Source organism: Bubalus bubalis, chromosome 1, assembly GCF_019923935.1.
Source record: "Bubalus bubalis isolate 160015118507 breed Murrah chromosome 1, NDDB_SH_1, whole genome shotgun sequence".
In the NCBI taxonomy this organism is placed as follows: domain Eukaryota; kingdom Metazoa; phylum Chordata; class Mammalia; order Artiodactyla; family Bovidae; genus Bubalus; species Bubalus bubalis.
The window spans coordinates 150,885,302-150,957,390 of NC_059157.1; the positions used below are offsets into that span (position 1 = coordinate 150,885,302).

General features: G+C 39.5%; 1 protein-coding gene across 1 annotated transcript; it reads right to left on the bottom strand.

The window, feature by feature from the left end:
- Positions 1–30,185: 30,185 nt before the first annotated feature.
- Positions 30,186–41,892, bottom strand: OTOL1 (otolin 1). The gene is made up of 4 exons (XM_006062957.4): positions 41,527–41,892; positions 35,564–35,653; positions 32,525–32,596; positions 30,186–31,329 (listed from the first exon to the last, which is right to left on the bottom strand). The coding sequence occupies exons 1-4, from the start codon at positions 41,885–41,887 to the stop codon at positions 30,431–30,433; spliced, it is 1,422 nt and encodes a 473-aa protein (XP_006063019.3). The 5' UTR covers positions 41,888–41,892; the 3' UTR covers positions 30,186–30,430.
- Between the last annotated feature and the right edge of the window lie 30,197 nt (positions 41,893–72,089).

Here is a 72,089-nt window from a genome sequence, read left to right on the forward strand (position 1 = left end):
TAGGTCCATACCATTTCTGTCCTTTATCGAGCCCATCTTTGCATGAAATGTTCCCTTGGTATCTCTGATTTTCTTGAAGAGATCTCTAGTCCTTCCCATTCTATTGTTTTCCTCTATTTCTTTGCATTGATTGCTGAGGAAGGCTTTCTTATCTCTCCTTGCTATTCTTTGGAACTCTGCATTCAAATGCTTATATCTTGAAATTCTACCTGAATTTCCAGCATTTAGACTCAAGACTATAACATCAGTTCTTACCTGAATTGCCAACCTGTAGATTGTTCTATGGATTTTACACTTTCCAACCTGTACACTTGCATAGTCAATTTCTTCAGATAAGCTAAACACCTCTCTACCTCTTTCATATTCCATTGGTTCAGTTTCTCTACAAATCCTTAATTAATGTATCTAAAAACTTTAAAGAAAAGCAGTCTTCTTTTTAAAGTCATGTGTTTAACATTAGTATCCATCTGAAATGCAAATTAAAACCACAGTGAGATATCATTACAGACCTATCAGTGGAACTAAAATGAAAAATGCCAAACACTACAAGAGATGCAGAGAAACTGGATCACTCATACATTGCTTGTGATAATGCAAAATGGCACAACTACTCTGAGAAGTTTGGCAGTTCCTTTCCAAATTGAAAATGGGCTTATTACATGATACAGCCATTGTACGCTTGGTCATTTATCCCAGAAAAATAAACATTTTCACAGAAGAACTTAGACATATTCATAGCAGATTCATGCATATGAGCCCAAACTGTAAACTACGCAGATACCTCTCAACATACTGGTATATCCATATCATTGCATACTACTCAGCAAGAAAAAAGCAATGAATGACTATGTGTAATAACCTGAATGAACTAAAAAAAAATAATGCTGAGTGAAGAAAGTCAATCCCAAAAGTATTCATATTGCAAGATTCCATCTGTGTAACAATCATGAAATTACATAATTATGGAAATAGAGACAGGACTAGTGGTTTTTAGGAGGTTTGAAAAGGGGAGGAGACAGGTATGCTATGAAGGAGGATTATAAAGTAGACTTGTGATGATGGTGCAGTTGAGTATCTTGATTACAGTGGTGGTTACACAGATTGCCCATGTCACAAAACTGCATAGAGCTACATGCTGCTGCTGCTAAGTCACTTCAGTCATATCCGACTCTGTGCGACCCCATAGACGGCAGCCCACCAGGCTCCCTCATCCCTGGGATTCTCCAGGCAAGAACACTGGAGTGAGTTGCCATTTCCTTCTCCAATGCATGAAAGTGAAAAGTGAAAGTAAAGTCACTCAGTCGTATCCGACTCTAGCGACCCCATGGACTGCAGCCTACCAGGCCCCTCCATCCATGGGATTCTCCAGGCAAGAGTACTGGAGTGGGGTGCCATTGCCTTCTCATACATACACACAAATAGCGCTTGTGTAACTGATGAAATCAGAATGTTCTGTGTAGATTGTGCCAATGTCATATTCTTGGCTGTGATATTATCCTGCAGTTGTGTGCAATGTTGGCAATGAAGGTTTAGAAGGGATGTGTGGCACTGCCCTCTACATTTCTTTGTAATAGTCTATGAATCAATAATTACTACAAATTAAATGTTAATAAACTGATGAAACACCTATTTTTAAATATTCATAAAAGCTTTCTCTCTATAAAAAATTAGACCTTATTCTGAATAAATTCTTTGTTCTAGAGTTCCTTTAATAAACATACATTTTTCTTGATCCACTCTAAGACCAATTTTTTGTCCATTTAATTTGCCAGCAATTTATTTCCCAAACAATAATTATCTATGTAATAAAATTACCAGGAGGTAAACTTATATCTATTAAGACTGTTTACAGGTTTGTGAAAAGTAATTATGCAAAGGATAAAGTCCAATGAACAAAATAGTCACTCTACTCACACTAATAATGTGATTCTATTATTTTAATAGTTAAGGACCTCTTTAAGACAAGTAAGCTTCAAAATTAGGAATGCCATAGACCATTCCACCACCAGGCATGTCTACTGACTGAGTTAGTGTCCTTTCAATACCAAACTGATGAGCAATCATGGCAAACAATCTTACTGAGCTAGTTTGCATATTTATGAACACCCAATAGCTTAATAAACTGTTATAGGGTAATGAAAGTTTATGGAGATCACTAGAAATGTCAGATTAGTACTCTAAAGATACGATAAAATTTCATAATTCCCACTTAAATCCCAACCTATCTAAAACAGAAACCAGTAGGGGTTTTTTACTAGCCCTGTCTAACTCATAACAAAATCCACTTTTCCTATGTAGTGTTCTGTTTACTAACATTTAGTTGATCATATTGAAGTCCTGCCATGAGCTAGAGTATATGCAATAAATTTAAGGGATTTAGGTTTAATTTCATGAAAGTTGACTTCTACTGTCTTTAGCTGTACATACAAAAGTTGATGGATATTTAGAGAGAGGGATATGATAGCTAAGATTATAAATAATACACCATACCAATAAAACTACAACAATACTACCCCTAAAGCTAAAATATTATGCTATCACACTGTGGTTTGGACCTAGGTAATCAATCAGATCCTCTTGTTTTAAGCAGAGCATTTATCAGCTTAGAGTTTATCTCCACAGTGATGACTGTTACTGCTCAAAATAGAATTATAGTTAAGCTTTTATGTATTATGGCAACTAAAAGCAATTGACAAGTTTATGGTGATAATAGCTTTAAAGAGTAGGATTCTGTAAGTTACTTGTCAAGCTCTAGTTAGAGCCTGGCCTCTTTTCTCTCAGTTGCAGCATCTGCCAATCTTCTTACTCCTGAGCCTGTTAGTCCCCACTCTGTACATCACAGAACACCAGGACAACCTGGCCCCATTTTCATGGCTGGCTGAGAGAGGATGGAAAAATGTAAATATCCAAAACTATATATTCCAGCCCATCACATCATATAGGATTATTGATGTGATCTCTGCAAAAATCAAAGAAGACATGTTTCTAAGAAGATATTTGTTGCCTTTTTAAATAGCTCACAGAGTTTGTCCCTTGGAAAATCATAGTGGAATCAAAATATCTGAATAAACAACAAGTTTAGATAAGTTGGTTTTTCTTTTTTTAACTTTTTTTTTTAACTAAGTTGCTAAATATTTTTTCAAAGGGGCTTCTCTATAGATCCAGACAAAACTGTCTACACATATAAACCAAAATGCTTCAACAAATATCTTTTCTACATATTCTGCCAGCCAATGGATGATGTTTGCAACAGCTAAGAGTACAGGGGAAACATCTGGATCTACACAAAACCAGAAGATAAATGGGCACTAGATTTTGTATTCTTTACTTTACAGTCAAATTAAATAATTTTTGAGAAAACAGTTTAGAGTTAATTTTAGAGTGGAAGCTTTTCTTCTCCATATCAAGCTTTCTTCACCAAACCACATAATCATACCAAATTTGCCTTAAAGCATATTGGCTACAAAAAGATCATTAATCACTTTATACCTTCTGCTGATACAGTTTTTTAAATTTCATAAATATACTTACATTTTCTTTCTCCTTCAATCATTTTAAATAAAGTAAGCAAATGTAATATTTTATAAAGTTAAATGCATTGTAAGAATAATAGTTCTCATTCAAATTCTATTTAAACAAGTTTGATCATTTTTACTTCATTGAATTCTTTTAAAATAATTATTTTTACACACAAGAGAAGACTCTACACATGGACATAAACAGATGGTCAACACCAAAATCAGATTGATTATGTTCTGTGCAGTCAAAGATGGAGAAGCTCTATACAGTCAGCAAAAACAAGACCGGGAACCGACTGTGGCTCAGATCATGAACTCTTTATTGCCAAATTCAGACTTAAATTGAAGAAAGTAGGGAAAACCACTAAGCCATTCAGGTGTGATCTAAATCAAATCCCTTAAGATTATACAGTGTAAGTGAGAAATACACTTAAGGGACTAGATCTGATAGACGGACTGCCTGATGAACTATGGACGGAGGTTCGTGACATTGTACAGAAGACAGGGTGTAAGACCATCCCCCAAAAAAAGAAATGCCAAAAAGCAAAATGGCTGTCTGAGGAGGCCTTACAAAGAGCTGTGAAAAGAAGATAAGCAAAAAGCAAAGGAGAAAAGGAAGGATATACCCATTTGAATGCAGAGTTCCAAAGAATAGCAAGGAGAGATAAGAAAGCCTTCCTCGGTGATCAGTACAAAGAAATAGAGGAAAACAATAGAACGGGAAAGACTAGAGATCTATTCAATAAAACTAGAAATACCAAGGGAACAACATTTCATACAAAGATGGGCTCAATAAAGGACAGAAATGGTATGGACCTAACAGAAGCAGAAGATATTAAGAAGAGGTGGCAAGAATACATGGAAGAACTGTACAAAAAAATCTTCATGACTCAGATAATCATGATGGTGTGATCACTCACTTAGAGCCAGACATCCTGGAATGTGAAGTCAAGTGGGCCTTAGGAAGCATCACTATGAACAAAGCTACTGGAGGTGATGGAATTCCAGTTGAGCTATTTCAAATCCTAAAAGATGATGCTGTGAAAGTGCTGCACTCAATATGCCAGCAAATTTGGAAAACTCAGCAGTGGCCACAGGACTGGAAAAGGTCAGTTTTCATTCTAATCCATAAGAAAGGCAATGCCAAAGACTGCTCAAACTACCGCACAATTGCACTCACTTCACACACTAGCAAAGTAATGCTCAAAATTCTCCAAGCCAGGCTTCAACAGTACATGAACCTTGAACTTCCAAATGTTCAAGCTAGGTTTAGAAAAGTCAGAGGAACTAGAAATCAAATTGCCAACATCAGCTGGATCATGGAAAAAGCAAAAGGGTTCCAGAAAAACATCTATTTCTGCTTCATTGACTGTGCCAAAGCCTTTGACTGTGTGGATCACAAAAAAACTAAGGAAAATTCTGAAAGAGATGGGAATATCAGACCACCTGACGTACCTCCTGAGAAATCTGTATGCAATTAAGGAAGCAACAGTTAGAACTGGACATGGAACAACAGACTGGTTCCAAATAGGAAAAGGCACATGTTAAGGCTGTATATTGTCACCCTGCTTATTTAACTTATATGCAGAGTACATCATGAGAAACACTGGGCTGGATAAAGCACAAGCTGGAATCAAGATTCCTGGGAGAAATATCAATAACCTTAGATATGCAGATGACACCACCCTCATGGCAGAAATTGAAGAATAATTAAAGAACCTCTTGATGAGAAGTCAAAGAGGAGAGTGAAAAAGTTGGCTTAAAGCTCAACTTTCAGAAAACGAAGATCATAGCATCTGGTCCCATCACTTCATGGCAAATAGATGGGGAAACAGTGGAAACAGTGGCAGACTTTATTTTTCGGGCCTCCAAAATCACTGCAGATGGTGACTGCAGACATGAAATTAAGATGCTTACTCCTTGGAAGGAAAGTTATGACCAACCTAGACAACATATTCAAAAGTAGAGACATTACTTTGCCAACAAAGGTTCATCTAATCAAGGCTATGGTTTTTCCAGTAGTCATGTATGGGTGTGAGAGTTGGACTATAAAGAAAGCTGAGTGCCGAAGAATTGATACTTTTGAACTGTGTTGTTGGAGAAGACTCTTGAGAGTCCCTTGGACTGCAAGGAGATCCAACCAGTCCATCCTAAAGGAGATAAGTCCTGGGTGTTCATTGGAAGGACTGATGCTGAAGCTGAAACTCCAATACTTTGGCCACCTGATGCGAAGAACTGACTCATTTGAAAATATCCTCATTCCGGGAAAGATTGAATGTGGGAGGAGAAGGGGACAATAGAGGATAAGATGGTTGGATGGCATCTCCGACTCAATGGACATGAGTTTGAGCAAGCTCCATGAGTTGGTGATAGACAGGGAGGCCTGGCGTACTGTAGCCCATGAGGTCTCAAAGACATGGGGTCTCAGAACACAACTAAGTGACTGAACTGAACTGAAGTTGCATAGGGCCAATGTCATTGTCTCCATTTTATAGATGGAGAAACTGAGGCTTATAGAAATTAAATGATTTTCAAAAATTATACAATTAACAAAAGAAATAACAATAAAAACTTAGTATATAGTTTTCTTTCACCTTCACTGTGCTTACTCAGAATTAATTTTCAAGTACATTTTTAAATAAACTTAGTTTTTAAAAAGTTTTTAATTAAAATACATAAATTCATAGTATACATAATTTACTTCCCTTTTAAATTTCAGTTAGATCATCCCATATGCTGTTATTACTGTCAGTAACTGCAATATAATCTTAAATTTATCTTTAATCAATTCAAAGTAGTCAATCTTTGAACAGACACCTTTTTAATGACTTTAATTGATTCCGAAGGCAATTATGCCTTATTTTTAGTCTCCTGCAGAGCCCAATTCTTAATAATCTTCCTTTTGTTGCAACTTAACCATTTGCATGAATCTTCTGACTTTTTGGAAGCTATGCGTGTATGCTCAGTTGGAGGGAGCTTAAATGCATATGTATGGAAGCACCGTTCGCATACAAAAATAGTAGAATTGTGTAGTTATTCAGAAAAATTTCTAAAAGATGGGTGCTCTGGTGACTTGGTCTAACAAAACCATTATGAGTGGATAATATTCTAACAGATGTAAATAAAATGTCTTGTAAAAATAGGACCTTCTCAATTCACAAAAAGGGCTAAGCTGTGGTCCTGCAGAAATCAAGTATCTATAGTTAGCTACACAACGCAATTATACAAAGATCTTTAAATGTCTCCAAAAATGCGAACTTTCAAAGGAAAAAGGGAAACAGGTAACAGATGTGATCAAGAGTTAATACCTTTAATTTTTGAACAGCATGTTTAAATGTCTAAGAAAACTTTTAAAAAGAAAAAGAATATAAACAAAATTTTCAGAAAAAAATTATGGAATGGCAATGTTCAACTTCATTAGTGATCAAAGCATGCTGCCAAGGCTGTGATGAAAGTATGATGAAGGTGCTGCCAAGGGCACTGTGAACTGGAAAAATCCTTTTGAAAAGGAATATGTTTCCAGTAAAGTCTGACTCCAGCCATCTTCCAACAATCCTTAGTTGTATCACTTTGGCTGTTGGGCAAAAAAAACAAGAATATTGCAATTCTTTTCTGGAGTTTATAATATTTGAAGTATTTGTCAGCTATCTTAAATTTATATTTTGCTATGTTTTCTTTCCTCCTCTAAATAAATATTCATTTTTGTACCTAAAAAGAAAATAATAATAAGTAGTAAGAGACATTAAAAAAAATTCATGGCACCTCGACCTGACCACCCCACTCCTGGAACTGTATGCTAGATATGGCAGACACTTCAGAATCACTGACTCACCCCTAACCCTTTTCTCTGCACATTTTCTGGTGCCAGGTGTGGCCACATATCATAGTTGTAGCTGAGAAAAATAACAGCGAATCTGCACCTTTCATTCCTCCTTCTTCCTGCTCTACAGGCAAAAGGCAGTTGAAGCTGTAGCAGCCATATTCTGGACATAAAGGAAAGATCACAAACATCATAGATTCACTGGCCTCGAAACCAGTGAACCCCCAAATCAATGCCAACAGCCACCACATACCCTCCAAATTCACTACATAGGAGAAATCAACCCTGGTTTGTTTCAGCCACTTAATGATATACAAAGGAATAAATCCAGTAAGAAAATATGCTTCTGACTATAAGAGTGAAAAAAAGGAAAACAACCAATTGCTTCCTAAGTGGGAGATCTTTAGGAACAGCGATGCAAACAAATCGAATGATCAAACTGAAGATCATTGTATGGTGGATTAATTGTATTAATGACCCCAATTTTTTTATTATTTCCTATATTCATGCCTTTTCCCTTGAGGCTTTGAAGTTACTCTCAACAAAGAGACAAGATGACTTTCCTGCCCTTGATCCTGAGTTCAGGCACGGGACTGGCCTTGAACAATGGGGCGCTAGCAACCATGGCAGAAGCTGTCTTGGAAAATACTTTTGCAGTGTGCTTGTCCTCACACTAGCACCTCAGCCATCTCCATGAAAATCATTCCAGGCAAGCCTGCTGGAGGCCAGGACATAGAAGTGGTGCCAAGTCTCCTGGTTGTCTGAGCTGTCTGGCCATCCTAAGCCATCTGACAGCCAGACAACTCTCAGACACATCAGGGAGCCCAGCCAAGATCAACAGAGCTGCCCTAGAGAGCCCACGGCTACCACATAAGGAAGCCTGTACACAGTTAACTGTGCCAACCCCAGACCAGCTGGACTCTACAGACACATGAAACATTTACTGCTGCATGTCACAAGAGGGTTTGTGGTTGTTATACAGTATTTATATGGCAATAGATAACTGACATAAAGCAAAAAGAAAATTTTATTAAATATTTATTTATCTATTTACTATCTGGTACTCATCTACAATATACCAGGCATTGCATTCAGCAAAGACAAATAAACAGGAGATTGTATTACACTCTGAGGACAAAGTTGTAAACAATATGACATACATGGAAAAGGCTAGAAAGCATGCTAATGCCATACATACATTGTCCTTTATTTGCTTTTTGAATTTTTCCTTTTTTTGGCCTTCTTTTTAAATGGCCTTTCACCTGCCATGTTTTTAGTTTGGTGGCATGCAAAGGATAAAGGAGTAAATGTGAATTAAAAGAGTGGAGAGAATTAGGGACAAGAACAGTGTAGAAGTAGGTAAGGAGATATTGGGATGACCAGTCAGTCCTTTCTGGGATGGAGAATACAAAAACATGTTTGTAAGCACAAGCGAAAGCACTGGAAAAGACAGAGCCTTAGAAGAGATGAAAGACAGTAAAACTGATGTGTGAAGTCAGCGAGGAGAGGCAGGACACAGGTCACCCAGTGTAAGTGAGAGCCAGTCTTCAAGGAAAAGAAGCCACCTCTGTCTCTAAAAAAGCAGCAGAGTGGGACAGTTGTATGTGCTTTTAACTGTAGAAAATCATAAAGCTGCTATCTTAAGGGCTGTACTTTCTTAAGCTGCAATGCAGCAAATTTATGTGCTAAAAGTGAAGAGGTGAGGAAGCAAAAAGGGTTTGAGAGAAATAAAGTCTGTGAAAGGAAGCTGAATGTGGGTGACCTCAATGATTCCTGAATTAATGTTGCAACTTATTATTTCCTGTCTCAAAAAAGAAGTTATGTTTCAAAGAATTTTTTAAAGTACTTTAAAGTAACAACAAAGAAAAATCTAAATGCTTTCATTGCTACCTTGATTATTGGTATTGCTGAAAAGTTTCATTTTTAAAACTCCTTGTTAGTTTATTTAAGGGTCAGGATAGCTTCCCAGATGGCACTAGTGGTAAAGAATACAGGTGACATAAGAGATGCTGATTCGACCTCTGGGTTGGGAAGTGGGTATGGCAACCCACTCCAGTATACTTGCCTAGAGAATCCCATGGACCAAGGAGCCTGGTGGGCTTCAGTCCATAGGGTACTACTGTGTAGCTGGCCAGACCCCTCTGTCCATAGCGTTACAAAGAGTTGAACAGGACTATAGTGACTTAGCATGCCTGCACAGGGTAATTAGCTCTGGGCACAGAGGTAGGTGTCGATGTTGACTCCCAGGTCTCTGAATATGGATTGATGTTGATGTGCTTCTCTGATTCAAGCTAAATCAGTGAGGAAATAAATATAAAGCAAAGTAAAGACATAGATTCAATAAGAAATGGAAATTTAAGTATAAAGTATCAAGAATTAAAATATAGATGCCCAGATGAGAAAAAAAAATTTAGGTTATTTTCATGCACTCCTCTTACAATTATGATTTTAACTAGAATATCTTAACTGCTCCGTTACTTGATGTGGATTTTTTCTCCTAATCCTATTTTTGTTCCCTTAATAATTTCTGCCCTTAACTGCGTTAAAAGATTCTATGACTATAAATTCCTTAGTAGCAGTATGGGAATAAAACAACCAAAAAAAGTGGATCTAACCAAAAAATATGTATAAGAGATAATGGTGTTTCGGTAAAAAGCAATTTCCCTTCTCTACTGCCACCATAATACTTTTTAAAGCAAGCAGAAAGAAGCTGATAGAAATTATTTTAAAACTAGTTTAACTTTGACAACTAGGGAATTAAAAGTTACAAGTTTTGAGAAAAAGAGTTGCTGTTGTTGTTCCGTCGTTGTTCCGTCATCGGGTCATGTCCAACTCTTTGTGACCCCAAAGAGTGGTGGGGTCAAAGTTATTGACATCCACAGTTTCCTTGACTTCACCCAGTTATACCATAACTTGAGTAAGCAGTCTAGTTAGTCCTGTGCTCCCATGACAGGTATCAATGCCAAAAACAGGTATTTTATGTTGACAAACACTGCATCATTTTTTCCCCTGAGGTTTCTAAACTGTTTGGGGTCATAAACCCTCTATCAACATATATTTGCATACACACACTGAAATTTTGCATGCCATTCCAGGAGGTTTATAGATCCCACAAATCCCACCCAAGGGTGCTCCTTTAAGCTCTTCCTGTTTTCCAAGGTAAACCTATATGCAGGTCAGGAGGCAACAGTTAGAACTGGACATGGAACAACAGACTGGTTCCAAATAGGAAAAGGAGTACGTCAAGGCTGAATATTGTCACCCTGCTTATTTAACTTCTATGCAGAGTACATCATGAGAAATGCTGGGCTGGAAGAAGCACAAGCTGGAATCAAGATTGCCAGGAGAAATATCAATAACCTCAGATATGCAGATGACACCACCCTTATGGCAGAAAGTGAAGAGGAACTCAAAAGCCTCTTGATGAAAGTGAAAGAGGAGAGTGAAAAAGTTGGCTTAAAGCTCAACATTCAGAAAACGAAGATCATGGCATCTGGTCCCATCACTTCATGGGAAATGGGGAAACAGTGGAAACAGTGTCAGACTTTATTTTGGGGGGCTCCAAAATCACTGCAGATGGTGACTGCAGACATGAAATTAAAAGACGCTTACTCCTTGGAAGAAAAGTTATGACCAACCTAGATAGCATATTGAAAAGCAGAGACATTACTTTGCCAACAAAGGTCCGTCTAGTCAAGGCTATGGTTTTTCCTGTGGTCATGTATGGATGTGAGAGTTGGACTGTGAAGAAGGCTGAGTGCCAAAGAATTGATGCTTTTGAACTGTGGTGTTGGAGAAGACTCTTGAGAGTCCCTTGGACTGCAAGGAGATCCAACCAGTCCATTCTGAAGGAGATCAGCCCTGGGATCTCTTTGGAGGGAATGCTGCTGAAGCTGAAACTCCAGTACTTTGGCCACCTCATGCGAAGAGTTGACTCATTGGAAAAGACTCTGATGCTGGGAAGGATTGAGGGCAGGAGGAGAAGGGGACGACAGAGGATGGGCTGAATGGCATCACTGACTCGATGGACGTGAGTCTGAGTGAACTCCGGGAGTTGATGATGGACAGGGAGGCCTGGCGTACTGCGATTCATGGGGTCTCAAAGAGTCAGACGCGACTGAGTGACTGAACTGAACTGAACTAGATTAATGAATCTATTAAACTTTTTGTTGTTGTTGTTCAGAGCTGCATCAGCGTTACCTAGGGACAGCTGAGTGTTACCAAACTGACTTTTCACCTGAGGCACTCAGAGATGTAATAGATCAAAATACAGAGTGCACAGAGAAAATTATGAAAATTGGTCTCCTGACTCTTAGACCAGTCAGCCAGGTTGGGATTTTTTTTAAGGGGGTCACAAAAGGATTTTTGCAGGAAGATATTTTTGGGCCCTACCACAGTCCTAGCCCTCACCACCTCCCTCCTGACTGTACCTTCACCTAGAACTTTGTAAGCAGGTTCAGGGGGCTTGAGTGGGACAGTCGAAGAGCCCAGTACATGTGATTTATATCTCCCTTATTGTGTAGACTGGGGGTTGGCCCGTAACCTAGGGGATCCAGAGGGGCAGAGAATGACCAACTACTACAGACAGAATTGCTGTGCATATATATCTAAAAGCCAGGAAAGACTCAGCAACAAAAAGCTGAGGTCAAAGTCAGAAATCCTAAGGTTTATGGAGTGAAGGCCCAAATATCCATGACAGCAATTTGCATCCCCCCTCTTCCTTCCACAGTAGCTGTGGGTGAGAAATTCCTAGGGATGGGGATCATAGAGGGAGCTTTGAAAGAACCTCAAAGAGAGTGAATGTTAAATACCTGCCTGAACCAACTCACAACAGCACCATTTCAGGTAAGAACTTTATTAGAGCCTTTACCCCCTTCATCTGCCCTTCCTCTCCTCTCCTCTTTTCCCTGCCAGGGATAGCAAGCTGAAAGTTGAGAGAAGAGCTGAGGAAGAAAGAAAAGAAGAACCATGACTCTCTCTCACAGCAAGGGGCCAGCTGATAGAAAGGAGAAAACTGGTGACAAATCAATTATGAAATTTTGATTAGTGTGGAGGACTGAAGATTCCATTGTGGGGGTCTTTTACATAAGAAAAGTCAGTTCTAATGAGGTGGATGAAACAGGAGCCTATTATACAGAGTGAAGTAAGCCAGAAAGAAAAAAAACCAATACAGTATACTAACGCATATATATGGAATTTAGAAAGATGGTAACAATAACCCTGTGTACGAGACAGCAAAAGAGACACTGATGTATAGATCAGTCTTATGGACTCTGTGGGAGAGGGAGAGGGTGGGGAGATTTGGGAGAATGGCATTGAAACATGTATAATATCATGCATGAAACGAGTCGCCAGTCCAGGTTCGATGCATGATACTGGATGCTTGTGGCTGGTGCACTGGGAGGACCCAGAGGGAGGGTATGGGGAGGGAGGAGGGAGGAGGGTTCAGGATGGGGAACACAGGTATACCTGTGGCGGATTCATTTCGATATTTGGCAAAACTAATACAATATTGTAAAGTTTAAAATAAAATAAAATTAAAAATAATAATAATAATAATAAAGTCCTCTGAACCTGCCCACATTTTTCAGTGGGAAAGTCTCTTCCATTAAGTACAATTTTAAAGAGATCAGAGGAAATTAAGACAAAATTGCATTTTGATTGTCTCTCAAATTATTTGTTCAATCCATATGTTCGATCTATAGCATGAAAATTTAACAGCATTTCAGAGGTTCCAAACTCCTGGCATTCATGCTTGATAGGTCTGGGAAATGAATATGTTCAGCTGCCAAAATGATTTTTTTTTATTTAATGTGAATGCCTTTAGGTGAAAGAGGCACCCTCCAGTTTAGCCTCTACATGACTTATATCCCTTAACACCTACCCTTCAGTCACTCGTTTATGTTCCTGGCTAGTGGGTGAAGGCATTTGAGTTTGAGGTGGGAAGGTCTCCACTTTAGAGTAATAGAGATGGATTTTATGTGGATTCAAGCAATTCAGAGTCAAAATCTTTGCTCCAGGATGTGTTGGCTTACCATGGACAGGATATTTAATGTTTCTAAAAGGTCTTGTCTATAAAATATATTCGATATCTATCTCAGTTACTTAAAAGTTAAATAAGATACTGTGTGCAATGCAAGGCACTCAGCAGAGTGATGTCCCACTGAATATTAGCTCCCTTCCTTCCTCCCTCCCCTTTATTTTTATTACTAAGTTCATTAGATGAGAAAATAGAGTTGTATAAATAACTGTTCATTGCATATACTGCTAGCTTTTCTTTCAGCTGTTTTAAAGTCTTTAGCAAAATTACATTAAGGGGAAATTCCACCTAATTATAAATAATAACCAAAATTGAATTGACCGCAATTAAAACAAGTTCATCAAAGACTCTTCAAAACATTAAAGTTAAAATACATGGCAACAGTATAATTAAAATGTCAAAAGTCTTATAATTGTCTTGTTTTTGCAGTGAGTGAAGGTAAATGCATGAAATTATTTAAATTCTCTCCAAAGGACTGTTTACCTTTCACTTGGCCTCATCAATTTTTATTTGTTTTCTGCTGTCTTACTAAGATCCTTTTCAATGACTATTTCAATAACTATAGCTTCAGGTTGATTAAGCTATGTCTTTAAATGAGTAGTTTTAATTGCTGGTTTTCCAAGGAATTACACATTCTTGACTGGTATTGACAACTCATCAGGTGAAAAGTTACAATGACTTGTTGATAGATCAAATTCTAAATGAAGGTTATATTTTTGTTGACATGACTAGAAATTAAGACATAAAGCATCTCATGTCAAAGCAATTACCTAGTCTAACCATGCATCCTGTGTGTGAACCTCTCAATCATATCACTGATAAATGATTGTACCCCTGTTCTGTTTGGAAACCGCCAATAAAACAACTCACCATGACCATGGGCATCTGACTAAATTTTAAAACAGGTGTAGGTTTTAGAGATGTCTCCTTATATCGAACTGAAATCAACTGGCTCATTAGCAGAGATCCTTCCATTTTCTGCCATCTGATACCTACATACAATATTATCTGCTCAGAGACCTCAGCTCAAATGCCATCTTAGATGAATGCTGCCCAGATGGTGGCATATGGTAGTTAAGTCAGTTAATAACTGTTTCTAATGGCATAAAAAATGACCCCTTTTAAAGTTGTGATATGTGCGTGTGCTTAACTTCTCTAGGAGTAAAACCTGGATAAAGAACGTTCTTAATCAGTGTTGCTGACAGTATCCTAAAAAAGTGGTGTCCTCAACTTATGAGAAAAAATAAAATCCTGTTTTCTATGTCACCTGAACATTCTTCAGAATGAAGACACTGTTGGAAAAGAAGCTGGGGAACCATGTGACCAGCAGTGGCCTTTTTTTTTTAGTTTTAATTGAAGGATAATTGCTTTACAGAATTCAGCTGTTTTCTGCAAAATATCAACATGAATCAGCCATAGGTATACATATGTCCCCCTCTCTTGAACCTCCCTCCCATCTCCTTCCCAATCCCACTCCTCTAGTTTGTCACAGAGCCCCTGTGTGAATTCCCTGAGTCAGAGAGCAAATTCCCATTGGCCATCTATTTTACACATGGTAATGTAAATTTCCATGTTACTCTCCCCAGGGACTTTCCCATGTTGTCTGCTTCGTTTTGCAACTGACCCTGTGCTAAATGCCTTATTCTCATTTAAGCCTACAGTCACCCACATGGTAGTTGCCATCATCATTGCCTTTAAGAGTGAGAATACTGAGACAGAGAATGTAAATGAATTGTCCAAATGCACACGACTAGTCAGTGAACTTCCCTGGTGGCTCAGACTATAAAGCGTTTGCCTACAATGTCAGAGATCCGGGTTCAATCCCTGGGTCAGGAAGATCCCCTGGAGAAGGAAATGGCAACCCACTCCAGTATTCTTGCCTGGAAAATGCCATGGAAGGAGGGGAGGAGTCTGGTGGGCTACAGACCATGGGGTCGCAAAGAATCAGACACGACTGAGTGACTTCACTTTAACTTTCCAGTCAATGAAGGAGGCCATCTCAAGCTCTAAGCCCACCAATGAACCCTCATTCCATCATATAAATACAGATACATATAGACAAAAATATATATATATATGAAGAGAGATTGGAAGAGAAAGAGCTATATTAAGAATTGGCTCATGTGATTATGGGAGTCCCATGAACTGCCATCCACAAGCCGGAAAAAAGGAAAGCCAATGCTTTAGTTCAGTACAAGTCTGAAAGCTTCAGAACCAGAGGAGTCAATGACATAAGTCCCATCAGCTGTCCAAAAGCCCAAGAAGGTGGCGGGTGCAGGGAGGCACAACCTTGTAAGTCCTGGTCCAAGTTGTAAGGCCCCACAACCAGGAGCACTGATGTCTGGGGCACTCAGCTCAGGCAGAGAGCAAAGTCCCCCCTCCCCCTCCTTTTTGCTGTAATCAGGCCCTCAGCAGATTGAATGAGGTCCACCTGCTTGGGTGAGGATTCTTGGCTTTACTCAGTCTGCTGATTCAAATGCTAATCTCTTCCAATGGGTGTTTCCAGATGACACACATTTTACCAGACATCTGGGCAACCCTTAGCCTAGTCAAGTTGACACATAAAATCAGCTGTCACAAGGAAGAATAGATATTTGGTAATAATTAAGGTGTCTAACATATTGAAGAAGAGCTATTTTCTGGACATGACCAAGGAAGCATGCCTCCTTGGATATTGCTGGCAATCATATTAACACAAGGGGAGAAGCCAGCCTGAGAATAAAAACAATGCAGAGAAAAGAACCAAGAGAAGAGCAGAGAAACAGGACAAGCTCCTGGTCTTCTCATGGCTGGAGCCCATGCGGCCTCTCAGCCACAGTTACCTATCAGTTGAATTAAGTTTCCCGTTAGTTGCAACTGAAAGGAATCTAACTACCACAATGGCCAAAATACAGACAAAAGGAGGGAAGGAGAGAAGCAGCCCCATTCCAGTAATCTCACAATAATTAATGAGGGCTTTAATTTCTCTCTTTAGATGTAAGATGGAACTTTTTACTCTATCCTCTCAGCAAATTCTTAGTTTTCTACAGGAATGTTTTACATCATCTCTATTTAAAAACAGAACTAATCTGAAGCCCCTGACAGGATGGGCTGCCTTGTGCTGAACTGCAGTTCTCTCTACGTGTGGTACACAGTGATACATCTTAATTAGAGAGGTTCATTGTAATCTCTAAGTCAATTAAAATTGCTCAATGGCTCCGTTGTAAGTAGTGCTCAGTGAAGCTGCTGAAGTATAAATAATAACCTAAGATCATCATGACTGCACACTAAGAACAACACCTAATAGCATAAAGCTTAAAAGTACAAGAAGGAATGGAAAATATGATGTTTTCATCATGCTATGTAATGCCCTAAAATCCATACCAAATGGTTTTTAATATAATGCCTTAAATATCCATACAAAATACACTGCATTTAAGCTATTCTAAGTTTTAATCCACATACTATAACCAAGTTTAACTCCTAAGTTCATAGCTCAGCTAGAGCCATATTTACAGTCCCATTGCAAGGACTAACATGCTTTTTCCACACACACTGGGAAAATGACTACTTCTGTCACTTGTTAGAATGGAAATCATGATTTTGCAGGGGGAAATCGGTTGTGTCATTTTCTTCAACTAAACAAAACAAATAGACTGTGTCAATGACACAGTTAATGTTGATAACATCGCAGTTATATGTAGCTTAATCTATACGATGAAACATTCACCATCTCCCTCAGTCCATTCTAACCTACCCCCTAAAATATGTGTTCCTATGTTTAAGGACCTATATGTGGGTGTGTGCTCGGTTACAGTCATATCCAACTCTTTGTGGCTCCATGGACTGTATCCCGCCAGCTCTTCTGTCCTTGGGATTCTCCAGACATGAATCCTGGAGTGGGTTGCCATTTCCTCCTCCAAGGGATCTTCCCAACTCAGGAATCAAACGTTTCTCCTGCTTAATTGGCAGGCAGATTCTTTACCATTGAGCCACTTGGGAATCCCTTAAGGACCTATTCAGTTCAGTTCAGTCGCTCAGACTGGGTCACTCTAACTCTGCCTGGATGAGTATTATTATCACATCAGTTCTAAATAAATAACTGCTCAAATATTTCTCATTAATGAGTACATCCAAATTATTACAGCCTGTGGAGTAGGAAATGGCAACCCACTCCAATACACTTGCCTAGGAAATCCCATGGACAGAGGAGCCTGGCAGTCTACAGTCCATGGGGTCGCAAAGAGTTGGACATGACTGAGTGACTGAGCATTGTGAGCAATTATAGCCTGAATGTGAATTTTTCCCCCACAGCAATCTTACTCCTAGTCAAGTATTTCAGATCATAACAATGTAACTTCTTCTAATATCAACTCTTCTAATATAGCATGAAAAAAATCTTAGAACATTTCCTTTGAACTGTAGTATTTTTTCTAATAGCTTCTGATCACAACACCTCTAAGAGCAGTTTCGGTTTATCTGTAGATGGCATTTTATTTTAAAAAAAAGTACATATATACATATATGCCTACATCATGGTAGCTTGTATTGATCAGCAATCATGCTCCCTTCTCCCACCCTTACTCTGTGGGAAGACTATACTTCTCAGTCAATTATGGGTTTGTTCAGAAGACTTTCTTTGCAAATGGAATTTGAGAAAATGACATATTGTGTCCAAGTGGAAACCTTTAGTACAAGTTTCATATGAAGTTTAACAACATGCAAAGTGAATCTATGTAATAGACATTAGAGTTATGGTCACGTTTGTGGGATGGGGTGATTTGACTGGAAGTGGGCACAAGGAAGATTTCCAGGTCCTGGAAATTTCCATATCATGACATGGTGGTGATTTCATGGCAATCGCCATCTGTTTAAAGCCACCAAGCTATATATTCAACCTATCTGTACTTTTCTGCAGGTGTATCATATACCAATATATATTTTTTTTCCTTTTTCAATGTTGCAATGTGAATGCTGTGATCTTTGGGTCCTTGGGTCACAAACTTTGAGTTACAGAATCCAGGCTTCTCATTGTCTTCCCTGATGAGGAGTTGGTAAAGTGACTATGGAGATCCTTTCCAAGCATGGGTGAAAGTTTCTGCCTCCTTTGGTCTTGACTTTGCCAGGTCAACTTCTGATTTCCCCATAGAATTCTTTAGCCCACTCTTGCTTGTCAATCCGAGAGCTTAGAAACAAGTCTTAGGGTCCCAGATGGTAACACCTAAATGTGAAAATAGTGTTCTTGGATTTTTTTTTTGTTTAAAATTTTTCTCCTGCTGAGACTGAACCTTTTGAAATAAACTGCTTACCTAGTACTCTGTGGGATAGTTAAATAAGAACATCAATCAGCCAACTTGTGGGATTAGGTGTTTTCTCCAATTCTCATGTAATAGTTAATAACAGCTATGGCATTTAGGTTCTTGGTCATCCCTCAGACAAAAAAAGATGAAACAACCATTGTCTTTACTTAGTTGCCTCTTCCATTCGACTGTGACTTCCTTGAAGACAAGAAATTATCTCATTCATCTTCGTATCCCTGGCATCAATCCCAGTGCCTGGTACATAGTAGGTGCTCATTAATTTTGCTTAAATTAAAATGAATGAATAAGACCTTCACAAAACCTTTTGCCAGAAGCAATTTTAACTTGCATTCAACATCCAAGGAGAGTGGGTGTGCTGCTTTGGCAATAGCTCTGACATTGAAAAATCTGGATGTTCCAAATTTCTTGTTGCTCATTTATCCTCAAGAAAAAAGGGAAGCAGGGGAGGATCGTGTTTGTGGGCCCAGTAGACACATCTCAGACTCATCACCCTGCACGACAGATCAGATGAGGCAGCAGCAAGACCAAGGCCACCTGCCCTGCTGTCTTCTGCCTGCTGATGTTGCCTTAATCACTGAGCCGATGCAATTTCCTGCTGCTAACCCTTGCTGTGGTCCCCTGAGAGGTCTCATTTGTCACTGTCATTACCTTTAAGATCAGCAAAACATCCATCTTTTGTTGGGCCCTCCTTCAGTGACTTGTTCAGGTGTATAGGTAGCTCAGGACAGTGGTCCTTGGTGCCTCAATATGAAGGTGGATTCATGTACTTTGATATATTAACTCTATTAATAGTGATTTTGAAGAAAGGGTAAGCCTCAGTCTTTTTTCAGAAGGGTAATGCTTTATTTTTATGTATGCTTTATAAAACACTTTTTGTATTTTTTAATAACGCTCATATCCTATGAAAAGAACTTGACTAAATGTATAGCTCCAATTCTACCAATGCTGTCACCTCTGATACTACCCGGAGCCAAATCAGTCCTCGTCCCCACCATCAGCTGAAAAACACATACCAACCGCAACACGTACCTAATCCTAAAGGTGTCTGAAGCACATGTGAAATATTGGCACCCTCTCACATTTGACTCGAATAGAGCTGGATTTCATATCTAACAAACATCTGCCTAGCATTTACTATGTGCCAGACACAGTTCTAAGAGTTTTGCAAATATAAACTCATTTCTAACACCAACATCTCAGTTCATGGATGAGGAAACTGAGGCACAGATAGACTAAGCATCATGTCCAGGGTCATAGCTAGTAAATGAAACTCTAACCCAGTGCCTCCTGCTCCTGAGTCCAAGGACTTAATCACCACAGTCAAACAGCAGGGGGTCCTTGGACCTAAATGTCACGCTCAAAGCTTCCAGTAGTGTTCTGAAAACATTATTTAATTACCTAATCAGTTCTTTCAGCCCTGGCTCAGAACACGGTGTGTGTGTCGGGAGTGGGGAGGGGGAGGGAGGTGCGGTATGTGCATCTGTATGAGCACACAATGAACAACAGTCCACAAAACTGTACCTTTATCAGTGTCTCTCACATTTTCCATCTCATGGTCACAGGTTGGGTTTCCAGAAGCAGATGTTCAGAGAGAATTTGAGGTGCAAAATGTTTCTCAGGAATCAACCCCTGTAAAGGGCAGGGAAAGAAGGCAGACCTGGGCAGGGAGGAGCTGAACTGTGAGGAAGGCCTGGCAAAGCCCCAGTCAGACAGCAGAAAGTCTGGAGCACACATAGCCCGGTCAGGTGATCACCAAGAGCTGAGGCAGCAGGGCCTTTGTTCACTCACCCTGCTTGCTTACCAGGATGAGGCCACCCAGGAAGGGTATAACCCCAAAGAGGCCACTCTGCAGCTGAGCAGACCCTCAAGGAGCACAGCCCCCTCAGCAGGCACCTAGACTTTCCTTGAAGAAGGTCTGGGTAGTGGACCTCCTTGTGAGCCACACTCACTTTTACACTAGAGTAGAAGTCTCGTCTTTACTATAGCTTCCAACTCCTACACAGTCTGTGGCCCCATTGCCTCTCTGACCTGACCCCCTACTTTCTGCAGTTCCACTGGTCTCCTCACCAGGCAAGCCCCTACCTGAGGGGTTTAGTCCTTGTGTTCCCTCTGCTTACTCACAAATTCACACCATTTGCTCTTTTGCCTGCTTCTTATCTTGGCTCAAATATTACAACTCAATGAAGACTTTTCTGAACACTATCTTAAATACTTCTCATATAGTACAAGGAATTCCATTCGATGCTCTATGGCAACCTAAATGAGAAGGAAATCCAAAGAGGGGAAATAATGTATGTTAGCTGATTCACTTTGCTGTACAGCAGAAACTAATACAACATTGTAAAGCAACTATACTCCAATAAAAGTTAATTTTATAAAATAAATAAGATGGCTTCCCAGGTAGCTCCGTGGTAAAGAATCTGCCTGCAGTGCAGGAGATGTGGGTTTGATCCCTGGGTTGGGAAGATCCCCTGCTGAAGGAAATGGCAACCCACTCCAGTATTTCTGCCTGGGAAATCCCATGGACAGAGGATCCTGGTGGGCTACAGGCCATGGGGTCACAAAAGAGTTGAACATGACTTAGGGACTAAACAACAACAACAACTCAAACATAAATAAGATGAGTCCCTCTCACCAGCCCCAACCTTACACTAATACTCCCAATCCTTCTTCCTACCATATTTCTCTCCATACCATTTATCACCATCTGACATAATATACAGTTAATAGCTTATATATTTTTTAAATTCTTTTTCTTTATAAGGTCTATGAAGACAGAGGGGTTTTGCCCCCGCTCAGTTGTGCTCAATGACTTATCCTCAGTACCAAACACAGTGTCTGGCCCACACTAACCCTAAGGCAATGCATGACTACACCGGGAGTAAAAGGAGTCTTCTGCCTTCTGAGCTCCATCCACAAGCTCAAGACAGGGGAGATGACTTCCATGAATTTTCTACCTTCGAGGGAAGGAACCCTGAACATGCAAACTTTTCATGTCATCTCTTTTAGAAGCAATAGAAATCTTATACTTCAACCAACAATAAATACACTTTAATTCTAGTTCCTAGAACAATCAAATGCTTCTACTAAATTTTCCCATCAAATTCACATGGAGTATACACTAAGCTGAACAGAGCACCCAACTACAGATTCCATTATCAGTAAACCCCATAGGCTCCATCTGCAGTTTTACAGAAGACATACTCTTGTTCCTCTTGAGTGAATCCTTGTTCCCTTTTCATGCCCTTTCCCTTGGGGTGATAGCCTTGAGAAACTGGGCTACTACTATCCATTTCCCCATTATATCAATACCAGGTTTTACCAGTCAAGCTTTTTAGTAAATTCTGCTTTGCTCCTTTGGTTAAGAGTGTGGGTTCATGATATCCATGAAACAGAAATACAGTCACAGACATAGAGAACAGACTTGTGCTACCAAGGGGGAGAGGGATGGAGCAAGGAAGGGTTGGGAGTGTGGGATTAGCAGAAGCAAAGTTTTACATAAGTGAAAGAAAATGTTAGTTGCTCAATCATGTCTGATTTTTTCTTTGAGACCCCATAGACTGTAGCCCACTGGGCTCCTCTGTCCATGGAATTCTCTAGGCAAGAATACTGGCACGGGTTGCCATGTCCTTCTCCAGGGGATCTTCCCAACCCAGGGATTGAACCTAGGTCTCCTGCATTGCAGGCAGATTCTTTACCATCTGAGCCACGAGGGAGGACCAAAAATTTTATATATAAGATAGATAAATAGCAAATATAGTACAGGGAACTATATTCAATATCCAGTGATAAAGCATAATGAAAAAGGATTATATGTATAACTGAAACACTTTGCTAAACTGCAGAAATTAACAAACACTGTAAATCAACTATACTTCAATAATTTTTTTTTTTAAACAGTGTGGGTTCCTTACTCCACCACCTGCCAGAAAGGTGTCCTCTGGCACATTGCTTAATAGCCCCAAACTTCAGTCTCCTCACATGACCTATCACGTATGGCATTTTAGACATGTAAAGCACACTTTTGGGACCTAGGAAATAAAAGTTTCTATGACTCCATGATTTCCAAAGTCTCTCTCTCCCGTCTGCCCCACTTCCCACTGAGTTGCTCTCAATTTTTCCTTCTCTCTAAGTCCTTCTTCCAAGTCTTACAACATCCTTAAATCTTAAAGACTGGCAGTCTTCTTGCCTCATTTAAAAACAATTTTATAGGTGGGTTCACAGCTATAGAAGATAGTAATTCCCAGGACTCGATGATCTATTTGGGGCTGGGGTGAGATAAAAATTGATCAGACCCCACTCAGAAAGAGAAGCATATCCAGCAACAGGAGACATCTTCCCCCTTCTATGGTCCTAAACTCCTCCCAGCAACGTCATGGAACTGCCCACTAGTCCCCTGTCCCCACTAGTCCCCTGTCCCCAGAGGGGAAAAATGTGTAGCTCTTTGAATCACTGTGAAACATAAAACATGGTATTTCACAAAGCCAGTTTCTTCATTATGAAATCTAAGTCACCATTTTATTTACTTTGCAACAGACTAGTAGTTTGTCATTGTTTAAAATCAAGTTGGAAAACCAAAAGCAAGATAATGTGTGAGCGCCACCTTGTGGAGACATTTATAACCACTGCATAAACTTGGGCCCCATCAGCTTTTATTCCTTGAACACGTGTTTAATGTGCTGACGCTGCGGAGAGGGCAATAAAGGGACAAAAACCCTTGGTCTCCTGGAACTTACTTTCTACTGGGAAGACAGAAAGTAAACACAATCAGTATGTGAGATATATAAAGTATTAGATATAATGGAGAAAAGTAAAACAAGGAAGAGCAGCAAGGTATGGGACTGCAATTTAAAATCACTTCCTATCTTATTCTTGGAGAGCATAAATACCATAGATAGTAACGTATTATGTCTAAGTTGTGCGGAGCATCCATTTCCTTGCTTCCCTTTGTGTTCCAGTTCATCATTCTTGAGATAGTTACAAATGGCCAGGGCTTGCAACAGTTGCATACTTAATGGCAAAAAGAATTGAACAATACATATCTCTCAAATTTTGTATTTATTCGGGTCCAAAAAAATTTTAACTAAAGCTAGATTCTAGAATACTGTTTAAAGAGATGATGAAAATGGCAATGTAAGTGATCATAGTTTACAGGATGAAATTTAAATATTTTGAAATATTGTTTACAACAGTGATAATGTATTATCTGGAGCCTCAATTACAGTACTTGAACATGGCATGTAGAAGTTGTGGTTCATTTCCAAACCTTATTGCTAGTTCAGCTGAGCAAACTGTCTCCTAACTGAATTGAAATTAATTTTTTTAAATTGATCTATAAAATTTTGAGCAATACTTTGCTAGCATGTGAGATGAGTGCAATTATGCAATAGTTTGAACATTCTTTGGCATTGCCCTTCTTTGGGATTAGAATGAAAACTGACCTTTTCCAGTACTGTGGCCACTGCTAAGTATTCCAAATTTGCTAGAATATTGAGTGCAGCACTTTAACAGCATCATCTTTTAAGATTTGAAATAGCTCAACTGGAATTCCATCATCTCCACTAGCTTTGTTCGTAGTGATGGCCCACTTGACTTTGCATTCCAGGATGTCTGGCTCTAGGTGAGTGATCACACCATCATGGTTATCTGGGTCATGAAGATCTTTTTTGTATAGTTTTTCTATGTAAAATTCTCCAAGCCAGGCTTCAACAGTACATGAACCATGAATTTCCAGATGTTCAAGCTGGATTTAGAAAAGGCAGAGGAACCAGAGATAAATTGCCAACATCCACTGGATCATCGGAAAAGCAAGAGTTCCAGAAAAACATCTACTTTGGCTTTATCGACTATTTCAAAGCCTTTGACTGTGTGGATCACAACAAACTGTGGAAAATTCTTGAAGATATGGGAAGACCAGACCACCTGACCTGCCTCCTGAGAAATCTGTATGCAGGTCAAGAAGCAACATGAACCAGAACATGGAACCAGACATGGAACAACAGACTGGTTCCAAATCAGGAAAGGAATATGTCAAGGCTGTATATTGTCACTCAACATATTTAACTTACATGCAGAGTACATCATGCACAATGCCAGGCTGGATGAAGCACAAGCTGGAATCAAGATCTCTGGGAGAAATATCAATAACCTCAGATATGCAGATGATATCACCCTTATGGCAGAAAGCAAAGAAGAACTAGAGAGCCTCTTGATGAAAGTGAAAGAGGAGAGTGAAATAGTTGGCTTAAAACTCAATATTCAGAAAACTAAGATCATGGCATCTGATCCCATCACTTCATGGCAAATAGATGAGGAAATAATGGAAACAGTGACAGACTTTATTTTGGGGGACCCCAAAATCACTGAAGATGGTGACTGCAGCCATGAAATTAAAAGATGCTTGCTCCTTGGGAAAAAAAAGCTATGACCAACCTAGACAGCATGTTAAAAAGCAGAGACATTACTTTACTGACAAAGGTCTATCTAGGCAAAGCTATGGTTATTCCAGTAGTCATGTATGGATGTAAGAGTTGGACTATAAAGAAAGCTGAGTGCCAAAGAATTGATGCTTTTGAATTGTGTTGGAGAAGACTCTTGAGAGTCCCTTGGACTGCAAGGAGATCCAATCTGTCAATCCTAAAGGAAATCAGTCTTGAATATTCATTGGAAGGACTGATGCTGAAGCTGAAACTTCAATACTTTGGCCACCTGATGTGAAGAGCTGACTCATTGGAAAAGACCCTGATGCTGGGAAAGATTGAAGGCGGGAGGAGAAGGCAACAACAGAGGATGAGATGGCTGGATGGCATCACCAACTCAATGGACATGAGTTTGAGCAAGCTCTGGGAGTTGGTGATGGACAGGGAGTCCTGGCATGCTGTAGTCCATGGGGTTGCAAAGAGTCGGACATGACTGAGCAACTGAACTGAACTTAACTGAATCTATAAAATGCAATGATTCAACAAGAGTGGTATAATTTGATAAAACTGTCAATAGAACATTAACTATGTGTAAATCTTAATAGTGAAAGCATATATTTTACAGAAATAAAGTTTAAAAAAATAACATCTACGAAAGAGAAAGTGTTAGTTGCTCAGTCATATCCGATTCTTTGTGACCCCATGGACTGTAGTTCACCAGGCGCCTCTGTCCATGGGATTTTCCAGGCAGGAATACTGGAGTGGATTTCCATTCCCTTCTCCAGGGGATCTTCCCAATCCAGGGATTGAACCTGGGTCTGCTGCATTGCAGTCAGATGCTTTACCATGTGAGCCACCAGAGAAGCCCAAAACATGTATAGGATAGACATATAGTAATTCACTAGGTAAACTCTTTCTATACTCAACCAAATATCACATTCCCACTCACAGAACACCCAGACACACACACAATAGTAATTTAATCATCTGTGATGTTTTGCTTACTGTTGGTCAAATAAAAACCATTCATTGTTTTTTACTTTTTCAACATAAGATTATACATTAAAGTAGGAGGATAGAACATATTTTTAATAATTTTCTTAGATTGACTCATAAAATTTAAATATTTATTATGTTTGGTACAATTTTTATTTTGGCCCTGAACCCCTTGTGTTTTAGAGAAATCCAATGTGGAGGTTATTGCGATAAAAAAGAAAATCAAAGTCATAAATGATGGTGCTTTGATCAGAGTAATGGCAAAGGAGATATGAGAAGTCATCAAATTCTTGATACTTCCTGAAGAAAGCACCAAAAGGATTTCATGACAGATTGGATTTAAGTGTGAAAGGGAAAAAAAATCACATGACCCAAGCTTTTTGGCCTGTTCAACTCCAGAAAACTTGTCATTTTGTGAGTTACATCAGGATGTGGGAGGGCAGCTTGGGGAGACTTTCAGAAGCTTGTTTTGTCATGTTAAGCCAGAGATGCAGTTTAATTCTCAGTGGTTTAATACTCTGGGGAGATCGACTCTGTTTTTTGTGCTTCTGAAGGATGGGAGACATGGTATAGTTGAAAGAAAGGGACACTGCTGTGCCACTTCTCCATTCTTGTAGCAGAGAGAGGCATAAAGAACCTAGAAGCCACCTCCCAAAGCCATCCCTAAGGCTAAGAGCTGGGATGCCCTGGGAAAACTTCATACTGCTAAGTCACTTCAGTCGTGTCTGACTCTGTGCGATCCCATAGACGGCAGCCCACCAGACTCCCCCGTCCCTGGGATTCTCCAGGCAAGAACACTGGAGTGGGTTGCCGTTTCCTTCTCCAATGCAGGAAAGTGAAAAGTGAAAGTGAAGTCTCTCAGTCGTATCTGACTCTTAGCGACCCCATGGACTGCAGCCTACCAGGCTCCTCCATCCATGGGATTTTCCAGGCAAGAGTACTGGAGTGGGGTGCCATTGCCTTCTCTGGAAAAGTTCATAACTAACCACCAATCCTGGATCTTAACCCCAAACTCTTAATTTTAGGCTTAAAGACCTATAAAATGTTTATCACAAACACACATGCAAGACACGACTGGATATCATAAAGCCTCCATGTGAACTGTTCCTCTCTTACTGGCCCTCTTCCCAGCTGCCTTTTACATCACATCCTTTGATGTGGTTCCTCTTGCATCTTCCTCAGCTAGTTGGCTCTCAGCCTCCCCAAGTCCTTCCAACCCAAAGATGGAGATGGCATAAATTTAAAAATATCTATAAGAGCACTTTGTATCTTGTTCAGTCACCCAGTTGTGTCTGACTGTTTGCAAACCCACGGACTGCAGCATGCCAGACCTCTCTGTCCGTCACCATCTCCCGAAGTTTGCCTAAGTTCATGTCCATTGCATTGGTGATGCATTCCAGCCATCTCATCCTCTGACGCCCTCTTCTCCTTCAGCCCTTGATCTTTTCCAGCATCAGGGACTTTTCCAATGAGTCAGCTGTTCACATCAAATGACCAAAATACTGGAGTTTCAACTTCAGCATCAGTCCTTCCACGAGTACTCAGGGTTGATTTCCCTTAAGATTGACTAGCTTGACCTCCTTGCTGTCCAAGGGACTCTCAGGAGTCTTCTCCAGCACCACAGTTCGAAGGCATCAATTCTTCAGTGCTCCATCTTCTTTACGGTCCAGCCCTTACAACTGTATGTGACCACTGGGAAGACCATAGCCTTGGCTACATGGACTTTTGTCGGCAGAGTAATGTCTCTGTTTTTCAGCACACTGTCTAGCTTTCCTGCCAAGAAGCAAAGGTTTTCTGGTTTCATGGCTGCAGTCACCATCTTCAGTGATTTTAGAGCCCAAGAGGAGGAAATCTGTCACTACTTCCACCTTTTCCCCCTCTGTTTGCCATGGAGTAATGGGGCTGGATGCCATGATCTTAGGTTTTTAATATTTAGTTTTAAGCTGGCTCTTTCACTCTCCTCCTTTGCCCTCATCAAGATGCTGTTTATTTCCTCTTCACTTTCTGCCATTAGAGTGGTATCATCTGCATATCTGAGGTTATTGATGTTTCTCCCACCTATCTTGATTCCAGCTTATAACTCATCCAGCCTGGCATTTCTCATGATGTGATCAGTGTATAGATTAAATAAACAGGATGACAGCCCTGTCGTACTTTCTCAATCTTGAACCAATCAGTTGTTCCATACAGGGTACTAACTGTTGCTTCTTGACCAACATACAGGTTTCTCAGGAAACAAGTAAGATGGTCTGGTATTCCCATCTCTTTAAAAGCTTTCCACGGTTTATTATGATCCACATAGTTAAAGGCTTTGGCGTAGTTGATGAAACAGAGGTAGATGTTTTTATGGAATTCCCTAGCTTTCTCTATGATCCAGCCAATGTTGGAGATTTGATCTCTGGTTCCTCTTCCTTTTCTAAATCCAGCTTGGACATCTCAAAGTTCTTGGTTCACCTAATGCTGAATCTTGGCATGCAAGATTTTAAGCATGAACCTTACTAGCATGAGAAATGAGTGCAATTGTCCGATGGTTAGCACATTCTTTAGTACTACCCTTCTTGGGAACTGGAATGAGGATTGACCTTTTCCAGTCCTGTGGCCACTGCTGGGTCTTTCAGATTTGCTGACATATTGAATGCAACACCTTGATGCCATCATCCTTTAAGGTTTTGAATCGTTCTACCTGAATTCAATCACATCCACTAGCTTTATTATAAGAGCATACAGAGAGAGAAAACTGTAAGTTCCTGGAATCTCTTCACTATACCATCCTCAAATTGGAAAAGATAATTCTAAGTACAAGTATCACTATTTTAATCACTTGAAAATTCTTACCCCCTCTTGTGTGCAAATCCACAATTAAAGCAATATTACAATCTAAATAGAGAAGAATTTGCTGAAGGAAGGGCAAACTCTTGAGAGTAAACTTTACCCCAGCCTGCTGGGTAATCTTCGGATGAGAAACTAATGCAGTATTTCCAAAATTGGCATCTTACAGAATGCTGTTCCATGGGATGTTGCTTGATGAATTCTGTATTCAAAATAAGTACAGGATCATTGGATAAAGCAAAATTAAACAAATTTCTTTTCTGTGGGAATGTCAGGGACTACACTCACATGCTTTATGAACCTTTAAGAGGGAGACAGAATATAAGATTTTCAACATTTGTTTGACACAGAATCCATTCTTTGCAATAGCTCATAATAACAACTTCCAGTAATGGTTTTCCTCTGAACATAGTTTGGGAAACACTTATCAAAAATGAATTATGTTTTTCAGAGTTTATCTGGCAAAGCAAGGCCAGAAAATCCACCATCACCCAGTCCCTGATCTGACCACCAAGATTTGCAAATCTGTATAACTATATGCCTTCATTAAACCAAATTAAATTTAGAGTCAATAAATTCACTTCTTTAAAAAAATGAGGCTGCTAAGTTATTATATATTCACAGTATTAAATAGTCACATTGCAAATGAATTCCCAATACTCACCTGTTCCAGCAGTGTTATTACTGAATAACCAGAATTAATTATTTTAGAGATGATAATGAAGCCAAAGAATTAATCCAAATTAAATGTTCTTCCATAAAGAAAAGACTGAAATTTTAGATCAATAATGATTTAATTTTCCTCTGGAATCTTTTGGGGGGGCATTTAATTCTTCTAAACACAATAATTAGATGAATGGTTGGATCTTTGCTATAATGAGCAATATCTTTATCAACTTTCTTTTAACCATTTACCCAACACACAAGTCCATATAATGCAGGCTTTTTATGAGCAAACACTTACACAGTGATTAATTTTAAAGATACTTTAGGTAGTCTTTATTATTCTTTCTGTGTTTTCACCCTGAATTAAACTAACTTGGGACTAGTTCCATTTCATTGGCAGGCAATCCTCCCAACAGAATTAGAAATTTCTGAGAAATATCTGCCCACTGTATGTCAGCTGTTAGCCTCATATTCACACAGAAAAGAGTTATATACATTTTTATGAAATATAGGAAATATTTAGTAAGAATATATTTATTATAAATCTTCATATTTTATATACAGATATTATTATTTAAAGGACATAAGAAATTCCATTATAATGCTAAAATGAAAAAACCTAGCTACAAAATTAATAGATACATGCTCTCAAATATGTGTAAATATTCTTAAAGGTGATGTCTTAAAATAGGAATTATTCAACCTAAGTGATATCATTTTTTCTTAATTTTTCTGTATTATTTTTATAATCATGAAAATAACAAAGGTTATTTTTTCCAACAGCACTACCCAATGTTACTTGACTTCTACTAAACCCAGACTACAGTGTTGAAGGCATAAGATCATGGTGAAATGCTAGGGTTTTCATCTGGGTACAAAAGGAACCCAGTAAAAATGCTGTCATCCTCAGCACTGACGTACACCCCATTCCAATCCTTTGAAACTTCCAGCCAGACTTGGTCCCCTGCTCTTAATTTCAGGATGATGAGGAGAGAGGTCTGGTCTATTTCATGGCCATAGAGCGTCTCTCTGGACTTGAACTGCTTCCTGTTCCAGGCCACCAGGCTGATCCGAGCAGGTCGGCCCCTCACGGTGATGTGGTAGGAGAAAACGTAGGCCCCAGGAATACTACAGTTAAATTTCCCAGTGACAGGGCTATAATTCCCTTGGTCATTATAGAGAACCTTGTCAAACTTGATAGGGGCATTGGGAGGAGGGAAGGGCTTGGATAAAGCAGCACTGAAAGCCGACTGTGGGACTCTGGCCCGCTCCCCCTTGGAGCCCTTGAGGCCCCGAGAACCCTTCTTCCCGATCGACCCCCTGACCCCTTTGCTCCCCAGCTCGCCCTTGGGTCCCACAGGTCCCACGAGACCAGGAAGACCCAACTCTCCCTTTTCTCCTTTGACTCCTGGATCACCTGGCACCCCAGGCAGGCCATCTGAACCACTTTTCCCTTCCATTCCATTATCTCCTTTGCTGCCTTTCTCTCCTTTCATGCCTTCCTCGCCTTTTTCTCCCTTTTCTCCCCTCTCCCCGGAATCTCCACAGTAGCCCTTGTCCCCCACTTCGCCCTTCTCTCCCTTGGCACCAGGCTCTCCATTCAAGCCGGGTGCTCCTATAGGCCCTCTGTCTCCTTTATCTCCTTTGGTACCATTGGCACACGTGTCCCCCTTCGAGCCTTTTTGTCCTTTCACTCCCGTTGGGCCAATGTTTCCTGTGTCCCCCTTAGGACCAATTCCACCTGAAATGGAAAATTTAAATCATGGTTAAGGCTCACATAGGGTGTGACCAGGATGCTATTATCAGTGTATGTATGTGCTCAGTCTGTGTTCGACTTTTTTGCTGCCCCATGGACTGTAACCCTCCAGGCTCCTCTGTCCATGGGATTTCCCAGACAAGAATCCTGGACTGGGATGCCATTTCCTTCTCCAGGGGATCTTCCTGACCCAGAGATCAAACCTGCATCTCTTGCATCTCCTACATTGGCAGGCAGGTTCTTTACCAGCTGTGGCTATTATCAGAGAGCTCACAAAAGGAAATACAACCTCCTAACTGGAACTGGAAGTCTGGTTCTCCCCTGAGCAATGGCGGCGCAGAGGAGACTCTTACACTGAGTCATTCAAATAAAGCTACTCTCTCATAAGGGGAAGAGCTAATGCTACTGAAAAGCAATAGCTTATACTTAGATATTGTGTATTTACTGTTAAGATGAGGCAGTATTAGAACTACAGTTGCCCATTGTGTTCTATTACACTTTGCGTTCTGGTCCAATCCAGCTATTCTCATACATTTCCACATTGCCCATCAAAACCCAGAATCTTCCAGGGAAAGAACCTCAACCCGGAAAGATTGTGGTATCTTTTCCCCAAGGACAGCTAGAGAGAGGAGCAGAGCTCAGATACTTCTATCATCTCCAGACTCCCAAACTAGTGCTGGTGACATTCCACCAATCAGTACACTGAATTATTAGATTAATCATTTATATTTCCCTTTGACTGCCTTGATAACTTTAATACAAACAGGAAGAAAATTAAAGGCTATACCACACATGTGACCATGCACAATAGATATACTGATAAGCTTTTGAGAGTCCCTTGGACTGCAAGGGGATCCAACCAGTCTATCCTAAAGGAGATCAGTCCTGGGTGTTCATTGGAAGGACTGATGTTGAAGCTGAAACTCCAATATTTTGGCCACCTGATGCGAAGAGCTGACTCATTGGAAAAGACCCTGATGCTGGGAAAGATTGAGGGCAGGAGGAGAAGGGGATGACAGAGGATGAGATGGTTGGATGACATCACTGACTCGATGGACATGAGTTTGAGTAGGCTCCAGGAGTTGGTGATGGACAGGGAGGCCTGGCATGCTGCGGTTCATGGGGTCTCAAAGAGTCGGACATGACTGAGCAACTGAACTGAACTGAACTGATAAGCTACCTGGTTCTCCAGGCTTTCCTGGGTATCCTGGAACTCCACTTGCTCCTTGGTCTCCACGTTCTCCCTTGAATCCTAAAATGATACCAAGATTAGCTTTTTTCCAGCTATATTAACCATGATATAACTAACATCCATTTCACACCTGTGTCACATTCCATTGTTTCCTTTATCAAAATGTGTAAAGGTAAAGACAATATGGGAAAAGAATTCATTGAGCATCATTAGGAACATTTTATTCCAATTGATGGTAAGCCATTTAAAGGAACCATTTAAAGGATTTGGAGGTAGTGCCAAATCTCTTCAGACAGAGTTCAGCTTTTGCCTCAGCAATCTTGTAGCTTTTCAGATCTCATACAAAACTCATGATATTCTGCTTTACATTATATATGTCTGTGTTTGTATGCTTCCTATTATGAAGTTTGAATGACAGTTAAAAAGTCCTCTTTTTTATATTCCTCACAATGTCTGAGAAATAGTGCCATGCACTATATAAGCTGACACAGAGTACAACATTTTGCAATCAGCTAAAACTATTCATGGTAAAAACCCACTTAAGAAAAAAATATTGTCCTTGACATACATAGAGCATCAAGGAAAATCTGATTTTCTTTTTGTTTGAATGTTTTTCATATGCTCTTTGGGCAAATTATAAAACTGAAAATTCATGTTTGAAAAAAATTAAAATATCCAGGGGTTTAGATATTTGCTGTATTACCACAAAATGAACTTTTATATGGGCCTGGCCAAAGGCCAAAGATATTACAGTACAGTTTATTTTAATTGTAAATAATAATAGCAAAAATAATAGTAATAACAATAACTAACTCTCATTGAGCATTTACTTTGCACCATGTAATGTTCCAAACTCTTACCATGAATTTTTACATTTCAACCTTTTTAAATATAATATTAACATTTATTTGATAATAAAACAGTCTCTAATATAACAGAGAAATTTACATAACAAAGCACATTTCATCACCTGGGACGTTTTTCATTTCCAAAAGTCTGTAGCATTTCCCATCAAGAAAGATAGAGCAGATATTTTTGTCAACACTTTTATCACAGAAGAAACTTAGGCATGAAAAAGTTTAGAAATCTGTAGAGTCAAACATGATTGTATATAATATTGGTTGGCATCAATGTGCCAGCCATATTATTTATGATATAACCAACATATTTTGTTCCATTCTTGCCAGGGAAAAAGAAACCCTAAACCAAATTAAAAGTCATGAGGAAGAGTCTCAGCCAAATTTCATAAGACTAGCTAGAGAAATCCACCCCCCGCCCCCACCATAAGCCAGTCAGCAGAGTTTTCTAAGTAACTGGCTCCTCCATTATCATTCCACATGAAATTTAAATTTTGGAAATTAACCCATAGGCCATCAGGAAAATTCTGTATACCTTTCAAGGGAACATAACTATGAATGGAAGTGAAGGAATAATTCTATTCCCAGTCCTTGTCAATATTCATATCCTGACCTTCACTGCACAGTTATTCTGATTCTCAAGTTCATTTAAAGAGTTTAACGACTTACAATGAACTTAATCACATAATGATTACCCAAAATGCAGTCATTCTACTCATTTATTTTTCCACGGTAAGTCTTAGGCAAGAGCCCACGTTAAGTGGAAGTGAAAGGAAAGCGCAGCTGTCACTTTATAGACTGGCTAAATGAATTTCTACTTTTGATCCCTCATCAAAGCATATTCTTAAGAACTTTATTTTACAATACTTCCCTGTTTTTTTCTTCTACTTGCAGAAGTCTAACTTCCAAATGTATAAATCACTGGGGAAGTTCATCACTCATCTTTATTTCACAGAGCTTTCTGCTAACATAATTCAGCCACAGAAGGATTAAATGTTTCCGAGAATGAAAATCGCCTAACTGACAAGTGTGAAGTGGCTCTCTCTTACCTTAGCATCTTTTTTGAGTAATTACTTCACTGAATGTTCTACTAGAAACAAGTTAGGCAGTTCCTTAGCCATGCAGAGGGTGATGTATAGATGATATTAGATTTTTTGACATGTGACACTGAGGCTAAAACATTTACCTTGATGGATAGATGGTATTTCTACAGGCTGGTGGTATTCCCTGAGGAATTTCTAAATGTCCCAATGAATCTGTAACCTTCCTTCAATACCTCAAAGCACTTACAGAGCCAGGGATTTCCCTGGGCAGGACACCCTCTTTGCTGATAAATCTATGGAATTATAGAATTTCTGAGCTGGAAAAGATATAGTAAAGCACACAAAACAACAAATCTTCTTTAAACAGAGTATAAATAAATATCTAGTCTAGTTCCTCAATATCCAGGTGAGGTAAAGTGATGGGTCCAAGGTCACTGCAATTAGCCTGATGTCTTCTATTTTAATTCAGTTTTCTTCCCACCGTCGACACACCCCTGATTTGAGGGTGAGCTAAAGGATATGTCATATTTTTCTTGGCAGGTAGGCCATTTGCCTAAATGGAATATTCTAGAGGATTGCCTGCTCTGATTAGTTTTATCTAGTAGGAAGTTAATTTGCATCATAAAGAAGAACTCAATTGGGAATATATAGGAAAAGATCCCCTTGAATTCTCTGACAGTCCAGTGGTTAGGGCTCTGTGCTCCACTGCAGACGGCATGGGTTTGATCCCTGGTCAGGGAATTAAGATCGTGCAAACTGCAAGCTGTTGGCTAATTAAAAAAAAAGAAAAGTACACTTCCCCAGAATGTGTATGTCCTGTGGCTCCCAGTCACTGGGTCAGCCAGGTGGACTATGAGAAATAGAGAAGGGGTGTGTGTGTGTGTGTGTGTGTGTGTGTGTGTGTTGTGAAAGAGAGATTACCAGGCAAGTTTAAAATTCTCAATTGGCTATTTATAAAGTTAACATTTTAATATCAAATGTAACTCACACTATGTCTTACCAAGTTTTTACATTTTAAAAACTTGATCCACCTGCAAGAAGCTGGTATTTACTTAGCAAGCTGCTCTTCTTAAAAATGATGCAGAACATCTGTTGAGTTTCAACATGAAATGAATATAATCACCTACCTTTCTCTCCTTTCTGGCCTTTTGGACCTTGGGGTCCAACAATTCCTGGTGACCCTGGGATCCCTATATTACCAGCCTCTCCCTTAAAACCTGGAAATGAGATTTAAAAACCATCAGGGCAGGAAAATTCTCTTTTGAAATTCACTAGTTCAAAAAAAGCAGTCACTTTATTGAGGCCAATGACTGTCAGTGTAGTAATAAGATCTGGGTGAGAATAAACTATTACAGAGTTCTAAGGACAATATTTTTGTCTGATTTGCAATTTTGCACTACCTGAATAGATAAATTGAGCCCATTAGTACTTGTCACTGAATTCATGGCAGTGATCAAATGATTCAGAGAAGCAGTACTATATCAAACAATAGGAACAAAATACCTGACTATTAAGCTCATGTGGGCTGCACTTTCAAATAAGAAGTAAAACCAGAATACCTAGTACTGTGGGTTTTCTCATTCCTTCTTTTATTCACTGACTCAGGAACTACTGCAGAGTCCTACACACCAAGCATCCAGCTAGGTGTCAGGAATCAGCCATCAACATTCCAGCAGCCCCTCTTCCCCCATGGAGCTGAGAGCCCATAAAAGAGAAACATGAGCAAATAACCACACAAATAAATAGAAATGGCTACACTGCTGTTAGCAATGTGAAGAAAAGAAGAAGTTCCTATTGTAGATTGTGGTTAAAAAAAATTAACATGGGATCAGAGTAGACATCCTGGGAAAAAAAGGGGCACAATGAACAAATTAGAATTTTCCAAGACCAAAAAGAAAAGATGAGTATTTCAGGAAAAACAGCTATGGAAAAGACCATGAACAGACCTAGCGATCAGGGTAAAGAAGGCCAGGGGGCAGATGGTGAGGGGTTCATAACATCACTAGTTCCTTGCTTGTCCCAGCAGCCTGGATCCCTTCCACTTACCTGGGCCACACATAGACCCAGGCCAAAGACAGTTATCCTTCCTGCAACCCCAGCCTTGTTTAAGCATAGGAACTGTTTTGCAACCCCTGACTGGAATAATTTGTGGCCAGTTTCTTTGAAAGTTAACCCTGTAGATAAGTGCACTCAATTAAATTGTAATCTTTCATCTTAATTATTATAATTAATGCTGATGGAATGCAGAAAATTATATTCAATCTGTTGAATTTCCTTTTTGAAAGAACATTGTATTTGTTTGGATGAAGCACTTTAATAAACTGCTTGAAACAGAGGTTAAGGCTGAAGGCACACTTAAACGGTGGTTAAGCTCCTCTGTCTAGAAAAGCAGGAAGAGCAGAAAGGAAAGTAATGGAGAATAAATGGGAGGGTGGATTGGGGCAGAAGCAAGCAAGATCAGTCAGTCACTGTGCAATGACCCCTTCTTCATGACACCCAAATGCCTAATGTGGTCATGAGGGAAATGATAAAGGGCAGTGTCCAGGTTGGCACAGGGAGCACAAAGCAAGTGTCTGCAGGGTACAAGGGGTACTGGGGCTACTCTTCCATCTACATCATGGTTGCTGCTGCTAAGTCACTTCAGTCGTGTCCGACTCTGTGCTACCCCATAGACGGCAGCCCACCAGGATCCCCGTCCCTGGGATTCTCAAGGCAAGAACACTGGAGTGGGCTGCCATTTCCTTCTCCAATGAAGGAAAGTGAAAGTGAAGTCACTCAGCCATATCCGACTCTTAGCAACCCCGTGGACTGCAGCCTACCAGGCTCCTCCATCTATGGGATTTTCCAGGCAAGAGTACTGGAGTGGGGTGCCATTGCCTTCTCCGACATCATGGTTAGTTTAGTGTAAATACCAGAAGACTAAACTTAATTGAAGAGCTGGGGCTGGAAGCTGCAAAAATTTAGTTTGATTCCAAGTTGAACACTCTCAGGTTACATGACCTCTAGAATTACATAAAATTCTCTGAAATGCAATTAAATCATCCACTGACATGTAATAATATTTTAAACATTTTCTACAAAGATGAGAAACAATAAAGTGCTTAAGAGTTCTTGGCACCCAGTAGGTAGCTCGGTCATGTCTGACTCTTTATGACCCTATGGACTGCAGCACGCCAGGCTTCCCTGTCCACCAACTCTCAGAGCTTACTCAAACTCATGTCCATTGAATCAGTGATGCCATCCAACCATCTCATCCTTTGCTGTCCCCGTCTCCTCCTGCCTTCAATCTTTCCCAGCACCAGGATCTTTTCCAGTGAGTCAGTTCTTCACATCAGGTGGTCAAAGTACTGGAGTTTCAGCTTCAGCATCAGTCCTTCCAATGAATATTCAAGATTGATTTCCTTTAAGACTGACTAGTTAGATCTCCTTGAAGTCCAGGGGACTCTCAAGAGTCTTCTCCAGTACCACATTTCAAAAGCATCAGTTCTTCAGTGCTGTACTTTCTCTATGGCCCAACTCTCACATCCATATATAGCAACTGGAAAACCAGAATTTTGACTATATGGACTTTGTTGACAAAGTAATGTCTCTGCATTTTAATATGCTGTCTAGGTTTGTCATAGCTTTTCTTCCAAGGAGCAAGCATCTTTTAATTTCATGGCTGCAGTCACCATCTGCAGTGATTTTGGAGCCCAGACATCTTGGAGTGCAAAGTCAATTGGGTCTTAGGAAGCACCACTATGAACAAAGCTACTGGAGGTGATGGATTTCCAGCTAAGCTATTTCAAGTCCTAAAAGATATTGCTGTTAAAGTGCTGCACTCAGAATACCAGCAAATTTGGAAAACTCAGCAGTGGCTACAGGACTGGAAAAGGTCAGTTTTCATTCCAATCCCAAGAAGGGCAGTGCCAAAGACTTGTTCAAACTACTGCACAATTGCACTCATCTCACATGCTAGTAAAGTAATGCTGAAAATTTTCCGAGCTAGGCTTCAACAGTATGTGAACCAAGAACTCCCAGATGTTCAAGCTGGATTTAGAAAAGCCTGAGGAACCAGAGATCAAATTGTCAGCATACATTGGATCACAGAAAAAAGCAAGAGAATTCCAGAAGAACATCTGCTTCATTTACTATGCTAAAGCCTTTGATTGTGTGGATCACAACAAACTGTGGAAAATTCTTAAAGAGATGGGAAGACCAGACCACCTAACCTGCCTCCTGAGAAATCTGTATGCAGGTCAAGAAGCAACAGTTAGAACCGGACATGGAACAGACTGGTTCCAAACTGGGAAAGAAGTACATTAAGGTGTATATTGTCAGCCTGCTTATTTATCTTAGATGCAGAGTACATCATGCTAAATGCAGGGCTGGATGAAGCACAAGCTGGAATCAAGTTTGCCAGGAGAAGTATCAATAATCTCAGATATGCAAATAACACCACCCTTATAGCAGAAAGTGAAGAGGAACTAAAGAATCTCTTGATGAAAGTGAAAGAGGAGAGTGAAGAAGCTGGCTTAAAATTCAGCATTCAAAAAACTAAAATCACGGCATCCAATCCCATCACTTCATGGCAAATAGATGGGGAAACAGCTATTATCATAACTGAATTAATGAAAGAAGCTGGAGATAAAAGTTTCAAATGGAATTTTATCTTTGCAAGATATTAGATACAGCTGTATACTTCAAAATACTTTCATTCAGAAACTGTAAAATTAGGTTCATGACTTTTTAAAATCTACAGTTATTACTTACATCACAGTAGATGATACAAATGTGATATATGTAATGTATGTGTGTTCATGTGACCAAGAACTAACAGATAACAAAAAAAATAAATAGTTGGGTTTGAGCAGGTTTACTTTCATTTTCAAGTTTGTTTAATGTTGTTTTTATACAACATTAAACATTACACATTACTACAATGTTTTTGACAAAATCATGGTAACCAAAGAGGGAAGGGAATCAGGAAAGGATAAATTAAGAGTTTGGGATTAGCAGATATAAACTAGTATATATAAAGTAAATAAACAACAAGGTCCTACTGTATAGCACAGGAAACTATATTCAATATGCTGTAATAAACTGTAATGGAAAAATATGAAAAAGAATATGCATATATGGGCTTCTCTGGTAACTCAGATGGTAAAGAATCTGCATGCAATGCAGGAGACCCAGGTTCAAACCCTGGGTTGGGAAGATCCCCTGATGAAGGCAATGGCAACCCACTCCAGTATTCTTGCCTGGAAAATTCCATGGATGGAGTATCCTGGTAGGTTACAGACCAGAGGGTCACAAAGAGTTGGATACGACTGAGTGACTGAGTGACTGAACTGAACTGAACTGAGTGACTACCACTTTCACTTTTTTCTTTTCATTTATATATATATAAATTGAATCACTTTGCTATACACCAGAATCTAATACAACACTGCAAATCATCTATGCTTCAATTAAACAAATAAATAATACAAGAAAACAATGTTTTTGAAACACTGGTAAAGCTAGAACAAATATCTATGAATCTCAAAAACAGGATCCTATCAGGTTCAGAATATTGCACAGGATAAGAAAAGACTCCTACTACAGCTAACCAGAAAAATAAACATAGTTTATTGAGCATGTGTTCTATTCCAGGCATCACACTGAGACCTTGTATATAACCTCATTCAGTTCTCTTGACGACTCCATGAAGCTGCCATTATTCTTACCCCATTTTACTATTTTAGAAACTGACACTTGGAGTGCTAATGAAGTTTCCCCAAGGTAGGACCGTGACAGCTTGACCTTCTGAACTCTCAAGCAGTCTGTCTATGGCAGAGCTAGTCAGACTAAGATATATGCATGCCCCAGGCAGTCCAATAACGTGGCACACCTTTAGAATATATGTCCTGGGTATTTGGAGTCTCAGCTCTGAGAAAAGCCTAGCTAAATCCATCAGTGTAAGACAAAAGCCCTGGCTGTTACAGCCTTAGAAAACAGTTAAGCAACCAGCTGTGTTTACTTGACCTCCCACTTCCCCCAAGCAGCTTTCCAGCCAGACTTGATACTGACAGAAACCCTGGTAAATAATATAATTTCCTTAGTCTCATTAGGTTGCCAGTAATGTTGTGGCAACTCTGAAATCTCGGGACCTCAGATTCCTACCCAGCTCCCTTCCCCTTCAATTTCACCTCTGCATAAACACTGATCACATTTCCCAAAAGGTACCTGCAATAGGATGAAATGAATGAAAAGCTTAATGAGGATGCGGAATTTCTGATTTTATGACTTTAAATCCTTCAGGCAAGACACAACAAATATTTATATGTAATTCTGTCAGGGAATAGTGGATTTGAAACTGACATTCTGGTCTCACTTTTACCTTGAATTTACTGTTGTAGGACATGGGAAAGCTGAAACGTAGTACAATAAAAGTGAGAGTATATTCGTACTGTATGCATTAAAGACATTTAGAAATTTTGAAGTATTTAACCATGATGTTCAATGAAGACTACTGGGCAAGGAGACAGTGCTGCCTCAGAATTTCAATGAAAAGCACACTGAATCCTGCCTTTATTCTCCACCTCACAGGTGTTCTGTTGCTAATCCTAACTACAAATAGCACTCCAAAAATCCATCAGTCAGTACACATCCTCACCAGACCACAGAACTTTCACTTCACCTTTTTACATGAGCCACTAATGAGATGACTGCATAACTGGAAGAACTACATACCAGTCTACTGTTGGGAGGCTCAGTCTCTGCTCTGACCAGCACCATCCAATAGAACCTTCTGCAACAATGGAAATGCTCTGAATCTGTGCTGCCTTTTTTGGCCACTTGTGGCTGCTGAGCACTTGAAATGGGGCCAGTGTGACTGAAGAACTGAAATTTTAATCTCATTTCATTTTAATATTAATAGCTGCACATGTGACTCTGCTTAGCACACTGGGCAACAGAACCCATTGCATTTGTCACAGTGTTACACCTAGGCTTGTCCCACTGGCATGATGGTGTAGAAACCCTCGGGCAATTCCACCACCAATCCACTACCTCTCAACGCTAAGTTTGTACAACTGGGAAATATATGGCTTTGTGTATTTTCAAATACCTGGCTTTCCAGTCTGTTCCGGTTCTCCCTTTTGCCCTGGTCCAGATGAACAACAATCACAGCAATTCAAGAAGAAATCAGCAGTGTCAAGAGTGAGGTTTTCGGAGGGGAAGAGAGTGGCAGCATCAAAGGCAGAATCGAGGACTAAGGGGTTAGGGGTTGGCTCTGCCCTTTCAGCCGCATCTCTGAAGGGGGCTCCTTCTTCTGGAGGTAGGCCACTGGATGGCTTTGGGCCCTTTGGCATCTCTTTTCCCTCAGATTTCTTCGTGAATTTGGTGTATGGTGTGGTCTTGGCTACTGCGTCCATACTAGCAATAACCAAAATAATAAAAATGGCACAAAACCAAGAAAACATCCACATGATTGAGGCTGAAAGATACAATGGGAATATATACACATATCACATGAGAACCAAATGAAAAGACTAAATGATATAGATATATACCTATATGAGAGGGATATATATACATATATGAACCATAAGAATGAACAGTATGCATAATACTAAATGATTTATCTATTTTATATGTAAACGTATGCTTCAATCACAACAGAATATTTTATTGACTTAAAGTACTCACTGTAAGGAACATTTGCTTCAATTCTCCTTTCTGGTTGTTTTCCTACTGTTACATGCGCTAAAATATTGCTCTCAATCATTCAAATCATCTTGCCAAATAGAAAACATGATCTATAATAAATGCAACATATATTCTTACTAGCTCATATACTCTGTGGAAAACAAATAAGTATAAAATCCCGACTGACCTCACTCAGATTTATAGGAATCAAATGCATTCATGTTAGAGGGAGATGAAAAATATTGAGCTGAATAGTTTATTTCAGCAAACTCAATTATTTCAAGAAAAAAATACTGGTAAAGTGTCCTTAAATCTACTCAGGAAAATGGTCTTGTTGTGACAGCAATCTTTTGGAATCTGTTGTAATAAATGGTGAGAGAGAATGAAAAGTCATAAATTTAAATATGTGCTATATCTTTATATTCTTCACATGTCATTTAACTCTCTGATTCTTTGCTTTATAATTTGAGAGGGTTTTTTTTTCTGAAAACTCACATTTCTCTTTGTATTATTTTAAAAGCCAAATAGTGGCTATTCTTATTAAATATTATTAAATATTAAATATTTAAATATTCTTATTAAATATTATTTTTATCAATGTTCACAGGGACATAAGGTTCCTAATGAAATGAAATTTTGATCATAGTATTCCATTCCGCAGAAACTCCCAGCATTCCAGTGACTGCTAACAGATAGCCAGGGTTAGAAATGCATGACTTCTGAACAGAAAAGGAAGGCATGATTAGGATAAATAGTAAGAGAGTAAAGAGAGTGGAAATACAGATAGTAACAACATCTACTGTGTATAGAATCCCTACAAAGAGTAGGCACCTTACATTCATCAATCCAATCTGTTCTCAAAGCAGCTCTGCCAGGCAGGTGACATAGTCACCTTCACAGATGAGAAAACAGGTACCAATTGCTTACGTACCTTATCAAGATCACACAATCTGCGAGTTATTAATTCAGAACTTAAATCCAGGTCTGTTTAATATCATAGCCTCCACCCTTCCCCACAAATCATGTGACGTTTATACGGATGAGATTAAAGGACAATAAATCCAAGGGTAGGATCAATGAAAGAGCACTAGAGGAGACAGATATAAATCAAAGCAGATGAGAAGGGATAAAGGATGCTGTATTTCCAATATTATATAAAGATCCAAAAATGCGAGCCTTCTTTTAAGCTGCTTTTGCTACTGTATTTATCCTTTCAACCAACATTAACTGAATACCAACAGTGTTACAAGCACTGAGAAATTATATGTAGTGACATATGATACTATAGACTAATCTATGGCCTCTGTTATGGACACAAAGTTCTGTCTAGTCAAAGCTATGGCTTTTCCAGTAGTCACGCATGGATGTTTAAGAGTTGGACTATAAAGAAAGCTGAGCACCAAAGAATTGATGGTTTTGAACTGTGGCGTTGGAGAAGACTCTTGAGAGTCCCTTGGACTGCAAGGAAATCAAACCAGTCCATCCTAAAGGAAATCAGTCCTGAATATTCATTGGAAGAACTGATGCTGAAGCAGAAACTCCAATACCTTGGCCACCTGATGCGAAGAACTGACTCATTGAAAAAGCCCCTGAGTCTGGGAAAGATTGAAGACAGGAGGAGAAGGGGCTGACAGAGGATGAGATGGTTGGAAGGCATCACTGACTCAATGGAATGAGTTTGAGCAAACTCCAGGAGTTGGTGATGGACAGGGAAGCCTGGCGTGCTGCAGTCTGTGGGGTTGCAAAGAGTAGGACACAACTGAGTAACTGAACTGAACTGATGGCTTCTGCCCTCAGGGAGCTGACAATCTAGTAGCAAAGATAAGAAACTACAAAAGCAAAGAGGAAAGTGTGAAGAGCAGATGGTTATAAAGCATCTCTCCAAATACAGATCTTGCACCCCTTCTTCCCCCATCCCTGTAAGATTGAACACATACACATGGTCACTGTGCATCAGTCAGCTAAACCCAGCCCCAGCCAAAACCAGACACAAAAATATTCTGCTTAGATATAATACAATTCAACTTTCATGAGTTCATACAATTGCATTCAATGAAACATTCATTTGTTCAACAAACATTTACTTGAGCATCTAAGAAGAGTCAGGAACTGTGCTGGGTCATACAAAATAAAGATAAATAAAATCAGTAAGGATCTTGTCTGCAGTAAATATCCAAACATGGCAAAAAGCCAAAGTACAAAATATGTAAAGTAAAATGCTAGACACTTTCCATTTTCTCACCACTTTACTATAAAAATAATTTGAGTTTGCAAAATGCTGTATTAATGCTCTGCCATTGTTTATGTTCTTTTAAGCAAATGAAGTTATATAGGGAAATAACCAGGTTTTTTTTTTCTCACTGAAATATATCTGTATTATTCTCCTTGGCACAGCAAGTTATTTTTGATCCTGAAAACATGTTATGATAGCCCCTTGGTAAACCAGTCCTGAGGTGGCAAATAAGAGATAGCTGTTGAATGGGGGAAGGGAGAAAACTAACAATGAGATCATGACAGGCATTTTCCAGGCAATTTATAATTATTATTATAATTACATCACACATAAACCATGAAAAGTAAGATTTACTATGCCCACATAATGGATTATAAAACTGAGGCACAGAGAGGTTGAATAGCCTGCCTGAGATCACAGTATTAGTCAGGAGCAGAGCTGGGATTAAAACCTAAATCCATTTGACTCCAAAATCAACCCAACCACTCCTCGCTGTGCTGGGCTGCCTGGGGATGAATGAGTGATCAGAGATGCTGCACAACAAACCGAGTTAGGCCCTTCGCAGAGCCCACTTTAAGGCCCTGCAGTGGGAGAAAGTGGTTTCTCACAAACAAGAAATGGGAACTTAATGGGAGACATGAGGAAGAGGAGAGATGAGATGTCTGGCTCTGATCATAGAACATACTCGTGTGGGGCAAAGTTACAGAGGGGAGCACAGCCCATCCGAAAAGAGGCTAAAGGTCCACAGAAAGGAAAGAACAGAGCTAACTGTGCTGGGAAGGTGTTTGGTGTCCCTGACTGAGGGTGTGGATTGTCCTCATAAGTATCTTCCTTGCAATGTGGCTTCCTGCTTCCCAATTTAAATGTAGATATTAGAGGATAATGTCATCAGTACTTGAAGATTTGATGAGGCTCCCCAAGAACTTGGAGATGAGGAAAACATGAATCCCTTTCCAAAAGCAATACAGCAAGTGCTGATAGCAACCTGACTGATGGTGCACAGATATTATTTCCTTTTAACTATAGATTGTTTTCATATTTGTGTAAACACACGAAAACCAGCCCACAAAACCTTCACAATGAGTCTAGCAAGTGAGGGCATTTGACCAAACTCTAAGTCACTAGAACAAAAAACATGACTTAAATGCTAAGTCTGAAGATTAACATAGATATAAATCTTAACAGAGGGGTTAGAAACAAAGATCTAAAAGGAGGTTGAGGTCCCCAGTTAACATAAATATAGTAAAAGCCCTTTTACTCCTCCTGAAAGTTGCCCAGACTGTAAGCATTTCAAGAGTAGAAAGTTGCATCTCTTTTGTTTCTATGTCCCCAGGGCCTAGGACGATATGTATCCCATAAATTTTTTCTAAACTGAAATGAAGTAGTAGATTGCATTATTGTCTCCAATTGTCTCCCATCCTTCCCTGTACTCATACTCTTTGCTATATAGGTTTTTCACGGTCTCCCATGAAGAATGAGGTCTATACTCCAATCCTTTGACTTTGAGTTCAGCCATGTGACTTTGGCCAGTAGAATGAGGTGGAAATAACAGGGCACCATTTCCAAGTCTAAGTTTCGAGAGCCCTTACATGTTTCTACTTGCTGTCTTGCACTTTGGCCATTGCCATGAGAAGGATATGCATGGCTGAGCTTGCTTGTCACAAAAGACAATGAAAGACACACAGAGCAGAGCTGGCCCAGGTAAGCTGCTCCAGCCCAAGACAATCTGGATGAAAGTCCCCACCTGATCCACAGATATGTGACTGAATGCAGGTGAGACCAGTTGAAGCCAATTTAGATTGGACAACCCTCACTGATCCCACAGATAGGCCCCAGTTATCTAATACTGTGTTACACAGTTCCTCAAACTCAGTGACTTTAACCATTTTACCAGAACTCATAAAGTCACAGGTCAGGAATTTGGTTGGGAAGATCCCCTGGAGAAGGGAAAGGCTACCCACTCCAGTATTCCTGCCTGGAGAATTCCATGGACTGTGTAGTCTATGGGGTCACAAGAGTTGGACACAACTGAGTGATTTTCACTATTTAGATGATTCTTATGTTCTATGAAGCATCAACTAAGGTCACTCAGCAGTATTCAGCTGATGCATGGGTTAGTGCAGGGAGACTTCACTATAAATTCAGTTCCTTAATAAAAGTGGAGGGGTGGAGGGGAGGGGGGAGCTGAGCTCATCAATCACAATAGTCTCCCTAGCATGCTAGGCTCAAGATTGTCAAATTTCATCAATCAGACCTCAGGGCTCCCCAAAAGACAGCTCCCAGAACATTAAAGCTGCCAGTCTCCTTAGGCTGTACCTGAGAACTGGAAGCAACACTTTTATTGAATTCTGTTAATTACAGCAGTCATAGAGGCCAGCCAGACCCCAAAAGAAGGGGCATAGACCCCCATCTCTCACTGAAAGAAGAGCCGAATAATCTTTGGCTGTTTTGAATCCACCACAGACGCTCAAACTATAATCTGTAAACCATGGAGTGAGTTTGGGAAAGATTAGGTAGCAAAAACTGTTACCAATAGTTCCAGCTTCTAAGCTAACACTATATTTGCTACAACTGAGACAAAAATGACTAAGCAGCTCAGGCAGCCCCATTTTACCTTTGCCCAGAAGCAGGGATCCTACATGCTCCTCCCCCTTGTCAATCAGCCCCCACGGTCCTGGATGTTGCCCCCATTGAAAGTTCTTAAGCAGAAACTTGGCCATCCCTTGATGAAATTTATTATGGGCTTGTTTGCTAAGTTGCTTCAGTCGTGTCTGACTCTTTGCAACCCAATGGACTGTAGCCCACCAGGCTCCTCTGTCCATAGGGATTCTCCAGGCAAGAATACTGGAGTGGGTTGCCATGCCCTCTTTCGCGGGATCTTCCAGATCCAGGGATCGAACCCGAATCTCCTGAGGCTCCTGCACTGCCAGCAGATTCTTTACCACTGAGCCACCCATGAAGCCCGAGATCCTATTAGAAAGAATTTTAAAGATTCTCCAGTATTCGTGGACAGAGGAGCCTAGCAGGCTACAGTCCACGGGGTTACAAAGAGTTAGACACGACTGAGTGACTGTCACTCATTCAAAGATAACTTCAACCTTGAATGCCCATCTAATCTTGAGATTTTGTGATGTGGTTTTATAACAAAATTTTATCAATATATGAAAATTAATTCAAATCATAAAATTGCATTCTAAATACAAGGGACATTGCATTTCTTCTAAAGCTGTGTTCTTTAAGTTAGTGCCTATGCTCAGGAGGATGATCTTTAAAGATGTATTAGTTCTTTTCAAAAAATAAGTGGAAATTTAAGTTATATATTTATACCAACTTAATAATGTATATTTGTAAGATGATTAGAAAGTTTTATGTTGATGCTAGGGCCATGAATTTAAATAAATTTAATCAATGACTAGCAAGTAATATAGTATAAAGACTAAAAGTCACTGGCTTTGTAGACAGTGAGAACTGAGTACAGGATTCAGATCTATTTATGAGTTGTTTGATTGGGAGCAAAGTCTTGGCCCCTTGTTTTTTAATGGAGATAGTAACAGTAGAGAAATCTTGTACAGTGAAACTTAATGATATAATGCATGAAGAGCTCTTAAAACAGTGTCCTTAATTGCTACTGTTGGCTATTATTTTTAGTTAGGATTAGAGGTAATGAAATTAACTAGCCTGAAATAGTGTTTTAAAGCAATGACAAGTATTTCCTGTTCTCATACTGTTCCAGATTGGCATTTGGCACCATTTCCATCCCTTTTTATGGTCTCCCCTTTATCTCAAGGACTCAAAGTCTGAAAATCATTTTTCCCAGAATCTTTTTCCATCAAGGATCCAGTTTAGTCTCTGCCAGTGAGACACATTTGTGTGGATGTGGAAGACCTTCTAGTGACCTTGTGGACTTTGGCAGAATCGAAGTTTTGCACTGTTTTCTGGTACAACAACATGATTCCCTGCCTATATGATTCCATGTAGGTGGCTGCAAAGTTCTGATTCTCTAAAGGCTGGTAACAAACCACAGAGCTAGTGGCAGTCCTTTCTGCCCTGTGCTCCTTCCTCTTCAACAAGGGCATGAATACCTAATTACTTGTATCAAATCCCCTCCTGCCTGACACACCTACAGTGGTCCCAGACTAAATCCTGCTATATTCTTCTTCTTTTTTCTCCATTTGCTTTTACTTCTACTTCTCTTAATGTAAATTCTTGGTCTGTTTTATATCCAAAACAGGATATTCTTTTTCTTAACCCAATCACTCCTCATCCATCCACAACATCTTAACCTCTTAGAAACTAGCTGGATCAAATTATATCTGCAAAATTTTGTCAAAAGATCCTCCACAATGTTCTGAGCCTGAAAATATATCATCCACAACAAGGATATATCCCAGGTGCATTCTTGAATGTTGATTCCAGTATAAATATGAAAGCTTTTGAAATAATTTTAGGCACATGGATAGGTGTGAATATGCAGCCGAGCTGTAACAGTAATGACCTTTTAACCTTATGCAGATAATTATTCCTCTCTGACACTTGTATAGTTATATAAGATTATAAGATGGACTTTTATGTGTATAACATTCCTTTCCTGTTGTGAACATTTTAGTTTCTCACAACATTTCATTATGACCAATATTCCATGATGTATTCCTTCTTATATCCATGTTTCACATTCATTCATCCTTTAGTTCAGTCAGCAAATGCTTATTAAACACCCTTTCTGTATAGACATACTAAATGAAGGAGTTACAGAACAAAATATCTGCTCCCATAAAACTTGCACTCCACTGGGAGTAATAAACATCTGATGATAAAAAATTCAATATTTCAGACTGTAATAAGTGCTGTCGAAGAAATAAATAGGGTTATTTGATAAAGAGATGGCAACCCACTCCAGTATTCTTGCTTGGAGAATCCCATGGACAGAGAGGTCTGGTAGGCTACAATATGTGGGGTCACAAAGTGTCAGACATGACTGAGTGGGTATGCACGACAAGGAAAAATTGTTTCAGACAGGTGGCTAGAGAAAGCCTACCTCAGGAAATGGTACTTAAGATAAGAAGTCCTGAGGAAGGAGCAGTGACAAATCAGAGCAGCCACTCTCAAGAAGATCAAGGAGAAGAGCCTTCCAAGCAGCAGGAAACAGGTGTGCCTTGTACAAGAGAGAGAAAGAAGGCCAGGAGGCCCTGACTGTATGGAGAGAGACGCTGTGCGATTACCCAAGATGCATTTAGTTTGTTCACTTATGTTGTCCATCATAAGGGTTTGGGGTTTATCCTATAAGCTGTAATAAGTCACTGAAAGTGAGAGCAGGGGAGAGACCCTAGCTGCTGTGCAGAGGATGATTGCATGTGAGTCAAACAATGATCAGTAAAAACACATGGGAGTTGCTGCAGTTCTGACAAAAAGAGATAAGGGTGGCTGGCAACAATGTGTTGACATTAACTCACAGTTCAAAGGCCAACCCATTCTGGAAAACAATTCTTACTTTAATTTCTATATGAAAATTGTATTGTGTAACTTATTAACAGTTCAGTTAGAATTTAACTTTCTATTTAGACTCTAGGAGGTTCTTAGGATTGTGGTTTTACTATATCACTTCAAGAAAATGAGCATAAGAAGAAAGCAAAGTATGAATCTATGCATGGGAAATCTCCTAAGGAATATGACTAATATTATTTTCCTTTAGAAATACAGGGTGAGGTTTAGTTACTGGTCAAGGTTTTAGATTAAATTAGACAATGACAATGAATCAGAGATAATTTTGTACTGGGCAGCACAACCGAGACAAAAATGCTTGCATAAAAATGGTGTTTGTTAAATTTTGTCTCCCTAATACCAAAGTAATTAATTCCCAGATTCCCTGAGTGGATTTTAGGAGTAAAGTGAGATCTCAGCCACAACTTCAGCTTTGATAAAGCTTGAGATGTTCCTCTGAGGGGCTCCTCCTGTGGTGAGGAATGGACAGAAAAGAGGAAGTGTTGTGAGTGACCTGAGACTCAATCAAGAAATAGGATGACTTCAGGACTTGTTCCCAGGCAGGCTCCTAGGGCCTCCCCACTTAAACAAGTAACCAAAAGTAGAGTTGTGAGTCAGAAGCCATAGCCAAGAGGGATCATTAACATCACACTCATTTTAGGCATGTTACCCCAAGGAAGAAGGTCCCAAAATAGGGTATGGTATATAAGGATGTCAGAAAAAGGAGAATAGGTAGAGCCAGTTGCTGCCACTGCTTTCTTCTCCTTCCTCAAGAGCCACATCCATCAAACAATCTCCTCTTTTGCTTTTTAAGATACCAGGTGTTGAGCTCTCAATCCTCTGCACCCACAAGGGTAAATTAGGAAGAATTTCTGAGAAGCTGTTTTCTTCTGCCTGGATGCTTTCAGCAAACTCAGGCAAGCCTCCTTGAGCTCAAATTTTGAGTCTGCAAACTTTGCAAATCATCAAAATGAAGGATGAGAAACTTTGCAACTACAGGTTCCTATTTCCCCACTTTGTTTTTTAAGTGTCACTTTAATCATCTCTGATAAACCTTGCTCATCTCTTTGTGACAAGAGAGGCAACAAAAGCATCATAATTTCCATTATCCAGTGGGAGACTCTTTCTCCAAGAGTGTGAAAATAAGTGAATCCTTTACAATTTTATTAAGCACATTGAGCATAACATTACCTTCTAAGTTAAATGCCTCTTGTATTTAACAGTGTGCAGTAAAATAAAAAACACATTCTCAGGATTTTTCAGTTGGATAAAAGGAAGATCTGACTTATTGGGAAAGAACCTGATGCTGGGAAAGATTGAAGGCATGAGGAGAAGGGGTCAACAGAGGATGAGATGGTTGGATGGCATCACCAACTCAATGGGGATGAGCTCGAGCAAGCTCTGGGAGTTGGTGATAGACAGGGAAGCTGGGCATGCTGAAGTCTGTGGAGTCACAAAGAGTCAGACACGACTAAGGGGCTGAGCAACAACAACAAAAAGGAAGTGGATTTGGTTCAGAGTCTAACACCATTAAAAAAAAAAAAAAAGTCTATCAGTGAATGTGACTACTTTTTTCCCTTCTGTGCGTGCCACCACTTTTTCAGTTACTCCTCTTCTCTGCACAGTCTGTATTAATTCCAGGTAGTATGAGAAGAAGCAGAATATTCTAGGTCACAGGCGAGGTCCATGGCATAGAATTGGGTGCAGAGAAGGAATGGTATTTTGGAGACCTGGGAGCAAGCTAAGGGAGAATGAAGTAATCATTCAGGTGACGGGTTGGTGGAAAAGCAAACTCACCCACAGGGGTGAGTATACTAGTTATAAACATACATTAAATTTTGATGTGAAAATAAGCCCTGGCTCCACATCTCCAAAAACCAAATCAAATCTTTAAGGATGGCATTAGGCAAAGGCAAAAACAAAATTTTCACTACTCTATTTCATCTATTTTTATTTCTCTCCCAGGGATTCTGAGTGTGTCAGGGAACGTTTACTTTTAAGGAATCCTATATGTTGTTTTCTGTTTCTCAAGGGCCTTCTGTTCCTTATCAGTTCCTGGGAAACAGGAAAGAGCAGTTCAGTTCAGTTCAGCTCAGTCACTCAGTCGTGTCTGACTCTTTGCGACCCCATGAATCACAGCATGCCAGGCCTTCCTGTCCATCACCAACTCCCAGAGTTCACTCAAACTCATGTCCATCAAGTCAGTGATGCCATCCAGCCATCTCAGCCTCTGTTGTCCCCTTCTCCTCCTGCCCCCAATCCCTCCCAGCATCAGGGTCTTTTCCAGTGAGTCAACTCTTCGCATGAGGCGGCCAAAGTACTGGAGTTTCAGCTTTAGCATTATTCCTTCCAAAGAACACCCAGGGCTGATCTCCTTTAGAATGGACTGGTTGGATCTCCTTGCAGTCCAAGGGACTCTCAAGAGTCTTCTCCAACACCACAGATCAAAAGCATCAATTCTTCCGCGCTCAGCTTTCTTCACAGTCCAACTCTCACATCCATACATGACCACAGGAAAAACCATAGCCTTGACTAAACGGACCTTTGTTGGCAAAGTAATATCTCTGCTTTTCAATATGCTATCTAGGTTGGTCATAACTTTTCTTCCCAGGAGTAAGCATCTTTTAATTTCATGGCTGCAGTCACCATCTGCAGTGATTTTGGAGCCCAGAAAAATAAAGTCTGACACTGTTTCCACTGTTTCCCCATCTATTTGCCATGAAGTGATGGGACCAGATGCCATGATCTTCATCTTCTGAATGTTGAGCTTTAAGCCAACTTTTTCACTCTCCACTTTCACTTTAATCAAAAGGCTTTTTAGTTCCTCTTCACTTTCTGCCATAAGGGTGGTGTCATGTGCGTATCTGAGGTTATTGATATTTCTTCTGGCAATCTTGATTCCAGCTTGTGCTTCTTCCAGCCCAGCGTTTCTCATGATGTACTCTGCATATAAATTAAATCAGCAGGGTGACAGTATACAGCCTTGATGTACTCCTTTTCCTATTTGGAATGAGCAGAGCTGCACACAATTCTGAGGTCATGAGATGGAATGCATTCATAGATTCCTTTCAGTAACCTTTTACTTTTCTGTAAAACTACTTATTCATGTTCCTATTTCCAATACATGGATTGTCTTCTGGCCCTGTGACAATTGTTATTCCCCTAGTTACTGTTGTTATGGCCCTATAACGATTCTTATTCCCTTAGTTACTGTTGTTATGCATTTGGTTTCGGTGTTTTTGCTCAACTTTATTTTTCTGCATAAAGCTTCCTTGTATAACCGTATATTTGCACACACTGCCATGATTAAAGTGGCTTGTGCTTATATATGACTTCCTTCCTTGTATAACCATATACAAGCACACGTCGCCATGATTAAAGCGGCGTGTGCTTATATATATGACTTGTCCCACTAGAGACTTGGGTCCCCCACGTCCTTCTTTTCTTCACCTTCTTTTCGTCAACTCCTGTCCCCAGGTTCTGGTCTGTCAAGAATGCCATAACAAGTGGCGCCCGAACAGGGACCTGGAGTACACCCTTGACAAGCGGACAGAGTGACTGTGGACCTACTGAGGTCGGTAAGTGTGAGGTTATGGGACAAACGGCTGGAAAGCCCCACCACTTTTCTACTTTGCTTCATCATTTATTTAAAGTTCAAGGACTCTCAGTTTCGCATCAGCAGATAGAGGCTTGTCTCCAAATGGTAATCGAACATAATCCCTGGTTCCCTAATAAGGTAGTTTTGATTTAGAGATTTGGAACCGGGTTTTTTAAAAAGTGTTAAACGAGCCACAAGATGGGAAAAAAATATTCCAATAGATTTCTAGCCCTTATGGGCCCTCATTAAAGCTGTAATTTTGCCATTTCAAGGAAATTCTAGCCCCCCCAATATTTGACAACAAGCAAAACACTTGTTACATGAATATAAATTAGATGATGAAACTTTACAAACGTCCCAATTAGAACAACATAAAATATTTCAAAATTTTCCCACCAACACTGCTCCGGTTGCCCCAAGTGCTCCTCCTCTTCTTACAATGGGCACCAAACCAAAAGTCCTCTCAACTCTAAGACGAGATGACTCTGATAATGACTCTTCTGAGGCTGACAATACTTTCCTTGATGACAATGATAAGCCTTTAGCTCACACTCGTATTTATGAAAAACCATTATCTACTCATCCTCCTTCACGACAAAGGCTTTCTGAATTGTTGGCTTTACAATCTCGAGTCTCTGAGGCTGATGACTTCTCCACATTTCCTGTTTTAAGAAATCCTAATGCTCAAGGACAAATTATACCTCAATAAGAAGACATTGATTTTTCTCACATACAACAAATAAAAAAAGCTGTAACTATGTACAGCCCTCATTCGCCCTTTACTAAATATCTTTTAAATGCTAGGACATCTATTGGAAATTTTGTTCCTTATGATTTACGACTTTTGATAAAGGCTCTTCTTAAGCCAGAAAAATATCTTCAATGGACAATATGGTTTCAGGATGTAGCCTAAGATCGTGCAAATTCTAATGCTTGAGCTGCTGCTGCTGCTGCTAAGTCACTTCAGTCGTGTCCGACTCTGTGTGACCCCATAGACGGCAGCCCACCAGGCTCCCCCGTCCCTGGGATTCTCCAGGCAAGAACACTGGAGTGGGTTGCCATTTCCTTCTCCAATGCTCGAGCTGGAGCTCCCCAAAACCAAATTACTTTTGAAATGTTAACCGGTACAAGACAGTTTGATGAGGTGGAAGCCCAAATACAATGCCCTCCCTTATTACATAAACAATTTTTAAAAGTTGCCCTTGAAGCTTGGGATCAAATTATTCCTCAGGAAAAACCTAAAGGCAGCTACACAAAAATATTTCAAGGACCTAATGAAGCCTATGCTGATTTTTTAGCTAGACTGAAAGTTACTATTTCCCATAGTGTTATCAGAGAAAAAGCCAAAAAACAACTAAAAAAAAAAAAACTGCTTATGAAAATACAAATCAAAAATGTCAAAGATCTATCACTCCAATTCATGAGACTGAGACTGTTATTGACTATTTAAAGGCTTGTCACAATTTAATATCAAAAACTCGAAAAATGCAAATGTTAGCTAAAATAATAGCTGCTGCCTTTAAAAATAAAAATGAAAGATGTTTTACATGTGGAGATAAAACACATTTTAAAAAAGATTGTCCTAAAAAACACACAGAAAAAAATTAAAACTGTTAAAAAACCTCCAAGAATTTGCCGTTGTTGCTGTAAGGGGGTACATTGGGCCAGAAAATGCCAGTCTAAATATGATGTTGAAGAAAAATCTATTTCTGGAAACTCCAAACTGGGGACTCCCCAGGTCCCCATCAACAAAAACCAGGGACAAACTCCATCTTTTCCCTCAACTCCTCAACATCCAACAGTGCTACTGTAGATATACCAGCCCTAAATGATTTTCTCCTTTTTCCTCAAACAGTCCCTTTTAAAATACCTACCTCCAGTCCTGGTTCAATGAAGGATACAGGCAGCTTGGGGCTGGTGCACTGGGATGACCCAGAGGGATGGTATGGGGAGGGAGGTGGGAGGGTGGTTCAGGATGGGGAACACGTGTACACCCGTGGCAGATGCATGTTCATGTATGGCAAAACCAATACAATATTGTAAAGTAAAAAAATAAATAAATAAAAAATAAAATAAAATACCTACCAGACTTTTTGGACCCCTACCCCACAAACCTTCAGTTTTTTATTTGGTGGATCCAGTCTGACTTCTAAAGAAATTACTGTTCACCCTGGAGTAATTGATTCAGATTATAAGAGAAAAATTAAAATTATGATGTAATCTCAGATATTATGACAATTTAATAAGGGAGATAAAATTCCTCAATTACTTCTTTTACTTTCAGATCAGATCAGATCAGTCGCTCAGTCGTGTCCGACTCTGCGACCCCATGAATCGCAGCACGCCAGGCCTCCCTGTCCATCACCAACTCCTGGAGTTCACTCAAACTCATGTCCATCGAGTCAGTGATGCCATCCAGCCATCTCAGCCTCTGTCGTCCCCTTCTCCTCCTGCCCCCAATCCCTCCCAGCATCAGGGTCTTTTCCAATGAGTCAACTCTTCACATGAGGTGGCCAAAGTATTGGAGTTTCAGCTTTAGCATCAGTCCTTCCAATGAACACCCAGGACTGATCTCCTTTAGAATGGACTGGTTGGATCTCCTTGCAGTCCAAGGGACTCTCAAGAGTCTTCCCCAACACCACAGTTCAAAAGCATCAATTCTTCGGCGCTCAGCTTTCTTCACAGTCCAACTCCACATCCATACATGACCACTGGAAATACCATAGCCTTGACTAGATGGATCTTTGTTGGCAAAGTAATATCTCTGCTTTTCAATATGCTATCCAGGTTGGTCATAACTTTCCTTCCAAGGAGTAAGCGTCTTTTAATTTCATGGCTGCAATCACCATCTGCAGTGATTTTTGGAGCCAAAAAAAAATAAAGTCTGACACTGTTTCCACTGTTTCCCCATCTATTTGCCATGAAGTGATGGGACCAGATGCCATGATCTTAGTTTTCTGAATCAATTATATCTAAATATACCCGACCAAATATAAATATCAAAATTAATGGCAAAAAATTTTCTGGTCCTCTTGATACTGGATCTGATATTACTATTATCTCCAAACATTTATGGCCCAATTATTGGCCTATACAGAAATTTTCTTGCCAGATTACAGGAGTTTCTCAAACCAAAACACAAGAGGTTTATCAAAGTGTCCAAATATATCCACATGAGGGACCAGAAGGCCAGCCCCCAACATTACAACCTTATGTGATAGATGCACCCCTTAATTTAATAAAAGAGATTTACTTATACAATGACAAGCTCAAATATGTATTACACATTTTTCCTAGGGGCCACTGCTCACTTAACAAACAATACAGTTATTAAAGTAACTTGAAAAAGTGATGAGCCTATTCAGACAGAGCAGTGGCCCCTTACAAAAGAGAAACTAAAGGCTGCTAAGGAACTTATCAATAAACAATTAAAATTAAAACATATTGAAAAATCTTGTTCCCCTTAAAATTCTCCCATTTTTGTAATAATAAAAAAAATCTAACAAATGGCATCTCTTAACAGGCCTTAAAAAAGTTAATACATCTATAAAACCTATGGGTACATTACAACCAGAAATTCCATCACCTACCGCTATTCCTCAAAACTGACATATTATTATTATAGATTTACAAGATTGCTTTTTTACTATACCTTTACACCCTGTAGACTAAAAAAGATTTGCCTTCTCTCTTCCTTTTCCTAATCATATTGGGCCTCATAAGTGATATCAATAGACTGTATTGCCTCAAGAAATGATAAATTCTCCCATCATATGTCAATATTATATAGCCAAGCCCTTGAACCTATGAGAAAACAATTTCCTGACTTTCTTGTTATTCATTATATAGATGATATATTGTTTTCGGCTCCATCTGTTTTAGAATATCTGTTTGATATAGCTCAATGATGCTTAAAAGACTCTAGATTAATTATTGCCCCTAAAAAAATTTAAACCTCTACACCTTATCATTACTTAAGATCTATTGTTAATAGACAACATATTACTCCCCAACTAACACAAATTCGTGTTGATAAATTATCAACCTTAAATGATTTTCAAAAACTTCTAGGTGATATAAACTAGATTAGATCCTCTTAGGACATTACAAATTATCAACTGACTAATTTATTTAATACTTTGAAAGGAGATTCTGATTTAAGTAGCCCTAGTTCACTTTCACAAAAGACATGAGAAAAACTCTATTTAGTACAAAATAAATTAAAAAAACAATTTCTTACTTGTATTAGACTTAAATTGCCTTTAGAGTTGTTTATACTCCCCTCTCTCCATTCCCCTACCAGACTTCTTGCCCAACAAGAACACCCAATAAAATGCATTTATACTCATTTTAGAGAGACAAAGTCACTTACACCCTATCTTGATTTAATTGTTCTAATAATTATCAATGAAAAAATAAAACTAAGACTTTGACTCCAATCCCCATAAAATTGCATTACCTATTAATAAAACTCAATTAGAAAATACATTACAAACTTCTACTGATTTTCAAATAGCCTTCTTAGACTATTTTTTTAATATCATTTCATTATCCTTCTAGTAAACTTTAAAATTTCTTCAAAAATACTAAATTTATTATCTCTCACATTGTTACATCACAACCTATACCTCAAGCTGATGTTTTCTATATAGATGGAGCTAAAAATGTTAAAGCTTCATTTTGGTCTCTCAAAAAAATATAAAGTCTTTTATACTAAATTTCATTATGCACAACAAAATTAATTATATGCTCTTATTCAGGTTATTCACCTACATCCTTACCCTTTTAATACAGATTCTGACTCCTCATATTCAGTTTTTTGTATTAAAAAATATAAAAACTTCTACCATAAATTCCAATCAATCTATTGTCCAACAACTTTTTCTTGAATTACAATCCATTATTAGGGACCACACTTGCCCCATTTATATTACTCATATTCAAACACATTCCAGCCTTCCCAGTCCAATAACTCATGGTAATAAGCAAGCTGATAAACTTGTTTCTTTTGCTACTCCCAAAAAACAACATACTCTATTACATGATAATGCTGGGTCCTTACACCAGATTTTTAAAATTCCATACCGCCATGCTAAAAAAATCATTAATAATTACTCTACTTGTAGACCCCTACATCTTCGACCCATTATACAAGATATCAATCCTCAAAGATTACAACCCAATAAATTATGACAAATAGATGTGACTCATTTCCTTAAACTTTCTCCATCTTCTTTTTTACATGTCTGTATTGATACAAATTCTTCTTTTATATGGGCCACACCTCTTCGAGGTAAAGCTACACAACACCTTATAACCCACCTGTTAGATTGCTGCTGCTGCTGCTGCTGCTAAGTCGCTTCAGTCGTGTCCGACTCTGTGCGACCCCATAGACGGCAGCCCATCAGGCTCCCCCGTCCCTGGGATTCTCCAGGCAAGAACACTGGAGTGGGTTGCCATTTCCTTCTCCAATGCATGAAACTGAAAAGTGAAAGTGAAGTCGTTCAGTCCTGTCCAACTCTTAGCGACCTCATGGACTGCAGCCTACCAGGCTCCTGTGTCCATGGGATTTTCCAGGCAAGAGTACTGGAGTGGGGTGCCATTGCCTTCTCCACCTGTTAGCTTACTTTACAATAATAAAAACACCTAGTTCCATAAAAACAGACAATGGCCCTGCTTGTATTTCTAAAAAATTCAAACAATTTTTACAATCTTTTTTCTATCAAACATTACAGACATTCCTTATAATCCACAAACACAAGACATAGACAAACACATCACACACTAAAACTACAAATTAAAAAATTTAAAAGGGGGGAATACACAGAAACTATTCTATCTTCCCTATCCAGAGCAGACTTTACTAGATTCCAACGCAAGATATTCTTTTTTTTTTTTAATCAGAGGCTACTTTTTATTTATTTATGTATTTTTAATTGGAGGCTGGCAAGATATTCTTTAATCCTATAACTATTGTTAATACAGCTTTATTTGTTTTAAATTTTTTAAACTTACCACAAGGAGATATCTTGACAAGAGCAGAAAAACATTTCAAGGTATTAAAGGACACTTCTCTTCCTCTGCCCATTTGGTATCAAGACAGGCTAACTAAACAATGGAAATCTGGAAAATTAATCTTACAGGGAAAGGGGTATGCTTGTATTTCTCAAGATGGACACAATGAACTCACCTGGCTCCCTCTTCCGAAGATCCGCCCCAAGGGAGCCTCCGGTGTTCAAAATAAAGATGAAACCAAAAAACCCCCGGGAGGAAGAAATTTCAATACAGGCCATGGCGGCTCTGAAAATCTCCAAGAAACACCACCTTCGACGTTACCAACCTCATGATCTCCCTACTTGGGGGTAAATAAAAACCCTTACTAATCAAGCTGAAAATTTGATTTCTCAACAGGAAATGCCTCGGAATCCGGAAAATATTTTTGTTGCTATGCTGCTTTGCTTGCTTTTGCTTCTCCTACTCAGGCTAAATTAATTAATCATATTTATTGGGCCTATATAACTAACCCTCCTTTATTGCAGGTTGTAGAATGGACAGATAAAGGACCTATCGTATCCACCAATGATTCACTATATATGCCTCCTCCTTGGAGCTTGGAGGGGCCCTCTCATCCTGAGGAAGGGAGACTAATTAATATTTCTCTAGGTTATGAAGTCCTTCTTCTATGCATAGGTCCAGCAGAATTATGCCTTAATGTCAGTCGACAAACATGGGCTTTCGTTCTGCCTCCAAAAAAGAATTTTCGGACATTGCTTGGACTGTTTATTGCCCTTTCTTTCTATGAGAACCATGTCAGCAATACTGAAACTCTAGGAAAAAGACAAAAATCATTATACAAGGGGCTTACATATAAGAACTTTAAATACACTCCTGTTCATTGGGACAGATGTCAAGCTAAATCAGGAAAATTAATGTTTATGGCCAATTACACCATTGTTGATTGGGGACCCCATGGTATGTGGTTATTTAACTGCTCAGATGATATTAACAACACTGTAGGTGATTATGCTACTCAAGTAATATAAAAGGTTACTAATACTACGATGAAACATTACCATGACAAAGGACTTCTTGGCTGGCTTGACCGTGAAATGGCACCCCCTTGCCCTCAAATCGTCCTTGATAAACAGATTGGGCTTGAACAATGGGATATCTAGAAACTTGCTACAAACACCGAAGAACTTGGAATTTAGACTGGATGTTTCGTGGAGACCAGCCGTAGTCATAGTAACTATTCCTTTTGTTATAATCATTCATATTTCATACTTGTTATTGCTATAGGGAACTTGCAATTTAATAAGACTTTATGTTCTGTGACTTATATAGATTGCAAATTGTATACTTGTTTTAATTCCTCTATTTCTTTGAAAAATGAGTCCCTTTTGATTCTTCAGTCTCGACATAATCTGTGGTTACCAGTAAATCTCCAGCGACCCTGGGAGGAGGATCCCATGGCAGGACTTGCCTCCTAACTACTCACTAAATTACTCGGGTGATCTAAACAATTCTTTGGTTGGTTAATTCTTGGCATTTTAGGATTGACAGCCATCTGCACTACTGCCAGGTCACACACACTGCTTTACAAACCTCAATTCAAACACAAAATTGTATTCAAAATTGGACCAAAGATGCTCATACTATGTGGGCCACTCAGGCTCAGATAGATGAGACAATTCAAGATAAAATACAGGAACTAAAAACAGCCATCAAATGGGTCGGAAATCAATGAATAGATTTACAAAAACAAGTAATACGAAAATGTGATTAAAATTCTACTCAATTCTGTATTACTCCTGTTCGATTTAACTATAGTGCCTACAACTAGAAAGAAATCGAATTTCATTTACAAGACATACATGATAATGCTTCCCTAAATATACAATTGTTACCAAAAAAAAAAAATCTTTAAAACCTTCTCTAAAAGTCTGCCCTCTTCCAATAATTTGAAAACTTTAACTAAACAGCTAGCTGATCAATTATCTAGACTAGACCCTCAAAGATGGTTCCAAAATATTACTCATAATATTGGGTCTGGTGCTAATTGATAATTGTCCTGGTAATTATATTTGTTGTATATCGATGCCTTTCAACAAAAATTGTTCAAATTAAACAAACTCAATTGGTCATGAGTGTGTCTGCTATAGTGATTTTCCTATTTTATTGAGAAAGAGAAAGGAAGTAAAAAAAGGGACAATGTGACTGGATGGGTGACAATAAGCCAGCTTTGCAGACAGACACCTTCCACTAATTGTAAAAGACAGTGGGTTATAGTGTGTGACAAACCTAGACAGCACATTAAAAAGCAGACGTAACTTTGCCAACAAAGGTCCGTCTAGTCAAAGCTATGGTTTTTCCAGTAATCACGTATGAATGTGAGAGTTGGACCATAAAGAAGGCTGAGCACCAAAGAATTGTTGCTTTTGAACTATGGTGTTGGAGAAGACTCTGGAGAGTCCCTTGGACTGCAAAATCAAACCAGTCAATCCTAAAGGAAATCAAAGCTGAACCTCTAATACTTTGGCCACCTGATGCGAAGAGCTGACTCATTGGAAAGACCCTGATGCTGGGAAAGATTGAAGGCAGGAGGAGAAGGGAATGACAGAGGATGAGATCATTGGAAGGCATCACTGACTCAATGGACATGAGTTTGAGCAAGCTCCAACAGCAAGCAAGATGGTGAAGGACAGGGAAGCCTGGCGTGCTGCAGTCCATGGGGTTGCAAATAGTCAGACACAACTAAGTGACTGAACAACAACGACAGCGTATGGGGGTGGGGAAATGAGTACATGGGACCCTGTACTTTTGCCACTCAATTTTCTGTAAAACTGGAACTACTAGAAAAGATAAAGTCCATTGATTTTTTAAAAAGTCCATTGATTCTTTAAAAAGCAATGGGGTCCAAATATGATTGATTTGTTCACTTACTTGTTTATGAGTTGGTCCTGCTGGCAGTTAATAATTCTATCAAAGTTGCTACTGAAAAACTGAACTTAAAGTTTACCCATGCCCATAAGTTCTGAGATGTTAACAAAAATTTATGGTGGAGCCAAAAGGGGTTCCATGTTAGAAACTTTCTTCATGAAGTAGAGATTTCACTTAAATTTTTCCACATCCTTGACATGAGTTATTTAGACACCCATTTAAATCAGTATAACCAAACCTAAGCAAACCGCTTCCCCTTTCTGGAGACCAAGCAGAATGTCTGTTGTGGGATGTTCTTCAGTAGGGAATTGTGGAAAGGTGTGGGAGTCAGCTCACTCCTGCTGCATCAGGTATGCCTGAAAATTAGCCAGAGTTTCCCTTAGAGGGAGGTTCTAAGGAAGTTTCAGGATACAGAATCTAGCAGACTGAAGGATTTAAATGGAGTTTGTAATAACCTGTAATGGCAAAGTATCTTAAAAAGTATATGTATATGTAACTGAATCACTTTGCTGTACATCTGAAACATTGTAAATCAGCTATACTTCAATTTAAAAAGAAAGAAAAAAAAAGAATTTGTCTTCGAAGCAAAAGGTGTTTTTCAGATAACAGGATAGATTAAATTTTTCATCAGTAGCAGATTACCTTCTACTGATTGCCTTGCTTCTCAGTGTTAAAAGATCTGTGTTAAACTTTTTATCAGCTTACTCACATGCTTATATGTAGGGAACTCAAATATGAAAGTAAATATATTTGGCATGAAATAAATGCTTTATTATTAAAAAAAAAAAAAAAAAAGACTTCCAGGTGCAAAACTTCCATTTGTCTCCAATTCCTGAAGAAATTGCAGTGCTTCAGACCTCCTTTCTTATTTATTAAATCCAGAGTTCCAAACCTATTCCAGTGCTCTGATTGTCTTACAAACAACATTAGGAAAGCCAGAAGTTTGTGCATGCCAACAGACATTACATCTATAACCAAAGATATCAGTCTCTATGAAGCCAACTAGAATCTGAACTAGTTTCAGAGCTGCCTAGCCTCTTAGATCAAGGCTAGCACAGGCCTCATCAGTTTAGGTCAGTTCAGTTCAGTCACTCAGTCGTGTCCGACTCTTTGCGACCCCATGAATCGCAGCACGCCAGGCCTCCCTATCCATCACCAACTCCCGGAGTTCACCCAGACTCACGTCCATCGAGTCAGTGATGCCATCCAGCCATCTCATCCTCTGTCGTCCCCTTCTCCTCCTGCCCACAATCCCTCCCAGCATCAGAGTCTTTTCCAATGAGTCAACTCTTCGCATGAGGTGGCCAAAGTACTGGAGTTTCAGCTTTAGCATCGTTCCTTCCAAAGAAATCCCAGGGCTGATCTCCTTCAGAATGGACTGGTTGGATCTCCTTGCAGTCCAAGGGACTCTCAAGAGTCTTCTCCAACACCACAGTTCAAAAGCATCAATTCTTTGGTGCTCAGCCTTCTTCACAGTCCAACTCTCACATCCATACATGACCACAGGAAAAACCATAGCCTTGACTAGATAGACCTTTGTTGACAAAGTAATGTCTCTGCTTTTCAATATGCTATCTAGGTTGGTCATAACTTTCCTTCCAAGGAGTAAACGTCTTTTAATTTCATGGCTGCAGTCACCATCTGCAGTGATTTTGGAGCCCAGAACAATAAAGTCTGACCCTGTTTCCACTGTTTCCCCATCTATTTCCCATGAAGTGGTGGGACCGGATGCCATGATCTTCGTTTTCTGAATGTTGAGCTTTAAGCCAGCTTTTTCACTCTCCTCTTTCACCTTCATCAGGAGGCTTTTTAGTTCCTCTTCACTTTTTGCCATAAGGGTGGTGTCATCTGCATATCTGAGGTTATTGATATTTCTCCCGGCAATCTTGATTCCAGCTTGTGTTTCTTCCAGTCCAGCGTTTCTCATGATGTACTCTGCATAGAAGTTAAATAAGCAGGGTGACAATATACTGCCTTGACGTACTCGTTTTCCTATTTGGAACCAGTCTGTTGTTCCATGTCCAGTTCTAACTGTTGCTTCCTGACCTGCATATAGATTTCTCAGGAGGCAGATCAGGTGGTCTGGTATTCCCATCTCTTTCAGAATTTTCCACAGTTTATTGTGATCCACACAGTCAAAGGCTTTGGCATAGTCAATAAAGCAGAAATAGATGTTTTTCTGGAACTCTCTTGCCTTTTCCATGATCCAGAGGATGTTGGCAATTTGATCTCTGATTCCTCTGCCTTTTCTAAAACCAGCTTGAATATCAGGAAGTCCACGGTTCACATATTGCTGAAGCCTGGCTTGGAGAATTTTAAGCATTACATTACTACTGTGTGAGATGAGTGCAATTGTGCAGTAGTTTGAGCATTCTTTGGCATTGCCTTTCTTTGGGATTGGAATGAAAACTGACCTTTTCCAGTCCTGTGGCCACTGCTGAGTTTTCCAAATTTGCTGGCATATTGAGTGCAGCACTTTCACAGCATCATCTTTCAGGATTTGAAAGAGCGCAACTGGAATTCCATCACCTCCACTAGCTTTGTTCGTAGTGATGCTTTCTAAGGCCCACTTGACTTCACATTCCAGGATGTCTGGCTCTAGGTCAGTGATCACACCATCGTGATTATCTGAGTCATGAAGATCTTTTTTGTACAGTTCTTCTGTGTATTCTTGCCATCTCTTCTTAATATCTTCTGCTTCTGTTAGGTCCATACTATTTCTGTACTTTATCGAGCCCATCTTTGCATGAAATGTTCCCTTGGTATCTCTAATTTTCTTGAAGAGATCTCTAGTCTTTCCCATTCTGTTGTTTTCCTTTATTTCTTTGCATTGATCTCTGAAGAAGGCTTTCTTATCTCTTCTTGCTATTCTTTGGAACTCTGCATTCAGATGCTTATATCTTTCCTTTGCTCCTTTGCTTTTCGCTTCTCTTCTTTTCACAGCTATTTGTAAGGCCTCCCCAGACATCCATTTTGCTTTTTTGCATTTCTTTTCCATGGGGATGGTCTTGATCCCTGTCTCCTGTACAATGTCACGAACCTTATTCCATAGTTCATCAGGCACTCTATCTATCAGATCTAGGCCCTTAAATCTATTTCTCACTTCCACTGTATAATCATAAGGGAGAAGGGAAAACCACTAGACCATACAGGTATGACCTAAATCAAATCCCTTATGATTATACAGGCCTCATAGAAACATTGTAATCAGAAGTTATCAGGAGAAGTCAATCTAGGCCTGTAGGTAATGGTTCTTACTCTGCTTCTGAAACAGTTCCAAAAATTCTTGAAAAACCCTTAATTACTCCTCATCACTCCTAAGGCCATTGTCACTGACCCACACCATTGGCCAAATAAAGGCAGGAAACAAGGATATTAGCCCCATTGCATCCTTCCAGATCATACTGACATGTTCATACTAGCACTTTCCTGCTCTGCTCTAACTCCACAATTTGGCGTTAGTTTCTAAGACTTTATCATGGATCTGGATCCTGTTAATTCCACAAAATGGAGCCAAGAACCTAGGTCACTAACAACTGTGAGAGACCAGGGGCAAGTCAGTTTACCACACAGACATAGACAACAGACTTATAGACACAAGGCAGGAGGGGAAGGAAGGAGAAGATGAGATGTATGGAGAGTAACATGGAAACTTACATTACCATATGTAAAATAGATAGCCAATGGGAATTTGCTGTATGACTTGGAGGATTCAAACAGGGGCTCTGTTAAAACCTAGAGGTGTGGGATGGGGAGGGAGATGGGAGAGAGGTTCTAGAGGCAGGGGACATATGTATACCTGTGGCTGATTCATGTTGATGTTTGGCAGAAACCAACAAAATTCTGTAAAGCAAATTATCCTTCAATTAAAAAATAAGTAAATTTTTAAAAAAGTTTACAGTGGTAACGAATGCACAACTTTGAATACACTAAAAACCACTGAATTGTGTTCATTAAAAGATGAGTGTTATGGTACGTGATTTATATCTAAATAAAGCTGCTTTTAAAAATTAAATAAATAAAAGACAATGAGTTTGGACTAGATGAGCCAGTGATCAACACTTTTCTAATTCTAAAGTTGTTGTTGTTTCATTGCCAAGTTGTGTCTGACTCTTTTGAGACAGTCGCCCACCAGGCTCCTCTGTTCATGGGATTCTCCAGGCAAGAATACTGGACTGGGTTGCTATTTCCTCCTCCAGGGTATCTTCCTGACCCATGGACTGAACCCACATCTCCTGCATTTGCAGTCAGATTCTTTACCACTGAGTCACCTGGGAAGCCCTAGTTCTAAAGTATTAAAACTCTTTTCCTAACAAATTCTGTCTAATCATACCACTCGAGAACTAAATACTGTTTCTTCCTTATTTTGTCACCTGATCCAGGACTTGAGAGGCAGGTCATGGAAAGCTCTGCCTGTGCTGGTGGCTCTGGAAGACCCTTTAGAGGTCAAGGACTCTCCTAGGGAGAGCTGAGAATCCCAGAATAACAGGGATCTCTGATAATCATCAGGTTTGGTATCAGCCCAGAGAAGAACAGAAGAGAGTCTGTCTCTGAAAAAGCTACCAAGAAGTTGATGCTTCACATACACACCAGCAGTCACTTCCTCTTTCAGGACAGCCGTGCTATTTAATACCCCAAAAGACCAAGGACAAAGAATGGCATTGTATAAGCACTGTAACTCAAGCAATTAGCCAGGTAATGGTCTGTGGGGTTCATTATAGCAGAATGTCAATTAAAACCCTTGGAAGGAGATTATACAAAGCCCTTAGATTTCAAATCTTATAAGCGATCCAGCAAGACTAAATTATAGTAAATGTCATATCACTACAGTAGGTATCACACAAATGAAAATAAAGTTTCTTTTTTAGTATGGACTCTTGCTTAGTATCTCATCAATCCTAGAAATTGAAAAAAGCAGCCAAGTGTCCAGTTTTCATTCAACAAAAGATATGGGATAAAGGATGTGATGTTTGAATTGAATATCTTCTTTCCTATCTTTGGCTTTTTAAAGTATTTTGTATCTATTTTGTATATCTCTAGTTAATTGTATCTTTAAAGATTAAAACATAAAGCAATTAGTTTCATTTTAGACTTCTGCCAGTGGACTTAAGGAGGAAGAAAAGAAGAGGAATGATTAAATATGAATTTCAGAGAGAAAATTATTTCTTAGAAAGATCTTCAGTTAAGATTTCTTCTGTTTAATGACTTGCCTGACTTCATTCTCACAGAAGCATAGTATTTCTTTTTTTAATGCAGATATGTTATTAGAAAAATTGGCTTCTTCAAATTAGAAAAATAAATGACAGAGTTCTTTATGTAATTTCAAAAATGCAAATAATATTTAATATCCAAATAGATGGCCACAATGATTTACCTAAAACAGTGCTAGGAAAAACATAATATATAAAAATTAGTTTCTGTCCTAAAAACCCTCAAGTCAAGTTTAAGCTGGCAGTTAACTCTTATTCATGAATTATAAATCCTTTACAGAGAGAGTGAAAATAAAATGAGCAGCAGATCTAGAAATACAATGTTCCACTAATTCTATCAGAAGAGTTAAATGTGTATTAAATTTTTATTACTATTCATAATTGTTCCCTAAAATACCACAGGCAAAACATATTTTTAAAAGTAAGCTATCTTTTCTCCTCACCAGACAATTGTTATGATAGAAACCACATTTTTGATACAACTTCCTACATCATTTTAACTGAAGATATACTACAGAATGGTAATCTAAACAAAACCTGATTTTTAAGACCTTCATCTCTGAAAGGGAGTTAAATATCACATGGAACAAAAAATATGTAGCTTAACCCCAGTAATATCAATATATTATCATCCCCATTTAGAATTTACTTATTATACTTATCTTACAGATACTGACAAACTTAGTGACTTTAAAATTAAGAATGATTTTATACTCCATACCACAACCTTCCACACTTCAAAAATCAATACAAAAATTGGATTTAAGACAGCAGAGGAAAGACTGCCTTCTACCAATTGCACGCTTTTATCATGTCTATTCATATTCTAATTTCCATGAAGCAAATTATGTCAGCATGACTGTTTATGCCTGGAATCTTACCACAAAAGGCCTGATAAAGATAAAATAAATCAATGTTTATAATCGTCACCTACCTTATGGGTTCCTTATCAGTAACCTCTCTCCTGGACAGCACATTAGAAAATCAGTCTCCCTCACCATTATACAGGGGTCTGTTTTATTCCTTTTGAGATTTGCCCCTACCCAATGAGAGACGAGTACCCTATGATGAGGGGAGGGGTGGCGTTTTCTGACTCTGAAGAAAGGCTCTGAAATCTGATGAAATGCAAATATCTCGGGACTATTAAAGCCTTAGCTCTTCATTGGACTGACCTTGTCTGCCATTCCCCTTGGTGTACGGGATTATCTTTCATCCTAATACTTTAAGGCCATGGCACCAATGTGTCAAACTATTCTCTTGCTTAGTAAATGCCATAGTTTTCTGGAGAATCTCTTATCCATTATCTGAGTATTTAGAGACATCTGCTTCCACTGTTGAGTGAGCCTTCACTGCAGGAGAATGATCACTTGGGTGACATTTCTGAACATTCTCTCCAACCTTCCCCTTTACTGCATGAGCCTCACACCCACTGAGGATTGACCAAGACTTGTAGATTCTTGGCCAAGTTCATGTCTAAGAAGACAACTGTGTCATGTTGTTTGAGACTTCAATAAGATGTTCCTGAGAACTTATAAATTACAAAAGCAATAGTGGTCTCATGAGAGATCATTCATTCAGCAAAGACGCAGGCAAGCTTTCATGAGAACCTATTATTTGTCAGATCCTGTTCCAGACGCTGGGAATAGAGAGAGAGAAAGACTGACAAGGTTTCTACGTTCATGGAGTTTGTTTTCTAATGGGAGAGACAACCAAAAATTAAAACACAAAGCTAGAAACAGTAAATATCATATAGTAGTAAGCCCTTGAGCATTATGCACAAGCTAAAATAAAGTGAAATGATGGGGACTGAGCGGCTTCTTTAGAATGAGTGCTCAGGGAAGGTCCTTCTAACAGGCTGACTATAAGCTGCTGCAGTTGGAATGTGGAGAAGGAGGACATCAGAGAATAATCCAAGAGCATCCCAAGTACAGAAACTCTGAGACCATGAGAGCAATACAAAACAGATCAGAACAGAGATACAAAGAAAACCAAACTAAATCCCAGATCAGCAGAATGGTGATATGATTGAATGCACTAATATATTTAAGACAGGTGCTACAGAAGAGCACTCACTGATCTACCATCAGAACATAGAAAAAGGAGTTTGTAAGGCACAAGCAGAATTGGGATCCCATCCAGGAAAGTCCAAGGAGCCTAAGTCAATGGGGCTTCAGTACTCCAGTCCCTTTAATAACCTGATCCCCATTATGAGCTAGATGCAGCTGATTAGCATAACCAGGAGCCAGGAAATGTTTGATTAATATGAATCCTCTCCTTCTGATTCCACACTCACCACATTCAAACGATGGGGACTGAGTGGCTTCTTTAGTCTTTCCTCATTCTGCCCTCAGAGAGAATGGGTTGACCCTAACGCTTAAAGAAATCTGACATAGTGATCGCTGGTGGTAAGTTACAGAGTGGGTTTCTAATTATCATTTGGCTTCCCCTGTAGCCTGCTGGCTTGGAGAGTAGGCTGTGGTCAGGCTGATACAAACCCCAGCAGCCCAGATGGTTACATTTCTCATTATAAATTAATAGGAATTCTTAAAGCTATCTGTCCCTCATTTTAGAGTTTCTGGGGTCTTGATTACTCCTGGGTATTGACAAATTTAATCCAATTTAATTTTGACAAATTTAATATTGCAAATTTAATCAAGCCACTACCTGGAGAATCCCAGCCCAGGCCCAGCTGGTCTTTTCTTCATAACCACTGACTCCTGATGCTTGAGGATATATATGTCTATGGCTACCACATTGTCACTTCCTGGTGGCTCAGACAGTAAAGTGTCTGCCTACAATGCAGGAGACATGAGTTCGATCCCTGGATTGGGAAGATCCCCTGGAGAAGGAAATGGCATCCCACTCCAGTACTCTTGCCTAGAAAAATCCCATGGATGGAGGAGCCTGGTAGGCTACAGTCCATAGGGTGGCAAAGAGTCGGACAGGACTGAGCAACTTCACTTTCTTTCTTTTCACCACGTGCAAAATGCCAGGCTGGATGAAGCACAATCTGGAAACAAGATTGCTGGGAGAAATATCAATAACCTCAGATATGCAGATGACACCACCTCTACAGCAGAAAGCAAAGAGGAACTAAAAAGCTTTTTTTGTTATTGTTGTTCATTCGGTCATTTTAATTCTTTAGCACAGCATTTTAAAGAGCTTCTTGATGAAAGTAAAGAGAAGAGTGAAAAAGTTGGCTTAAAGCTCAACATTCAGAAAACTAAGATCATGGCATCCGGTCCCATCACTTCATGGCAAATAGATGGGGAAACAATGGAAAGAGTGACAGACTATTTTGAGGGGCTCCAAAATCACTGCAAATGGTGAATACAGCAATGAAGTTAAAGACACCTGCTCCTTGGAAGAAAAGCTATGACCAACCTAGACATCATATTAAAAAGCAGAGACATTACTTTGCCAACAAAGGTCCATCTAGTCAAAGTTATGGTTTTTCCAGTAGTCATGTATGGATGTGAGAGTTGGACCATAAAGAAAGCTGAGCACCAAAGAACTGATGTTTTAAACTGTGGTGTTGGAGAAGACTCTTGAAAGTCCCTTGGACTGCAAGGAGATCCAACCTGTCCATCCTAAAGGAAATCAGTCCTGAATATTCATTCGAAAGGCTGATGCTGAAGCTGAAACTCCAATACTTTGGTCACCTGATGCAAAGAACTGACTCATTGGAAAAGACCCTGATGCTGGGAAAGATTGAAGGTGGGAGGAGAAGGGGAGGACAGAGGATGAGATGGTTGGATGGCATCACCAACTAGATGGACGTGAGTTTGAGCAAGCTTCAGGACTTGGTGATGGACAGGAAAGCCTGGTGTGCTGCAGTCCATGGGGTCTCAAAGAGTTGGACATGGCTGAGCAACTGAACTGACTGACCACAGGCATGTGGGTGCGCTCAGTTGTGTCTGATTCTTTGTGATACCATGGACTGTAGCCCACCAGGCTTCTCTGTCCATGGGATTTTCCAGGAAAGAATATTGGAGTGAATTGCCATTTCCTACTCCAGGTGATCTTGCCAACCCAGGGATCGAACCTGTGTCTCTTGTGTCTCCTGCATTGGCAGGTGGACACTTAACCACTGCACCACCCGACCTCATCTAAAATGCCTGATGAGTTCAACCGGGCATGATGAGGAAAGCTAAACTGCCCTGAAATAAGCAGTCAAGCACATGTAAGTCTCCCTTTGAGTTTATCAGGCTCTTTGAGAGCCTTGGCAAGCAAATATTAATATCTGTTTCCTCTCTATAAAATGGAAGACTTGGTCTCCTCTACATGTTTTTTCCATAGATTTTTAATTACACCAGTAATATATCAATACACTTGTCCTGTAAATGCATAAAACATTACAGAAGACAACACCTCAGTTGTTGTCTGCTGTTCCCACTGCCCTAGGAGGAACACTGTTATCACATATGAATCCTTTCAACCTTTTAAAGCATTTATATCCTATGTCTACATTTGAACTGTGGTGTTGGAGAAGACTCTTGAGAGTCCCTTGGACTGCAAGGAGA

What these genes read in the sequence shown, in the direction of transcription:
- OTOL1 (XM_006062957.4), bottom strand. Translation starts at nt 41,887, where the DNA reads ATGTGGATGTTTTCTTGGTTTTGTGCCATTTTTATTATTTTGGTTATT. An exon ending in GGAACAGACTGGAAAGCCAG is followed by an intron (nt 35,654 to 41,526) that starts GTATTTGAAAAT and finishes TCTCATTTCCAG; the next exon opens with GTTTTAAGGGAGAGGCTGGT. An exon ending in AGGAAAGCCTGGAGAACCAG is followed by an intron (nt 31,330 to 32,524) that starts GTAGCTTATCAG and finishes TTTCCATTTCAG; the next exon opens with GTGGAATTGGTCCTAAGGGG.